At 34.2% G+C, this 50,721-nt stretch overlaps 1 protein-coding gene and 1 pseudogene across 2 annotated transcripts; one reads left to right on the forward strand and one right to left on the reverse strand.

Annotated features, from left to right (window-relative positions):
- Nucleotides 1–5,079: 5,079 nt before the first annotated feature.
- On the reverse strand, nt 5,080–50,083 carry LOC139489701 (uncharacterized). Of its 2 annotated transcripts, none has more exons than XM_071276416.1 (5): nt 49,775–50,083; nt 42,488–42,685; nt 29,075–29,838; nt 7,236–7,351; nt 5,080–6,204 (listed from the first exon to the last, which is right to left on the reverse strand). In XM_071276416.1, exons 1-3 carry the CDS (start codon nt 50,079–50,081, stop codon nt 29,093–29,095), a joined length of 1,251 nt encoding a protein of 416 aa, XP_071132517.1. In that variant the 5' UTR covers nt 50,082–50,083; the 3' UTR covers nt 5,080–6,204; nt 7,236–7,351; nt 29,075–29,092. The 2 variants fall into 2 exon arrangements, with proteins under 2 accessions (XP_071132517.1, XP_071132527.1); XM_071276426.1 differs by having other exon boundaries at nt 7,236–7,369.
- LOC139482846 (piggyBac transposable element-derived protein 4-like) lies at nt 13,490–15,237 on the forward strand (annotated as a pseudogene).
- Nucleotides 50,084–50,721: the final 638 nt, after the last annotated feature.

Here is a 50,721-nt window from a genome sequence, read left to right on the forward strand (position 1 = left end):
TTAAATTGATACACAAAAAAAATCAAAATTCTCTGATCTATAGATTTTATTTTATAAATGGAGTCTGAAATATATCCATAACACATGCACCGTATCAAATGCATATAAAAGAACACCTTCTTATAACCTGTTACGCGTCACATACTTTGTTTAGAGACATGCATAATCAATCTAAATTAAAAGAAGGAATTCTTAAAGCTTACTTTGACAAATTATAAACTAACTACATTTCAACAAGTTTAAATTACATGATCTAGAATAGAGCTACAAAAAAACCAAAATGCTCTGCTCTATAGATTTTCTTTCATAAATGGAGTCTGAAATATATCCATAACAAATGCACCGTATCAAATGCATACATGAGAACACCAAGACTTATAAACTGTTACGCGTCGCATACTTTGTTTAGAGACATGCATGATAAATCTAAATTAAAAGACAAATTTAAAAAAAAAGGAATTCTTAAAGCTTACTTTGACAAATTTTAAACTAGTTTGAATTACATGTTCTACAATAGAGCTAAGAATTGTTTGTATTGTAGTGAATTTAATTCTTTGAAATTTTATTCAAATACGCTATTGAACATTACTAAGAGCCAATAAATACAATAATTTTGTATTTTATTAGTGCCTTCAATAAATAAAAGTCGTCATAGAACAGTCTCATTTTCATACCGGTATTCGAAATGACTCGTTTCATTGCTATTACAGCAAATATGTCATAATAACAGTGTACGTATAAGAGCCAGGGGCCAAAAAAGGGACAAAATTATGCCCCCTCCCATTTTAAGACAAAAGTTGAAACTAAAAAATGAAAATGAAAGAGAACAATCACTAAATTTTAGATTATTACACTACATAGAAAATAGGGGTTTTTTCTTGTCACTTTCAGAAGTTTTTCTCAAACTTATCCATTCTTATAAATGGCCTATTTCTATACTAAGGTATAAACAGACAGACGTTCCGCCGAAATAATCTCAGCTACAGCGGAGAGGGCATTCATTTTAACGCTTGTGTGTCCGTCTGTACGTCCGTACGTATTCATGGGAAAATTTACAACTTGGAAGTTTCCGCAATTTAACTTCATTTTGCCTCAAACAAATTCTATGAAACGTATACACAATGCTAATTACCACCAAACTGAGATCAAGTTTAAATTTGGCTGGCATCACTTTCACCGTTCAAGCCCATTTATAAATGGAAAAAATGTTTTAAATTTGTCGTGTACGCGCTCTAACTTTATTTGCCTCAACCAAATGTTATGAAAGTTACATACAATGCTTATTACCACTTCAACAATGAGCAAACCCAATACCACATAGCAAATCATGTAAAACCCCGATGTCATTATATGAAAAAGGACTGCTTCAACTGCCATCAGCACCACTGAACCAAAATGTACATATGATACATATGCGGATAATTAGCATGTTCCAGAGAGTTATACAGCCAGTAAAAACCAAAAATTAAGCTGGTACTCTAAGAATTTATTCGCATAGGAGTATTTTCACCTAATTTTGACACAAAGCTTCTATTTTGTATCTTAATTATACACAAAATTTCTGTAGCCTGTTGTACCCGTCGTTTTAATGCTATTTTAGGAGGGAAATGATAACTCTATTTAGAAATGTTGTTTTTAAGTGCAAATCTTTTTTATTGTTACTACCAGAAAGTTTTCTTGTGAATTTTTAACTTATCCATGTTATAGTGACTTTGCTAAAACAGAACCAACATTGAAAGATAAAGTTTTCAGTGTTTACTTAGAAGGTAATATTTTGACACTAGATTTCCCAATGACAACAATGAAAAAATCCGAAAACCCTGGGTAAAATTGATATCCAGGAACATTTCAAAACATTTTCACCAGGTTCAAAGGCGGTTTCGGGTTAAAGAAATAACAGAAATAAATCAATAAATAATCATTTAAAACAAACCAGTTGAAATGTTATATACAATCGAATATATATAGTATGTCAAAACTGTGTAAGCATCCTCAACAATGAAAGAAAATTTGTCTTTTCGGACACAAGGCGAAATGCTAAATTTCTTACAGCATAAAACTCTCAATGTGTTCCCTGTGTGGATAAAAAAAAAACCGCTACGATCTCTATTCTTCGCCTATTCTCTAATTCTACACCTGACAATAATTCTCATTCACTACACCGAAAAGTGGACGACATATTTTTTGTGTTGTATAAATCAGGATGGTGCACATTCTGTATGTGCCTGTCCCAAGTCAGGAGCCTGTAATTCGGTGGTTGTCGTTTTTTGCTGTATATCAAATTTGTTTTTTTGTCTGAATTGTTTGACATTTGTCATTTCGGGGCCTTTTATAGGCGACTATGTGATATGGGTTTTACTCATTGATGAAGGTCGTACGGTGACCTATATTGTTAATTTCTGAGTCATTTTTGTCTCTTGTGGAGAGTTGTCTCATTGGCAATCATACCACATCTTCTTATTTTAATATTATGAAAGATTCTCAAGTCGAGAAAAAAAGGCGAAAAAAAAACAATCGAAGAAGGATTGAAGTGACACTCGATATCTTTCTCTCCCGGAGTAAAATTGATAACAAGAAATGTTTCACTTGTCTGACATAATGTCGGCACATACCCTTTGAAAAGTGTTATGATGTTTGTCTGTGTACAATTATATTATTAATCTACGGTATATTTTATCAGATCCATTGATCAGATTAAGACAATATTTGTTGTGTTTAGATTGCAACTGTAATAAAACAGGATTATCTTTCTTGATTTACGAGTTTTGAATTCTGAATTATGAATGATCCTTCTCGGCTTTCGTATATTTAATAACTGTTCAGTCACTTATTTAATCATTCCATGAGAATTCTCTCATATAAATGTTTATTGAAACTACTGCAATCTAATGCAGCATATGTCTGCCGTGAGTTTTTTTCCTTATATATGTAACGATTTAATAATTGTAATTTGGTCTTGTCAAATTTAAAATTTATAACCAAATTACATATTCGAAAGTGTTACTACTGTTTTATATCAATTGATGCAGTCTGCATTTACGGATTCAAGACAGGGTCTGAAGGCCGAAACTCCCCTTTTTAAAATGCCTCTGTATTTGCGCCTGGTCTGACATCGTTCTGGTTAGTAGTGAATGATAAACTAAATTTTGCACTGCCCTTGTTTAGGATTAAATTTTAGCGCATAAAACACATTTTTAACGCCGCCACATTCTGTTTGTGTCTGTTCAAAGTCAGGAACCTTTATTTCAGTTGTTGTCGTTGGCCTGGTATTTTTGAGTTTCAAACATTCTTTTTTTCATTAATTATGTTGTTATTTTTCTCAATTAAATTGTGTCAAACTTTCAAGTCAGAACCTCTTATAGCTGACTTTACGGTATGTTTTTTTCTAGTTGTTAAAGGCCCTACGGTTGACTATAATTGCCATCATCTACTTCATCTGAACTTTTCGTGGATAATAGACTCATTTGCAATCATACCACATCTCTTTACTTTTATACTGAAGATATAAATGAGCATTCATAAAATCTTGTCTTGTTACTGATAAACTGCGGGTCATTTATACGTCTGATGTTATATTTATGATTATTAAAAAGTTTTAAAGACTTTTATTTAAAAAAAAATAGATTAAGGATTTTGAGTTTTTTTTATATCTTTCAAATAACAACTAACACTTCGATTCTTTATACATTTTTTTTTTTGTATGGGAGTTTTGCACAGCCAGTAGCTACATGTTTACTATATCTTTTAGGAAACAAAATTACCATGTTTGTTAACAGATACGTTTTAAGTTGTTGATTATCGCCATTCCACATTCGAATGTCTGTACCACGTTCATTATCTCGATTTTCCGATGGAACATTCTTTGTTGGATTGTTTATACACATATCATCACATAACATGTTTGTTTAATTATTATGCGTTATTTCGATTGGCGAATTTCATTGTGAAATGGAGGTTAATTTCAGAAAAGCGCAAAATTACTGTTACGCAATCAAAATAAAGTATTATAATCAAACATACTTGTAATGTAATTATATGTAACCACAAATATCTATGTGTCTTTCATCTAGTATGTTTAAGGAAGTAGAACGAACGATGTTAGAAATTCATTTATTATGATAATAATACACAATTGCACCAGACTGCAAACAAATGGTTTGTATTTTATAAGTACATAAACAAATGACTCTATTTGAACATATTTTACACAAATAGAAAAATTAATCACACTGGAATCTAATCTTACAGGTTGTATTGTACAAACATTCATTTGGCTCTTTCTTACATGTTACACTTAAACACAATCATATTAACCATTCATATGTTGTTATGCACCACCAAATACAGTATGTATTAGCCAAACATGTAAGTGAACTGTCAACATTATATGCATGACTAATTTTTATAGAGCATCAGCTATGAGGACAACACATGATATCACAAGAAAACAAAAATACCCCAAATGACAATTAAACCGTTACTGTAGTTTTAAAATTAAACACATGTATTTTTGTTCATCTAAAATGTAACCTCTGTGTCTACCATTTAAACATAAACAATATTGATTTTGGATGAACGGAAAATAGAAAATGGAAGATACTATGCAAGATATTTTGTTCAATGGTATATATTTGTGTGGTTTTCGTCTGTGGTTCTATTCACGAAATTAAGTATTCAACGAAATCTGACAACCAGTATCCAAACATGCCATGACATAGAAAGAACCAAATGTAGTCTGAGTCCGTACACATCTTTTTAAATTTGAGATCCCTTTAATCACCAGCACATGTTTATAAATATACAGCTAAAGAGAGGATAATACCAATGGTATATAACTCGAATGATTTTTTTTATTTAATTTCTCTTGCAAAGTTGATTTTGAAGTTGAAATATTATAATATATCAAAAGGTTAGATTTTATATTTTAAAATGGGTCAGCTAGTACATTGTAATTTTTTATGACCATTTAAAGCCCGAAGCGTAAGATAATATATACTTTAAGGTTCATACTCAAATTATGTTTAAAAGCAAATATTAATCGATCAGCTTATTTCCGCTAGTTACAAAATATTTTTAAAAAAATATTGTATTAAATATTTGACAAAAATTGTCAGTTATACATGACAAACAGGAAAGAGAAAAATACTTATTTTTCTTTGCAATGAACCGAAAACCAAAAGGTCATGTCGTCATTATGAAACACGTTTTATTTTATTTTAAACTTCTACATTTTCATGGCTGAAGCACAAACTCGACACTCGATTATTTTTTTTCAGGAAGTGAAATCCACAAATATTTACGAAACCCGGAACACATTACTTTTTCCCGAACTACGACAATGAACACCCACGAATGAAAGTACTTTCATAGTACTCATCTTTAATTAAATTATTCGTGAAATATATGTTTTTAAATATCTGCTGTAAAAAGTCAATATAGCAGAAAAATCAGACAATGTATGCATTTTCAAAAATTAAGGTTGGAGTAATCGTTCACATTGCACAAACAATGTTATCTTTTTCCTTCCCTCGAAATTATTTTTACTAAAACAAAATCAGCAGACACACAAAAAGGACCAGTTGAAGTGTCCTTTTCTGTTATCTTAAAGCGTTAAAACCCCAACTAATGGTATGCTGCATCTAAGTAAAGGGATACTTTTCAATTTTCTCATTTTGTACAAATGAGTGCTTTATATATCCTTTCTGATTTTGAATTAAGCTCAACATAAAACTATCAAACTTCACCCCTAACTAGCTCAAAACAATCAAGTCTAAAATAACGATATAAAGAGCTATTGTCAATAAGACGTGTGGTTCAATAACATTAATGGTACCAATTTTTTCTGCACCAGATGCGCATTTCGACAAATAATGTCTCTTCAGTGATGCTCGTGACCAAAATATGTAAAACTAAAGCTTATATAAAAGATGTAGAGCTATAATCCAAAAGTTCCAAAAAGTATAGCCAAATCCATGAAAGGGATCAAGTAATTTTATCAAATCACTTACAAAGTTCTAGCAATTGCAGTTAAAAGATAAGCAGCATATTTATATGTATATTTTAACATTAAGATAATTGGAACAATTTTGGTATAATATTATTCCATTATTTTCTAAAACAAATCACTTCTTTAAACTCAAAAGTCTCTGTTGTTGGTATTTCATCTTCTGTACTAATTCTTTAAACGTTGGCCGTTTGGTTTTACTACAAACACAATAAGAGTACATTTAAAAGTCAGCTGTTTTGTTTGAGAATCGTCATTCTATTACTCATTATTTTTCGTTCTATATATATTTGAATGAGTTGACAACTGCATTGCTATTTGATGTAGATTTTAAAAATAAGTGCTTGCACCGTCACAACAAAGACTTATTTCATTGACTTAAATTAAAAACACCTACTTTATATATACAGTGTACATGGAAATAATGTTTCTGTTTGTATAATTTTGTCTATATTATTAATTGATATTTTTTCCAAAAATTAACCATTCAAGAACTTTTCAATTACAATTCAAACGCAATTAAATAGTGCGTCTAATACACACTGATAAGTTACTAAAACCGTGGGAAACAAATCAATTATAACTAGAAAACAAACGAACAACAGGAACACTGAAGTGACCACCCTCCCACTAGTATTCATAGAAACGAACTAATTGATAACAACTGTAATATTTTTAACTTGGTAAATGACATTTTGAGGAAAAATTGTGGCTTGAACTTGGTCTAATAGCTAGTCAAACTTGGTCTAATAGTTTTATGTATATGTTAAAACATATTGCTGAAGTTCCAAAATTTTTATAAATCTTACGTTCAGCATCACATTTTGTTAAGCCTCACCAGTTTTTTTAAACTGTACGATGTGTGCTGTTTGATCTGTCTATTTTAATTAGCAACAACCGTACAAACAAGTATTTTTTTAACAGATGACTTATGTAAAGCTTATAACTAAATGCAATTTCGTTTTGGGTAAGGTTGACCTAAGAAAAAAATAAGCTTGCTAAAAGACCTGATATATTCATACTGTGATATCTAATATACATGTATGACCTCCCAAATAACCTTTCATAATTAAAAGACCATTCTAATTCATACTATTTGATATAAGCTAAATAAGTTTTTTTTAAAGATTGAAGAGTACTATTTTGCAATGACTGCTGGCAAATAATGGTTCTAGTCATAACTCTTCCTTCATCATAAGAATACAACATAAGTACCACACAATTCACTTACTCATATTGCCAACACTCTAACATAATTTCATAAACTTGTTCATCACAAAAATCTGGCTTCTTTAACCTCATCTTGTCTTCAACCAAAAACTTCAAAATATCATTCCCTTTCCTTGTCTGTAAAAAATCAAAACACTAACATTAAAAAAAAATATGACTGCATATGGAACCAGATGCTCCGCAGGGCGTAGCTTTATACGACCGCAGAGGTTGAACCCTGAACGGTTGGGGCAAGTATGGACACAACATTCAAGCTGGATTCAGCTCTAAATTTGGATTGTGATTAAATAGTTGACACAGCATAGGTTTCTGACACAGAATGAATGTGTTCTAATGAACTTTAAATTTTTGTTTTCTCTGAGAGCAATTCACTATGCCGTTGAATATTAATCCTCTCAAAAAAATGTTTGAAGACATTTTCTTTTTATTTATGAAATTTCAAATGAGAAAAATTGAACCCAATTTTTTTAATCACATCCCCCTTTCCCTTATTCCAAAACTAATCTCAATTAAAATTTCTAATGGAGTTTGCAACAATAACTACTCATTTAAATACATCATAAAATATTAAGATGTAAAAAAAACTGCTTGTTATCACTGAATGGTAAAGATTATTTTAATTTATCAGTTGGTAGTAAAAAGTGAATATACATTGTATAGTGTATATAACAAAGATTTAAGTTGATTCTGGACAAAGAAAGATAACTCCAATTGAAAAAATTCTTGCTATTGCACAATATTGTAAAATTAGATATTTCTTGCTTACTATTCTGGACAAAGAAAGATAACTCTAATTAAAAAAAAAAATTTGCTATTTCACAATATTGTGCAATTAAATATTTCTTGCCATTGCGCAATACTGTGCAATTGAAAAGACTTGCTATTGCACAATACTTAATACAATAATTTTAGGTCCTGATTCGGACCAACTGGAAAACTGGGCCCATAATCAAAAATCTAAGTACATGTTTGGATTCAGCATATCAAAGAACCCCAAGATTTCAATTTTTGTTAAAATCAAACTAAGTTTAATTTTGGACCCTTTGGACCTTAATGTAGACCAATTTGAAAACGGGACCAAAAGTTAAGAATCTACATACACAGTTAGATTCAGCATAGCAAAGAACCCCAATTATTCAATTTTGATGAAATCAAACAAAGTTTAATTTTGGACCCTTTGGGCCCCTTATTCCTAAACTGTTGGGACCAAAACTCCCAAAATCAATACCAACCTTCCTTTCATGGTCATAAACCTTGTGTTTAAATTTCATAGATTTCTATTTACTTATACTAATGTTATGGTGCAAAAACCAAGAAAAATGCTTATTTGGGTCCCTTTTTGGCCCCTTATTCCTAAACTCTTGGGACCTAAACTCCCAAAATCAATACCAACCTTCCTTTTGTGGTCATAAACATTGTGTTTAAATTTCATTGATTTCTATTTACTTAAACTAAAGTTATTGTGCGAAAACCAAGAATAATGCTTATTTGGGCCCTTTTTTGGCCCCTTATTCCTAAACTGTTGAAACCAAAACTCCCAAAATCAATCCCAACCTTTCTTTTGTGGTCATAAACCTTGTGTCAAAATTTCATAGATTTCTATTAACTTAAACTAAAGTTATAGTGCGAAAACCAAGAAAATGCTTATTTGGGCCCTTTTTGGGCCCTAATTCCTAAAATGTTTGGACCAAAACTCCCAAAATCAATACCAACCTTCCTTTTGTGGTCATAAACCTTGTGTTAAAATTTCATAGATTTCTATTCACTTTTACTAAAGTTAGAGTGCGAAAACTAAATGTATTCGGACGACGACGACGACGCAGACGACGACGCCAACGTGATAGCAATATACGACGAAAATTTTTTCAAATTTTGCGGTCGTATAAAAAGCGGTTATTGGGCCATAACCCCTATGCGGAGGCATCTGACAATTTTGATCTAAATGTAACTTAGATACATTGTAGATCTTGTCATTCTGAACATTTTTTGCCCTTGTCAGATTTTCTCTATCTGCAACAGTTTTCAAAATAATAATCAATATTTGCATTTTACCCCTATGTTCTATTTTTAGCCCTGACGGCCATTTTGGTTGATTGACAGGGACATCAGATATAAATTAGAAACTAGGTACTCTAAGGATGATTGTGGCCAAGTTTTGTTCCATTTGGCGATATTTGTTAAAAACACTAAAATCGGTCAAAAATCAAAGGGCAATAACTCCGAAAAGGAGTCGCCTGATCACTTCGGCCATATTGAATTTTTTGTAGAGCTTCAAGTACTGAACATTTTTGTAGTTTAAAGTTTTTCTCTATCTACTATAGTTTAAGCGATAATAGTCAAAAACGTTAAAATTGGCCAAAAATCGTCATTTATGGGCAATAACCCCTATGGCGGGCATCTGACACCTTTGATCTAAATGAAACTTAGATAGATCTTGTCATTCTGAACATTTTTGCCTTTGTTGGATTTTCTCTATCTGCAACAGTTTTCAAGATAATAGTCCATATTTGCATTTTGCCCCTATGTTCTATTTTAGCCCTGGCTGCCATGTTGGTTGACCGGCAGTGACATCGGATATAAATTAGAAACTAGATACCCAAAGGATAATTGTGGCCAAGTTTTGTTCCATTTGGCCTGGCAGTTTCAGAGAGGAGATTTTTGTAAAAGTTAACGGACAATGGACAAACTAGCCAAAAATCGTCATTATAGGGCATAACTCCAACAGGAAGTCAACTGATGATTTCAGATCTATTGAGTTTTTTGTAGATCTTGTCCTGTGGAACATTTTTGCTGTTCAAACTTTTAATCTATCTATAATAAAATCAACGGTACCAATTTTGTTGCACCAGATGCGCATTTCGACAATACATGTCTCTTCAGTGATGCTCGTGGCCAAAATATTTGAAATCCAAAGCATATATAAAAGATGAAGAGCTATAATCCAAAAGGTCCAAAAAGTATAGCCAAATTCGTGAAAGGAATCAGAGCTTTGCATGAGGGAGATACATTCCTTAATTTATAATAATTTCTAATATTTTGTAACAGCAAATTTTAATAACACAAAAAATCCGAATTTTCATGCCAGCACCGAAGTACTGGCTACTGGGCTGGTGATACCCTCGGGGACTAATAGTCCACCAGCAGAGGCATCGACCCAGTGGTAGTAATAAAATCAACGGTACCAATAGTTCAGGAGAAATTTGTTAAAAACACCAAAATCGGTCAAAAATCAACATTAAGGGGCAATAACTCCAATAAGGAGTCGTCTGATCATTTCGGCCTTATTGAATTTTTTGTAGAGCTTCAAGTGCTGAACATTTTTGCAATCTATGCGGGGGCATCCGACACTTTTGGCCTAAATGTAACTTCGATAGATCTTGCCATTCTGAACATTTTTGCCTTGTCGGATTTTCTCTATCTGCAACAGTTTTCAAGATAATAGTCAATATTTGCATTTTACCCCCATGTTCTATTTTTAGCCCTGGCGGCCATGTTGGTTGACCGACAGGGACATCAGATATAAATTAGAAACTAGATACCCTAAGGATGATTGTGGCCAAGTTTGGTTCCATTTGGCCTGGCCGTTTCAGAGGAGAAGATCTTTGAAAAAGTTAACAGACGGACGGACGGGCAGACAGACAGAAGACGGACGGCGGACACCAAGTGATGGGAATAGCTCACTTGGCCCTTTAGGCAAGGTGAGCTAAAAATAATCAAAAGGTTGACAATATTTTTAAAATAGTTCCAATTTTGATCCCCTTTTACTATTAGGCACTGACTAACCTTATGTCATTTCGCGTAATGGGAGACTAAATTCTAACCTTACGTTACTTCCAGGAGCGAATAAATGCAACACTGGATTCCGGACGCGGATCTGAAATATTTCGGAAATATATTGACATAAGGAGAGAGACTATTCTACGATTACGTTATATATTCATTCATATGGGACATGTGATTTGAAATAAACAAATAGACTTTTGTGCTACTATTACGTTTTTTACTGGTTGTTAAATCCCAGGTTTTTTACAATTGATAAAATGAATTGCAAATGATTTCAGTGTGCAAAAAAATTATTGTAATTTATATTGTTCCTGAGACTAATATCTATTGGTCTCAGATTGTTCAAAAGTATTTTTGGTCTCATGAAAAGCCACACCCCTTTTTAAACCAGTAAAAAAATCCTACACAATGGAGAGTAAAAATCATTTGATCTCCTGATCAGTTCAACCAATTTATGTGCTGGAGTTGACAATGGCTAATGTCATTCTTAGACTTGGATTTTTTCCCCAAAAATTTGAAGATAAGATAAAAACAAAACAACAGTTCTTAAAGGAAAATTTTCTTCAGCTATACAAAAGAAGTACTAGAAAGTTAATAGAAGGACAATTAATAAAAAAAAAAACATGTTTTCTCCTGTGATGAAGTCGAACTTGATCTGAAGTATTTTTGAAGAGCTTGAGGTGACCGCTGGATGTTTGTTTTGAGTCCGTTTTTTGATGTGATGGTTGCTGTATTCGTGACTTTGCTCCATATCCTTTTTTTTTTATTCATATTAATAAATTATATATGCCTGCATTCATGGTGGCAGAATTTTCGTGTCAGTCTCAAGTGGACAAAGGCCGAACGCTAGGTATGTTTAGAACTTTAAATCGTGTCTGTTGCAAAATGTTCATACAATACTCACCCGAATGCTTATATTATTTGAAGTACGTATTTTAATTTAATGAAAAAAAGCTTTAAAAATAGAAGAAAAAAAAACAAATTTTTAACTTCGTTTTTTTATTCAAATCCAAAATTCCTGTTTGAATGAATATATAACGTAATCGTAGAATAAAATATATCCTTACGTCAATATATTTCCGAAATATTTCAGTTCCGCGTCCGGAATCCAGAGTTGTATTTATTCGCTCCCGGAAGTAACGTAAGGCTAGAATTTAGTCTCCCATTACACGAATAAACGTAAGGTTAGTCAGTGCCTTTACTATACACAGTAATATCAATTTAGGGGAATTCCTCTGAAAGTTGATGACTTTGTTAGTATTTTATTCTGTTTGAATACTTTTTTCATTTGAATTGTACTTTCTCTTAACTGATATTGCTGCATTGGAATATACTTTTGTAACCCAAAAGTTCCTGCAACATTTTGTAAGTAATTGTCAGTCAACTTTGGTCTAAATGACAGATGATTAACAATCATCCAAAGATAAAGAACAGCTTAAAGATTAAGACCATGAGAATCTTCATTTTTTAGCCATAAAGGAATGGGTTTGCTGTGATTCTTAAGAAAAACATTGTGTTCTGTATCATACATATAGATATCAAAACAATCTTTGCACATGGCTACAAACGGTATCATTGTAACAATGTTATCTTCTAAACCATATCTTTTCTGGTACATTTTTTGATAAAATGAAAATGTGATAGCTTCCCTTGATATTTTTCTTATATTATTCTCTTCATCCACTTGTAGAAGTTTTTATCTCCACTGCATTTTATTCTGTATTTTCCTCAATATTTTGCATTTCCTTTAGTTCGATTCATCTTTCACAGGTACAACTAAACTAAACATACCAGCACCTTTTGGGAACACAATCACATCTGGCCTACCATACCACAGCCAACCCCGCCTGGAGCAAATGTATAAGTCCAATTATCTCCCTTTAACGGTGTCGGAGAGCAATAATTTTTCTTCATGCATATCTTCATATAGTAAGCTTCCTTTGAGTAAAGTTTCATTGAAATCCATAAAGCCGTTTAGGAGGACTTGCGCTTACAAGGTTATGTTCAAGAAAAAGTCTAAGTCCAATTATCTCCCTTTAACCCTTTCATACTGAAATTATCCTTTTGGCACCCTGGAGCTCAGGCAGAAATTATCCTTTTGGCACCACGGAGCTCTGACCGAAATTATCTTTAAGGATACCTAAATTTCTATTTTTAGCATGACAACTTCAAACGTAAAATAAGGACTCGTGGGGAAATATTTCAAGTAATTATGCTACTAATTTTTCAAATGGTATTACAATTTTCGTTTTGAAATGGTTAACAGATTTAGTATTCCGGAAAAAAGCTTGTTTCCTCGTTGATTTTAAGTAAATTAGAAATTGAAATTAAATGTTTTACATGCTCAATTATGTAACTCATCAGGAATAAGATATTTTCTTGTATTTCTATGGTCATTTCAAGAAAACGTAGGGTATATAACTTCAATAAGGTAAGTCTCATTTTATCGTTGGGTCCCTTGCTCAGTGAAAAATGTCGTCTGATGAATCTGATGAATTTGAGGGCTTTACACAAGGTGAAATAGATGAAGCTGAAGCCAGATATCAGCAACAATTACGTCAGCTAGGCATTGGTGATGACAGTGATGGCCAAATTGAATCTGGAGATTCTGACATTGATGAAAACATTGGGCCTGCTGGTGATGCTGAAAATATTGGACCTGCTGGTGATGCTGAGCATATAAATGGCTGGCATGAACAATTTAGGTATCATGATAGGGGAATGCCTCATCTTTTTACGCCAAATGGAATCACTGGGCCAACCCAAAACATGCAAGACAAGGATCCTATAGATCTCAGTGACATGCTAGTTAAAAACTTAATAGAGGAGACCGACAGATACGCAAGGTTACAAAAACAGCAGCATCCAAATGAAAACAAGATGGCATGGGTAAGACCAACACTTGCGGAAATGAATGCTTTTCTTGGGCACTGTTTTAAGATGGGAATCGACAGGAAGCCATCAACACGAATGTACTGGTCCACTGATGCATTTTTGCAGACACCTATATATGCCAAAACAATGAGTCGTGACCGGTTCACACAGATTATGAGATATCTCCATTTTTCAGATTCTGAACAGGAGCCTTTGCCTGGTGCTCAGAACTTTGACCCATTGTACAAAGTCAAACCGCTAGTAGATCATTTCAATGCTTGCTTCAAACATCAGTACAATCCAAGGAGAAATGTAACCATTGATGAATGTATCATACCCTTCAAAGGTAGAGTACAGTTTCGCCAGTATATGCCTAACAAGCCCAACAAATGGGGAGTTAAGCTATGGATGTTGGCTGAATCACAGAGTTCATACATTCAGTATATTGATATATATCTGGGTAGGCGAGCAACATCACAATTAAACTTAGCAAGTAATGTTGTTAAAAGGTGTATACAGGGAGCTAATATTGAAGGCAAAGGTTATCATGTCTACACCGACAATTATTTTACAAGCCCTGAACTATACTCAGACTTGTATGAAAATTATGCAACAGCAGCCTGTGGTACAGTTCGCCTAAATCGTAGAGGTCGAGGACTGCCCACTGACATAATATGTAAACACCCCGAAGGTATAATGCAAAGAGGTGATATGAAATTCCGCTAAAAAGGGTGCCTTCTAGCAGGTGTATGGAAAGACAAAAAAAAATGTTACCTAATATCCTTTCAACCATACATGATACTAGCATTGCCCAAGTTCGAAGACTTGTCAATACAGATGGAAATTTCTCCAGGCAAAACTTTGATTGTCCAAAGGCAATAGCAGACTATACAAGTAATATGGGAGGAGTTGATCGTGCTGATCAATACATCCAATATTACTCTTATAATCACAAAACACTCAAGTGGAGCAAAAAGGTCTTCTTTGTACTTAATGAAATGGCCAAATTTAATGCATTTAAACTATTTCTGATGAGCCACAATCAGCAGTCAATGACATTCTTAGATTTCTCCCTTTCTGTTGCTAAAGGGTTAGTGGGAGGCTATTCTTCTGAAGTTCAAAGGGGAAGACCGTCTCTTGTACCATTGGAAAACCGTCTTGTCCAGCGACATATGCCATTTGCTTTCGAAAAAAAATCTAAATGTCATCTATGTTATATGAGGACCAAAAATGGTCTACAGGAGACAGTAAAACAAACAAAGTTTGGCTGTAATGAATGTGGAAAACACCTGTGCCTGCCTGAATGCTTTACAAAGTTCCACACAGAGAGAAATTGCTACAACTGAGAAATGAGATGGATTGACTTGTTACTATGTTGACTTTAACTATTTGACTTTAATAATGTTCAGAAATCTGTTAATTTTTATTTATTAGTGACTTGTTTATTGAAAACTTTTTTGTGACAGAAAAGAAAAAAAAAAACAAAAAAAAACTGAACAATTACATTATGTTAAGAGTATGGAACAACCGTCGGTGTGTCTCAGGCAGGCCAGGGCAATCATTCTACCACAAAACTATTAAATGGTGAGAATAATACATGTAATGCTTTTTTAATGATAGCTGATATTTTCATATTACAAGAGAATGGCTTAAATATTTATTGTTTCAATTTTTTTTTCTTCAAATGAATGAAAAAAAAACATTTAAAAAAAAAAAAAACTTTTGAAAAATTCAAATTTTCTTTCAAAATTTTATATATTAAAGAAAGAATATGTTCCACACTAAACAAAAGATGATTTTTAGAAATATACAAATTTAGGAAATGAAATTTCATGGGGGATTCATACATCAGATTTCAAGTTGAAAAATAAAATGTGAAATAAAGCAATGCAAAGTATGATCATATTCTTTATGTACTGGTACTATTTGTCAGTCATTGTTTTTCTTCCATTTTCAAGCGGTTAAGTCGTAGATTGTCACTTTAAATCACTATAAAGTAACAAACAAAAGCAAATATCTTTATCAACATTAATTTTTATTCTATCACGTGACATACGAGCTTTTAATTCACTGCAGTTTGTCTGCAATTGACAATTTTCCGAGTGCAGTTTTTCAGTAGCACCTTGCCAAATAAATCCGGTCAGGCAATTGCCTCGTGCAAATAAATTTCGGCCACAAAATCCCGCGAAAAATATAAATTCAGGAGTGAAAGTGTAAACGGTGTCGGAGAGCAATAATTTTTCTTCATGCACATCTTCATATAGTGAGCTTCCTTTGTGTGAAGTTTCATTGAAATCCATTTAGCCATTTAGGAGGAGTTGCGCTTACAAGATATATGGACAGACGGACAGACGGACAAACAGACAGACGGACGAACAGACAGACGGACGGACAAGGTGATTCCTATATACCCCCCCAAACTTTGTTTGCAGGGGGTATAATAAAATTATAATACTTTAGTCCCATTTACATGCACAAAATTTACATACATGTACGTATGTATATTTACACATGTGCAAATTTACACCAGTGTGTAAAAGTATATTTGCTAATAGTACGGTGACAATTAAGGTAAATTTAAAAATTTAATGCACCGAAATACCTCACGGCTAATTTTGGTCTTATTTTGAAGATAAATATAATACCCTTCTAGTAAGGCATGTCGTAGAATGCCAAAGTGGTGCAGATTTTTGATAATTGCGATTAAAGGTCAAAAGGGGGGATTTTAAAAAATTGCAAATTTTAGACATTTTGGACAATTTCTCGGTAGTCTCTCATGTTAACTGAGATTTTTTTTCGATGGAAGCATGCGCTTAGAATGCTCCACAAATACAGCTAGTCATATTTATGTCTGATTACCAGATATAAGTGATACGTACCCTCGCTTGCAACATGTACGAAAATGAAACAAATATCTTTATTTACGGAAATTATCGACAAAAAATATTCATAATTAAGATTTAGCTTTGCAATAATATATGGCCACATATAAAGGTATTTTTGGGAAAGTTTTGTTAAAATACCATAAAGAACAGAGGAGAAATAGGAACTGTAAAGTTTACACTCTGTGCATGGTGTTATGGAAAAAAATTATGAAATTAATTTCTGATTATTTAGACTTAAAAGGATGTAAGAACTATAAAAATGAGACCTCATGTTCATGAACATATATAGTACATGAAGTTTGTTTTTATTTTAATAAATAAATCGGTACTAGACCAATTGCACATCGATAAGATGTGTCCCCCCTTTTTTTAAATTTTATATAAAACAATAACAGACAAGGTTGTCGTTTGTTGATTTGGTTCATAAATGTTTCTCGTTTCTCGTTTTTATATAGATTATACCATTGCATTGGTTTAACACTAGTAAATTTTTTGGAGCCTTCACTGTTCGGTGCGAGCCAAGGCTGCGTTTTGAAGACCGTACTTTGGCCTTTAAGGGTTAAATGACCTTCATGTCTCATTGGAACTAATACCATATCTTCTTATATCTATAAACAATGAAATATATAGCAAACTTGAAAGCCCGATATATATGTGAATAATTATTCACATGGATATTACGCTTCAAAAGTTGCTGTCAATGTATAATTATAATATACTTTCCCTAGACATCAATATGCACATCAATTTGAAAAGGTAACGGAATACTAGAAAAAAAAGAGGATGTCATTGTATGGCGCCGACAATACTTATGAGTTTATTCAGATCACCATGTACTGATTGACCATTGCTTCTGGGATAATTTGATCCGCGGTGAACACGGGGAAGTGATTTTCACTGCAAAATATGTGTCAATATAAGAACCAGTTAGAATGACAAATGTTGATACATGCATGTTTTTCCCGACCCCTTGTTATTGTCTACTTTTGCCAATTTCGATTGTACAAGACATATCGCATCCTGTAAGAGCGCCGCGAGTTTCAGACATCCTTTTAACTGAAAAGTTGCATATGTCGTGAGTAGGTAAAAATTGTCTTGTGGCTTTGGTTGAAGAAACGTCTCCAGTCTAAAATCACAATTCATCTTGTTTGACATCAAAGGATAAGACCTTATTAGAAATAAAACATAACTGTCATGATTTTAACATGATGCAAACCCTTGAATAAATTTTCAATATCTGTTTATTGGCAAAAAGAGGCGGCAGAATAGTTCTTATATCGGCCACTTCAGTTACTTACAAATCTTCACAAAATTGCTTCACAGTCTATAGATTGTGAAAAGATCCCGCTAGAAATATTTCGTCATGTTCTTCCAAATCAAAACCATTGTAGTGCGATAGTGTATATATATATAGTTGTAGTGTTCCTATCTTATCAACCCATGTTTATTTTCAGGTGCACAAAAAAAATTCTTACAATCCCTATTTGATCTGAATTCAATGACTTGAACAACAATTCGGATCTACCACAGTTTAAAATACTTGTCTCTTTGACGCCTTTAAAAGCTGACTATGTGATATGATATTTGCTCATTGTTGAAGGTCGTGCGGTAACCTATAGTTGTGAGTATCTGTGTCATTTTGGTCTCTTGTGAAGAGTTTTTCAATTGGCAATCATACCACATATTCTTTTTATATACAATGTCCTATGCAAGGGGAGCGGTGGGCTCCAGCTGACATGTATAACCTCGCCACATTCTGTATGTGGCTTATCCAAGTCAGGAGCCTGTTATTCAGTGGTTATCATCACATTTTTGTTGTTCGTTTATTATTTTGTACATTAATTAGGTCGGTGTTGTTTTTTCTCATGTGAATTGTTTTATATTTGTCAATTCGGGCCCTTTATTGCCGACTATGCGGTAAGGGATTTGCTTACTGTTGAAGGCCGTCAAAGGTTGCATGCTTAGAAAAGGTGGCGGCAAATCAATTGTGTCGATAGAAGAAGCTAAACGCGAGATTTTAAAACATGTGCAACCTATAGTTGTAAATGACTGTGTAATTTTTTGTCTTTTGTGGCGAATTCGCAATCCAATACCACAATTTTTTTTTTTTATGGTTTTAAAGCAGTCATTGGCCAAATCCCAATTACTGTTGTACCATTTTACATAAAGACACTGGACAATACCAATACCATATTTTTTTATCAGGGGAGTACTGGTTTTTCATAAAGGAATATCACACACTCAGCCTAAGTATACATTTCCGTTCAGTATCGAAACGAGAGTGCATTGTAATCATTATTCATTTGAAAAAAAAATGTCATCTACTAACCAGGCAAAATATTTACCAGAGAGGTTCGAATTCATTGTAAAGATAGAAATAATTTGAAATCTCGAACGATCATAAACAGCTTTTCACATAATTTTTTCACAAAATGCAATATCTGTAAACAAATGTAAATGGTACAAACTATACGACAACGAACATGATTTTTTCTTTCTTTCGCTAACATATCATCCTGTAGACTTAATGAAGTAGACATGATGTACAGTAGTATTTGAAAAGCAACATCATGTCCCGATTAATTTAAAACATCAGAAGCAAATGATTTTTTTAAATTTTATCAAATAGTTAACAATGCATGCTGAATGTCGAGGCGGCTTGTCCTTGAAGTTATGTATTACGAGTAAACTGTCCACTAGATGCCCTGCCTGATAATTTGCGTCATTTAAAAGTAAACAATATTGGCACGCTCAAATGACTCAACATACCTTAATTGCTTAGCTTGTTGTATGCATTTTGTCTCTAGAATAGACATTTTATACCAGGCCAGTCATTGTAATATGCCATGAAGCGTGTTTTAACGAAAGTTGATTCATCGTTTCACGCTTGTTTTTTTTCTGAGAATCTCTCTCACTAATTCAAATGCATGATCATGTTTTCTTCTTGAACATGTAAAGGCTTAATAACATGATCTGAGCTACTTTACCCGTTCTTATTAAGGGGGTCTCATTGGGGGTTCTGATCCCGGATCCCGCTTACTGTTTTGTCAGTTTCCTGTATCCCGCTTCATTACACTGTATACGTAAACAATTCTCTTTTTAATGTAAATTCCCGTGTCCAGCTAGACTTTCTCGTTTTCAAGTCACAATAATTTGACTTTCACGTGTCACGCTTACTTAAAATCGGCAATCCCGCGTCACGCTTAGACCCAATGAGACCCACTATTGAATGGAATTCGCACCGACAATAATTTTCCGGAATTTTTCAGATGTGTTCCACTGTGGTTTAAATTTAGTATTTTTGAAAAACAAGAATAAAAGCAGCTCAAAAGTTATTAAAACTTAGCATCTGTATTTATTCAAGCACATCGACACAACTATCGATACAAATATATATTCTTTTTTATAAAACTTAAGAAAATTCATATTTAAGTCATTGCATTTCATATGATCGGGGTAAATAGGAAAGGGGAACGTTACATGAATCATTGAGGTGAAAATTGAGTAGTAATACTGCTATGTGATGAGTTTTATAAAAATGCTCGTAAAAGTTGATTTTTATGTTCAATCAAACTTGTATGTATCAACACTTCTGAAGTATTGGTTGTTCCACTATATTTTGTGAAAATTTACTATTGGTGATATTTATAAGAAATGTAATAGACTTTGACAGACGGTAAGATTGACAAAAATGTTACATACATTTGAAAATCGTACAATTCTTTCAATTTATATGCTCGTATGATATTAAAGTTTGATGTGAAATAAAAGCTGATACATCACTCTTTCATCTGATACCAAATATTTTTATGATATCTTCATTCCGGAATTTATTATAAGCGTCTCGTGTTTGAAAATGAAAAAGAAAAAAATCAGAAAATCTCACTTTTACACGATTTTACAACAAACTGCACCGTGGGAAAACTCTACGACAGGGCTAAAATGAAAGTATAATGTTTACTCTATCTTCATGTGAATTTTCAGCCATGAGGTATTCCGGTGCATTAAACTCCTTAACTAAGCGACTTTTCCTGATTTGTCACTCCACTATAAGCATTTACATGAAAAAATTGTGCCATGTGTATATCTGTGATTTATGACATTTTAATGTTAAATGCAAGATGCCGATGTTGAATAAAACTTATAGCTGAGTATATAGGGAATTACTGAAGTGAAGTGTGACTGAAGCGCCTACTTCAGTCCTCAGGCCCCCTCTTATCGGAAATTCTTGATCAGCCACTGTAGTCTTCAGGATAGGTAAAACTATACTGATTGTTAAATTCACTAATAATCTCATGAACACTCCTAAATAAGCATCTTTTCACGGATTTTAATCAAACTTGGTGCATGTTAAGTCAACAAAGCGAACTAGAACCCTTTTGGGTTTTTTTCAAGAAAGGCACCAGGATCAATTTCCATTTAAAATAACCTCGTGAAAAATCCAGACTTTTCCAGCATACATTTACCTAAAGTCCAAAAGGGGGACTTGATTTCAATTGATAGCAAGTGTCAAAGTCATTGGTAACGATTTGGACTAAATAATGGGCTTGTGTCGACAAGGGCGCACCTAGAATATTTCAAAAGGAAGTACACATTCTTTTTTTTTAATTTTTGCTACAAATTAAACATAAGGGTGAGGTGGTCCCATAAACAAAACTACAAAAGGGGGAAATCGACCAACGAAAAGGGGATGGCTATTGGGGTAGGGATTCCACAATGCGCTGATGTCTAGATTGCACTTGATCGCCGTTTTTCATTCTCACACTATATATACCGAATGTCACTTTGTAGGACAACTTTGTGCACTGCTTCTATAGAAAGCAGATGACACCCCACCAGTGCAACTTGTCAGCACAGAGTCCGAGTTGCTCATATACTTTAAGTCGGCTTTTATGTTAATCTTAGACAATTAATTTTTGATATCGTGTTGTCAATGTGTCCAAGCTTGGTCTTTGTCCCTTGAGTCAATGACTATCGTTTTATTTGTGAATGTCGCTATAATTTGGGTCATTCTAGGTTCTACAGATAAATATCAAATTATGTCCTGCAGACATTTGTGGGAGAACGTCGAGAAAGAAACCGAACTGCAATTCGGGTTAAATTCATGTTTGAGCTGATGATGAACTCGAGTACATTTAGAATTTTGATTGAAAGTCGTATTGAATGTTTTATGGAAAGGATTTTGTTCGACTTGGTTATGACCAGTAATACTTTTTATACATTATTTCTGGAAGGATAGTTTCAATTTTCTTTAGGAGTTACATAGAAAAATTTGAAATGTTTAAGTTTACAAATGGCCTTTTAGTCCTTTTAGGCCAGTTCAGATTAAAACTAAAGAATATAATTGGGACTAACCTCTTGAATAGTCTTGTTCTATCATGCCTTTTTGTTTTAATGTGTGCGTTTAACATTCTGGTATTTTTGCATGTTTGGATACATTGACATTTGACATTTTGCTCAGGGCAAGGAGAAGGTACGATTTGGGGTCAAATCGGCCCTAAAATTAAATTTAGTGTAAAACAGCTCATATGCGAAGAAATAAATGTTGGATATTTGAATTTCAATAAAATATAGCAGTTTTGATATGAAACATTGCAGTTTTATGTATTATTAAGCAATGAAGTTTCTTTAAATTGGATAAAACGCCAAAAAATCATGAATTTAAGGGTTTTATACTCATATGTGTTGAAAATTGACATAGAGCGCATGCGTCGCCCAAAAAGATATAAACACAGAAAGTGTATTTTGTATAAATCTACTTGCTCGTAAAATATCTTTTTGGGCGACGCATGCGCTCTATGTTAATTTAGCCAATATATTCAAGAATAGTAATTTTCTGCCCAAATCCGACAAATTTTCATTCTGACGTCACTTTAATGACGTCACAGTGGCGATATGTAACCACCAAGAGGCTAATTTTTATAGTTTTTGTAAGCCTGGACCTCCTAGTGTAAGGAACTAATAATTAAAAAAGTCTCATAAACAAATTTTATTTTTGGTCAATTTACAGGGCCAAATAAGCCCCAAAACGTACCTTATCCTTTAAAGTTCACCACAAGGAGTGGTGTTCCACCCTTGTTTAAGACCTTGTGGGAACCTCTAGATTTTATTTTAGCACTTATCGCATAAGGATGTGATATTGTCTCTTTGACACTCATTCCATAACCTTTTTGTCTTATATACATTTCACTGGCGATTGTCGCGCGAATGCCACGCAACGTACTGTCGATGGTTGCGCGAAAATTGCATGACAGTTGCTGAGTGAAAATTGATAATTTAAATCTTTCAATTCAATAGGTTCGCCGCTGAATAAAATGGGTTTCGCGGTCATTAGTTATAAGACAATAAACTGTTGACACAGAGACACATTAGACACGTCTCGCCAGCTGTGGACAATTTGGTAGCTTTATGCAAATGTTACAATATAAGCCTAAACTATACAAAATTTTCAAAGACCATGACTGAGTGAGTGGGGCCAACAAATCTCTATGTCAATGAGATATTCTGTTGCTTATCCAACTATATACCAAATATCACTGACTAATCATTAGTCATTCACCTTAAACTTAAGTAAATTATGCAAAATTTTCAAAGTCAACAGACCATGACTGGAGGGGAGGGGCCAAAAAATGTCCATGGCAATGAAATGTGCAAGCACAAATACAATCTCAAACCAGATATCATTGATTTTTCATTTGTAATTTCCCTTAGTCTGACCTAAACTATGTAAAATTTTAAAACTCAATAGACCATGACTGAGTGGGAGTGGCCAAATAATCACCATGGAAACGAGATGTGCAAGAGCAAATGCAAACGCATACCAAATATCATTGACTTTAATATCTTATGTGGTTTTCCTGAAACTGACCTAATCACAAACTTTAACATGCAAATTTTACAAAATTTTCAAAATCAAAAGACCATGACTGAGTGAGCGGGGCCAAATAATCACCATGGAAATGAGTTGTGCAAGTTCAAACCCAATACCATTGACTTATCTTATGTAGTTTCCCTGAAACTGACCTAATCACAAACTTTAACACGCATTTTTTTACAAAATTTTCAAAGTCAACAGACCATGATTGAGTGGCGGGGCAAAATAATCACCATGGAAACGTGTTATGCCAATGCTCATACAACTGCACACCAAAGATCAATGACTTAATTATGATAAGTGGTTCCTGCTATACTGACCTAATCACAAACTTTGTTGTTGTTGACGCCGCTGACGCCTGCTGTAAACAGCACGCCTATGTCTCGCTTTGGTGACTTTTGCGAGACAAAAAACAGGGATGTTTAACGGGTTTTGCCATATCATTGCGCGACAATCAAGCGACATGTCACAATCGATGGCGAAGTATAGAGAGTCATGACTGAAAAAAAAAACATATGGAATGTGCATTTAAAATAAGAGACTTTCTTGAACAAAATTTGGCGTGTTTACATGTACGTAGCCTTCTCAGTGATGTTCATTCCAATATTTGAGTAAGTTATATGCTGACCTTCAGCTTACAAATGACTGACTGATTGCATGGAAGAACGTGACCTTTTGTTCAATTGACAAAAATTAACACCAGTGTGTATTATTAAAGTTGAATTTACATGCACAAAATACTAGAAAACATGGGATGGGATCATGGGATGGGCTTGTGAGGTGGGCTCATGGGATGGGCACATGGGATGGGGCCTTGGAATGGGCTCATGGGATATGGCCATGGACTCAAAATAGCATTGGCAAATGGGATGGGGCTTGGGGATGGGTTCTTGCTAATATAACTTTCTTAAAGTAAATTTATTGACTCTCAAGTATAGAAAAGTTAGGTGTGGTGTAAATCTGTCCCCAGCTGATGAAATAGGCAAAGGACATTTGAGCGAAAAAAGTGGACATTTTAGCGGCTAATATTTTAATACTATATTTAAATCATATAATTAAGTACTTGTATATTAATATAACTATGGCATAACATGCTTGTGTAATTTCAATATCTAAAGGCACATTTTTCGCATATAATTAGTTGACAGTATTGAATTTGAAGACTTGCTGGCATAAACTGGACGATTTTTGGTGGACTTGAATTGAGTATACTGGCAGAACTTGATACAGTAATATCTCTGTCTCAAATCAGACATCACAATATATTTGTACAAGGACAGTGGAAGATTTTGGAAATAAATAATTGAACCCTCATTCTGATGAAAATATAAAAAAAAATCCATGGCACATGAAAATTAAAAAAAAATATGCCTAACTGAATAAAATGAATTATTGCATTTACTGAAAATAAAAAAAAAGATGTGTCTTATGAAAGAATAAAAAGCTTCGCAGAACGCAGCATGATACGACCGCAGTGGTCAAATAAGTGTTCATTTGGGCAAGCGTTGACACACTACTTAAATGGACACAATAATATGCTGGACACAGTAATATACTGGACAGAAATTTAGACCCTTGTAGCTCCGAAACGGTAAGTCCCAGCTAAAATTTGAAAAGAATCATACAGGTTGGAAATTTCGTAAACCAAACGTAACAAGAGTGCACACGCTGAAACGTCTGGCCTGCTCTCCATTATCACTTCAAATGGGAGGAAATGGACCTAACCATGCAAAAATACCACATACTCACAGACCTATGAAATGAGGTCAAGGTCAAAAGAATTATGTCAGACAGACATGTACACCCTAAGACCAATCTATAAACAAAATATAGTTACCCTACCACTTGTAGTATTAGATAAATGACGTAAGTACTATGTGGAAGTACTGAAGAATGAAATTGTGAATTCTACTTTCGAAGCCATTAACGCGACTGAGAATCAAATTGTAGAGCGTCATATCATCGCTACAGATAAGCTTAGGGCTGGTACTGAACATTCTAAAGTCCCCACCATGTATTGGTTACCAAAACTTCATAAAAACCCATTCAAATTCCGTTTTATCTTGGCGTCCAGTAAGTGCACTACAACTAATATTTCTGTCCTTTTAACTACTGCCCTCACTACTATAAAGGAACTCATTATCAAATATTGCAATAAAGCTTATGAATGTAACGGTACGAACTATTTCTGGAGTGTAAAAAATTCTTTGGAGGTTTTGGATAAATTACATGCTTTTGATAAGCCTTTTGAATCTGTTGACAGTTATGACTTTTCCACACTTTACACTACATTTCCACACAACCTAATTAAACAGAAATTTTCAAATTTGATTAATGGTCTTTTGATGAATCTGATTGCAAGTATATTTGTTGTAACCGTTTTAGATCTTTTTTCTCTAGTGCTAAAGACAAATATAAAAGGTACACTTACTGGACGTGTGAGGAGATGATAAATTCTCTCAATTTTCTTCTGGACAATATATATATCCGGTTCGGTGATAAAGTTTATCGGCAAGTTGTAGGAATCCCTATGGGCACAAATTGTGCCCCGTTAATTGCAGACTTGTTTCTCTATTAGTATGAGTCACAATTCATGGTAAAACTCAGTAAAGATCCTGCTAAACACCATTTAATTGACGAATTTATTAATACTTATCGTTATCTTGATGATATTTTTGCTTTAAATAACCCGGACTTCTACAAGTACACTGCAGAAATTTAAACTAAGGAACTGACATTGAATAAAGCTAATACGGACAGTTCACGATGTCCTTTTCTGGATTTGGATATTTCTATTTCACAAGGATCCCTTCATACTAAAATTTACGATAAGAGGGATGATTTCTCGTTCCCTATAGTTAATTTTCCCTTCCTTGACGGGGATGTACCGTTAGCGCCATCATACAGTGTTTATATTTCCCAGCTTGTTAGATATGGACGTGTATGTAGCGACGTTTCAGATTTTAATGAACTTAATCTTTGTATAACTGATTAATTATTAAGTCAAGGTTATCGTTACCATAAATTAATCAAAACTTTTACTAAATTCTTCCGTAGATACAAAGGCGTTGTCACTAAATTTAATTGTACTTGTAGGAGTCTTATTAGGAACGGTATATCACATCCTTCCTTCTATGGGAATGTTTAAACGTAATCCTTTGGGACTCACTAGCCACTTGAATAAACTAATTTGTAAAGGTTATTGTCATAATATTGTTGTAAGATCTTTACAGATTGTGTTTTTTGGTACCGATATAGACATGCTGGTCAACAGTATATTTCGAAATTAAGTCTTTATTACTATCCTACAGCTTGCCCATAATTTATTTGTTATTTTTTGGCATGTGCACAAGGTCCTGTTTTCTTTATCTGTCGATGATTTTTCTGCCCTTAATCATGTTTGACGTGTAGTAATTGATATTTTAGTTCTAGAAACTTGACTTGCTTACCAGTTGTTTTTTGGATTTTGAACTGGCTGGTAGTTAGCAGCGAGTACACTATTGAGGTCGATACACTTGTTGTCTTTTGTCGTCTTTGTTAATGTTTTAGTTATTGTATTTACCTTGTAACTGTATCGTTTTCTAGAGTTAAATCCTTTTCTTCTGGTTTTTATTGTTTGTTTTCTTGTTATATTGTTACACCACTATCCCAGGTTAGGGGGAGGGTTGATTACTCACAAACATGTTTAACCCCGCCACATACTTTATGTGCCTGTCCCAAGCCAGGAACCTGTATTTCGGTGGTTGTCGTTGTCTTCATGTTCTCATTGTTATTTTTGTATCATATATCCTGAGAATAGGCCATTTGTTCTTATCTTGAATTGTTTCATATTTTATTGTTTAGGGGCCTTTTACAGCTTACTTTACGGTGTGGATTCTTGTCCATTGTTGAAGGCTGTACGGTGACCTGTAGATGAATTTTTATTTGTAGTTCAAACCTTTGCGGATGACTGTCTCATTGACAATCATACCACATCCTCTATTTTTATTTTAATCACGAAAACTTAACGTTGGTCGCTGAACCATGAAATGAGGTCAAGGACAGGTGAACTGTGCCAGACAGACATGTTCGCCTTAAGACCAATCTATAAACCAAATATAGTTGCCCTACCACTTGTAGTATTAGATAAATGGAGTTAATCACGAAAACTTAACGTTGATTGCTGAACCATGAAATGAGGTCAAGGACAGGTGAACTGTGCCAGACAGACATGTACGCCTTAAGACCAATCTATAAACCAAATATAGTTGCCCTACCACTTGTAGTATAAGAAAAATGGACTTAATCACGAAAACTTAACGTTGGTCGCTGAACCATTAAATAAGGTCAAGGGCAGGTGAACTGTGCCAGACAGACATGTATGCCTTAAGACCAATCTATAAACCAAATATAGTTGACCTACCACTTGTAGTATTAGATAAATGGACTTAATCATGAAAACTTAAAGTTGATAGCTGAACCATGAAATGAGGTCAAGGACAGGTGAACTGTGTCAGACGGACATGTAGGCCTTAAGACCAATCTATAAACCAAATATAGTTGCCCTACCACTTGTAGTATAAGAAAAATGGACTTAATCACAAAAACTTATCGTTGATCGCTGAACCATGAAATGAGGTCAAGGGCCGGTGAACTGTGCCAGACGAACATGTACACCTTAAGACCAATCTATAAACCAAATATAGTTGCCCTTTCACTTGTAGTATTAGAGAAATGGACTTAATCACGAAAAACTTAACGTTGGTCGCTGAACCATGAAATGAGGTCAAGGACAGGTGAACTGTACCAGACAGACATGTATGCCTTAAGACCAACTATAAACCAAATACAGTTGCCCTACCACTTGTAGTATTAGATAAATGGACTTAATCACAAACTTAACGTTGATCGCTGAACCATGAAATGAGGTCGACAGGTGAACTGTGCCAGACAGACATGTAAGTCTTAAGAACAATCTATAAACCAAATATAGTTGCCCTACCACTTGTAGTATAAGAGAAATGGACTTAATCACGAAAACTTAACGTTGACCAACATAAATTTTCAAGAGGTCAGTGAACCATGAAAATGAGGTCAAGGACAATGGAAATATGCCAGACAGAAACTTTATATCATGAGGCATCTACATGCAAGATATTAAACATTCAGCTCTTCTAACTTCTAAAATATAAAGTTTACAAGAGTGCACACGCTGAAATGTCTCACCTGCTCTCCATTATCACTTCCAATGGGAGGAAATGGACCTAACCATGCAAAAATACCACATACTCACTGACCTATGAAATGAGGTCAAGGTCAAAAGAATTATGTCAGACAGACATGTACACCCTATGACCAATCTATTTTTTTGGGTAAGGTGAGCTAAAAATTTGGACCCGTTACATCTATTGAGAATGCTAAGGATATATACACAGTGATACATACCTGCCAAAACTAATGGACTTATGTAAAGTAACGATGAGCCATTCCAGCCAACTTTTGCACCACATTTTGGGCATACTTAGACATCGGTAGGTCAAAAGCTGTCTTTGGTGGTTGCTCCTCTTTTTTTACTTTTTTTATTGGCAAGTATCTACTTAGTTCATCTTGATATATTGCAAGAATATCACCAGGCAGTTTTTCCTGAAAGGTTGACTTTTTAAGCCCAACAGCTTCAAGATCTTCTGCTGAAACACAGTTTTGGAAGTTTTCAAAATTTAACACCAACCATATACAAATGACTGTTCCAACATTCAGACTTTCATCCTTATTCCAGAGAGCCATGTTTTCCGACATGTAGAGTCTGTCTTGTGTGCAGTTGTACATCATAATTCTTAGTTTAACATTTGAGACTAAGAAAGATGGAATACAGAGATTGTTCAGCTTTGGATTCAGTTTTGACTGATAAAAAGCATTTGTAATAGTTTGAGCAAAAGTCTGTATCAAATTCTTTTCATTGGCAAATCCCTGATCTTTTTTCACCTCAATGCTTGTAGTGAATACATCAGGGCTTAAATTTGAGCCTTCCCCACCAGCTCCCATTTCATTCTGTTTATCATTCGTGACTTTTAACCTTTTTGCATCAGGTTCTCTCCACTCATAGTCTTGAGTTTCTTCATCTTCAATGCTCTCATCTTCATCTTTTTTAACTTTGACAGTAGTTTTATTAACTATGATATCAGGAAAACCATACCAAACTTTGTGATGTCCTTAAAAGAAACAATAATCTGGAGTTTAAAAAAACCCTTAACCACCAAACTGTCTAAGGTCTAAATTGAAAATAGGTTTGTTTATTTGCTGTTGACTGCTTTACGCTCCTTCAGTTTGACTCTGAAATTTTTTTTTATATCGCAGAATTATTTTGTGTTTATTTCTGGAAGCAGATTCATGGATTTCCACTATTTGTTTTGCCATAACATGCATGTATCGTTTCATCAAAGTGCTAAGAAATTTCTTTTTTTTTTTTGAGTTGTATAATGTTACATGTATGACATATTAATGTACCAAGAATCCCCATACCCAAAAGAAAATTTCATTTGTAAATAGTATCCCTCCTTGTAACCAATCTGAATAAAAAGCTCCGCCGAGCGGAGCATGATACGACCGCAGTGGTCTACAAGTGTTCATTTGGGCAAGCATTGACACACTACTAAAGTGGACACAATAATATGCTTGACACAGTAATTTGCTGGATACAGTAATTAGCTGGACACAGTAATATGCTGGACACAGAAATTAAGACCCTTGTAGCTGGGAAACCTTAAGTCCCAGCTCAAATTTGGAAAGAATCAAACGGGTTGGAAATTTCATACGGAATCCAAACTAAAAAAAATATGTTGAAAACGGACGAGAAATAAAAAAAGTTCGTAAGGAACATAATGAAACACATGGATTTTTCTAGCATTCCACAGGGTCCGGTATTCGGACCCATTCCCAACGGCAAAAACCCTACATTTTTCCCAATTTTGGCAGTAAAATTCCCAAATGATCACAAAATTCATTTTAATCTTTATTATTCATGACAGAGATGTTTATTTTATTCAACCGCTAGCTTTATGTAAAAAAATCGCCAACAAGTAATGTGTAAATCCAAGTTGAAACATATTGAATGAAAACAACATTGACAAACAATGGCTGCCATAAATAAATAAACAGGAAGTGTGGGAATAAACTAAAACCAGGTCAAATCCGGAAACGGACAAGTATATAAATCCGGGTTTGTCAATCAAATACAGTAAATAAAAAATGAAAAGAACCAAACATGTGACAGCTATCATAGCAACACTAAAATTGAAAACTAAAAGATATATAAACAAGAGGCTCTCAAGAGCCTGAATCGCTCACCTTAATTCTTTTGGTTAAATCTCTCATCAATGATTATTTTGGCTTTTCAATTTTATTTAAATGTTTTTTGGATCGTCCTATTTTCTTCAAAAGCCAAAAAAAATAATCATTTTCTCCTATGTTCTATTTTAGCCATAGGAGCTATGTTTCTTGACATACAAGGAAATAAAATATAAAATTTATACTAGATACTCTGAAACTCATTTAGCCTAAGTTTGGCTGAAATTGATACAGCAGTTTCAAAGGAGAAGATTTTTTAAAGTAAGTCAACATGATGAACAAATTGTGAAAAAAGTCTTTAAAGGGCAATAACTCCTTAAGGGGTCAATTGACAATTTTGGTCAAATTGACTTAATTGAAGATCTTACTTTGCTGAACATTATTGCTGTTTACAGTTTATTTCTATCTATAATTATATTCAAGATAATAAACAAAAACAGCAAAATTTCCTTAAAATTATCAATTCAGGGGCAGCAACCCAACAACAGGTTGTCTGATTCATCTGAAAATTTCAGGGCAGATAGATCTTGACCTGATAAACAATATTACCCAACGTCAGATTTGCTCTAAATGCTTTGGTTTTTGAGTTATAAGCCAAAAACTGCATTTGACCCCTATGTTCTATTTTTAGCAATGGCGACCATGTTTGTTGATAGATCATAACTTCGGATACAATTTACAAACTAGATACCCTAAGGAACATTCAATTAAAGTTTGGAAGTATTTGGCCCAGTAGTTTCAGAGGAGAAGATTTTTGTAAAAGATTACTAAGATTTACGAAAAATGGTTAAAAATTGACTATAAAGGGCTATAACTCCTAAAGGGGTCAACTGACCATTTTCGTCATGTTGACTTATTTGTAAATCTTACTTTGCTGAACATTATTCCTGTTTACAGTTTATCTCTATCTATAATAATATTCAAGATAATAACCAAAAACAGCAAAATTTCTTTAAAATTACCAATTCAGGGGCAGTAACCCAACAACAGGTTGTCTGATTCATCTGAAAATTTAAGGGCAGATAGATCTTGACCTGTTAAACAATATTATCCCATGTCAGATTTGCTCTAAATGCTTTGGTTTTTGAGTTATAAGCCAAAAACTGCATTTGACCCCTATGTTCTATTTTTAGCAATGGCGACCATGTTTGTTGATAGATCACAACTTCGGATACAATTTACAAACTAGATACCCTAAGGAACATTCAGTTAAAGTTTGGAAGTATTTGGCCAAGTAGTTTCAGAGGAGAAGATTTTTGTAAAAGATTACTAAGATTTACGAAAAATGGTTAAAAATTGACTATAAAGGGCAATAACTCCTAAAGGGGTCAACTGACCATTTCCGTCATGTTGTCTTATTTGTAAATCTTACTTTGCTGAACATTATTCCTGTTTACAGTTTATCTCTATCTATAATAATATTCAAGATAATAACCAAAAACAGCAAAATTTCCTTAAAATTACCAATTCAGGGGCAGCAACCCAACAACGGGTTGTCTGATTCATCTGAAAATTTCAGGGCAGATAGATCTTGACCTGATAAACAATATTACCCCATGTCAGATTTGCTCTAAATGCTTTGGTTTTAAAATTATAAGCCAAAAACTGCATTTGACCCCTATGTTCTATTTTTAGCAATGGCGACCATGTTTGTTGATAGATCAAAACTTCGGATACAATTTATAAATAAGATACCCTAAGGAACATTCAGTTAAAGTTTGAAAGTATTTGGCCCAGTAGTTTCAGAGGAGAAGATTCTTGAAATAGTTTACGACGACGGACGACAGACGACGGACGACGACGGACGCCAAGTGATGGCATAAGCTCACTTGTCCCTTCGGGACAGGTAAGCTAAAAAGAAAACAGAAACAGGATATATTTTATACAGAACTTAAAATATTTTATTTCACAAATTTTCATGTCAAAATCAAAAAAATGTAACAATCCTTTAAGAAGTTGGAACTCATTATTTTGATACTCAAATAAACTGAAATGCCATGTTGTTATATTTAAAAAACAAAGGTGTAGTCCTTACTTTATTTTCACCAACAAAAAATAATTTTATGAACTAATCACACTAAAACTAACATCTGGTATATTGGTTGTTTTTCCCAATTTCATTGAAAACCGCGTTAAAAAATTCCCTAAACTGGCCAGGGTCCTTTTTCCCAAAATACCCAGATAAACCCCTGAAACAAGAGGCTCTCAAGAGCCTGAATCGCTCACCTTAATTCTTTTGGTTAAATCTCTCATCAATGATTATTTTGGCTTTTCAATTTATTTAAATGTTTTTTGGATCGTCCTATTTTCTTCAAAAGCCAAAAAAATAATCATTTTCTCCTATGTTCTATTTTAGCAATAGGAGCTATGTTTCTTGACATACAAGGAAATAAAATATAAAATTTATACTAGATACTCTGAAACTCATTTAGCCTAAGTTTGGCTGAAATTGATACAGCAGTTTCAAAGGAGAAGATTTTTGAAAGTAAGTCAACATGATGAACAAATTGTGAAAAAAATCTTTAAAGGGCAATAACTCCTTAAGGGGTCAATTGACAATTTTGGTCAAATTGACTTAATTGAAGACCTTACTTTGCTGAACATTATTGCTGTTTACAGTTTATTTCTATCTATAATTATATTCAAGATAATAAACAACCAGATGCTCCGCAGGGCGTAGCTTTATACGACCGCAGAGGTTGAACCCTGAACGGTTGGGGCAAGTATGGACACAACATTCAAGCTGGATTCAGCTCTAAATTTGGATTGTGATTAAATAGTTGACACAGCATAGGTTTCTGACACAGAATGAATGTGTTCTAATGAACTTAAAATTTTTGTTTTCTCTTAGAGCAATTCACTATGCTGTTGAATATTAATCCTCTCAAAAAAATGTTTGAAGAAATTTTCTTTTTATTTATGAAATTTCAAATGAGAAAAATTGAACCCAATTTTTTAATCACATCCCCCTTTCCCTTATTCCAAAACTAATCTCAATTAAAAATATTCTAATGGAGTTTGCAACAATAACTACTTATTTAAATACATCATAAAATATTAAGATGTAAAAAAAACTGCTTGTTATCACTGAATGGTAAAGATTATTTAAATTTATCAGTTGGTAGTAAAAAGTGAATATACATTGTATATTGTATATAACAAAGATTTAAGTTGATTCTGGACAAAGAAAGATAACTCCAATTAAAAAAAATTCTTGCTATTGCACAATTCAATAAGATATTTCTTGCTTACTATTCTGGACAAAGAAAGATAACTCTAATTAAAAAAAAATTTGCTATTTCACAATATTGTGCAATTAGATATTTCTTGCCATTGCACAATACTGTGCAATTGAAAAGACTTGCTATTGCACAATACTTAATATAATAATTTTGGATCCTGATTTGGACCAACTTGAAAACTGGGCCCATAATCAAAAATCTAAGTACATGTTTAGATTCAGCATATCAAAGAGGCCCAAGAATTCAATTTTTGTTAAAATCAAACTTAGTTTAATTTTGGACCCTTTGGACTTTAATGTAGACCAATTTGAAAACAGAACCAAAAATGAAGAATCTACATACACAGTTAGATTTGGCATATCAAAGAACCCCAAGGATTCAATTTTTGATGAAATCAAACAAAGTTTAATTTTGGACCCCGATTTGGACCAACATGAAAACTGGGCCAATAATCAAGAATCTAAGTACATTTTTAGATTCAACATATCAAAGAACCCAACCGATTCATTCTTTGTCAAAATCAAACTAAGTTTAATTTTGGACCCTTTGGACCTTAATGTAGACCAATTTGAAAACGGGACCAAAAGTTGTGAATCTACATATACAGTTAGATTCGGCATATCAAAGAACCCCAATTATTCAATTTTGATGAAATCTAACAAAGTTTAATTTTGGACCCTTTGGACCCCTTTTTCCTAAACTGTTGGGACCAAAACTCTCAAAATCAATACCAACCTTCCTTTTATGGTCATAAACCTTGTGTTTAAATTTCATAGATTTCTATTTACTTATACTAACGTTATGGTGCGAAAACCAAGAAAAATGCTTATTTGGGCCCCTTTTTGGCCCCTAATTCCTAAACTGTTGGGTCCTAAACTCCCAAAATGAATACCAACCTTCCTTTTGTGGTCATAAACATTGTATTTAAATTTCATCGATTTCTATTTACTTAAACTAAAGTTATTGTGTGAAAACCAAGAAAAATGCTTATTTGGGCCCTTTATTGGCCCCTTTTTCCTAAACTGTTGAAACCAAAACTCCCAAAATCACTCCCAACCTTTCTTTTGTGGTCATAAACCTTGTGTCAAAATTTCATAGATTTCTATTAACTTAAACTAAAGTTATGGTGCGAAAACCAAGAAAATGCTTATTTGGGCCCTTTTTGGCCCCTAATTCCTAAAATGTTGGGACCAAAACTCCCAAAATCAATACCAACCTTCCTTTTATGGTCATAAACCTTGTGTTAAAATTTCATAGATTTCTTTTCACTTTTACTAAAGTTAGAGTGCGAAAACTAAAAGTATTCGGACGACGACGCCGACGCCAACGTGATAGCAATATACGACGAAAATTTTTTCAAAATTTGCGGTCGTATAAAAACAGCAAAATTTCCTTAAAATTATCAATTCAGGGGCAGCAACCCAACAACAGGTTGTCTGATTCATCTGAAAATTTCAGGGCAGATAGATCTTGACCTGATAAACAATATTACCCAACGTCAGATTTGCTCTAAATGCTTTGGTTTTTGAGTTATAAGCCAAAAACTGCATTTGACCCCTATGTTCTATTTTTAGCAATGGCGACCATGTTTGTTGATAGATCAAAACTTCGGATACAATTTATAAATTAGATACCCTAGGGAACATTCAGTTTAAGTTTGAAAGTATTTGGCCCAGTAGTTTCAGAGGAGAAGATTCTTGAAATAGTTTACGACGACAGACGACGACAGACGACGGACGACAGACGACGACGGACGACGACGGACGCCAAGTGATGGCATAAGCTCACTTGTCCCTTCGGGACAGGTGAGCTAAAAAACAAAACCAAAATAAGATGAAAAACAAAAAATTGACAAAAGTCAATTTTGGCCCTTTTAAGCCCCTTGTACACTACAGTTCAGGTGGATTTTGACATGTCTACCCGTCCACAGTGGGAGTGGGCACAGAGTGGGCAAAACTTCCAGCTTGTCCACCATGCCCACCCTATGGAGTGGACATGCTATTTCTCAGTTTTAAGAATTAGACTAGCATATTAACTTTGCCCTGAAATAAACACTGAAGCCCTCTCATTCAATAATTCTGCAAAATTTGAATTTAAATTGGAGTGGGCAAGAGTGGGATGCCCACGGTGGGCAGGTGGAAATGTCAAAGTCCACCTGAGCTGTAGTGTAGCTAGTAAACCATAAGTCCTAGCTCAAATCTGAGAAATTTTTCGCATTGGAAGTTCCATAAGAAATCCAAAGAAAAAAAACCATTGCAATCGGACAAGAAATAAAAAAGTTCGTTTTTTTTTATATTTAAGACCACTTTGGCCCCTAATAGCTTGAAAACGGTAAAAGCTATAGTAAATCCATTAAACTCTGCCGGTGCGGAAGTTCATAAGGAATATAATGAAAAAAACAAAACCAAAATAAGACAAGTGATCATTGTAACAGGATGCTGTTACGAAAGTCTCCCAAACAAACCCAAAAATTTCTGGGGAAAAGGTGGACACAAGATTAGTTTTTGACACATTAACATGTTGGACTTATTATCCAAGTTGAATACATTGTAAAAAACACATTTATATTTTTGGGCCAATCATATAGATCATTCAATGCGTTTTGTCATGAGGAACAAGAAAATATATGGTTTAAGGGTGGGAATCTCATCGTTTTCAAGTTATTCAATCATTTTCAAAGTGGGCGTGGTTGGGATGACCCCGGGGACACCAACCCTATGTATCATTCAATGTGTGACTGTCTTGTCATAATGAAAATTCCCTATGTCAGCAATTTTATAAGGAATCCAGAGAAAAAAAACCCGTTGAAATCAGAGGAGAAATAAAAAAAGTTCGTTTTGAGGGATTTAGCACCTCTTTGGCCCCTTATAGCTCGGAAACGGTAAAAGCTACGTTAAATCCGTAACGATATCAACAGTGCGGAATTTCATAAGGAACATAATGAAAAAAAAAAAAAACCAAAATAAGATGAAAAATAAAAATTTGGCGAACAAAAAGGAGAAGTCCTTTTTAGCCCCTTTCAGCCCCTTGTAGCTCGGAAACCGTAAGTCTTAGCTCAAATTGGTGAAAATTCCCTGTTTCAAAAATTTCATAAAAAACCAGTTGAAATCAGACAAGAAATAAAAAAGTTTGTTTTTGGGGATTTAGCACCACTTTGGCCGCTAATAGCTCGGAAACGGTAAAGGCTACGTTAAATCCGTTGACAAACTGCCAATGCAGAATTTCATAAGGAACATTATGAAAAAAATTTCATTAAAATTGAACAAAAAATAAGTCCTCCACATCAAAATTAATATAAACACTTATTTTTCCCCTTTTGGCCCCTATTTCAGGAACCGGCGGGGCATAACCCCCAAAAACAATCCCAAGCTGTATTTTGTGGTTTTATACCTTGTGTTAAAATTTCATAGCATTTGCTCAATCAGAACTCAAGTTATTGTCCGAAAACCACAAATCTGGACACCGATGCCGCCGCCGACGACGCCATGGGCGATAACAATATACGACCGCAAATTTTTGCAAATTTTTGCGGTCGTATAAAAATCTTTAAATTTTTGTTTCCATGGTAACGGCAACAATTTTGAAAATTCCTGGTACCAAATGGACATGTATGCATGACAAGACCCATTTATGTAAAGTTTTATAAACATTGTACATGTAGCAAATTTTAAATTTTGCATATTTTTGCGGTTTCCATGACAACAATATCCATTTTGAAAATTCCAGGACCAAAGTGCTCAACTAGCATGACTATCATTGGTCTCTTACTTCATGTCAAACTTCTAATATAAATCAGTTTTGAACAATTTTCAAAAATCTTTAATTATCTGTTTCCATGGTAATGGCAGCCATTTTGGAAATTCCAAGGACCAACTGGACATGTATTCATGACAAGACATATAAGTGTAAAGTTTTATGAAGATTGAAGCATCTTTTAAATTTTGCATATTTTTGCAGGTTCCATGGCAACAGCAGCCATTTTGAAAATTCCAGACCCCAGGTGCACAACTAGGCATTGGCATCTTACTTCATGCCAACCTCCTATATTCTATGACTTATGGTTCCAGAGAACTGCGATGGACAAAATTTGGTGGAAAAAAAAGGGAAAAAAACTAGAAATAGCTAATGTCAGCCCGGCCTGTTTCCATGGAAATGGCAGCCACTTTAGATTTCCCATACACCATTTTGTACACTGACTTAAAAAATATGAATGAAAAGTAACATTTCTAAAAAGTTTCAGCCAGTCTTGAACATTTTTCAATTTTTTTTTATTTTCGGTTTCCATGGTAACGGCAGCCATTTTGAAAATTCCAAGGACCAGTTTGACATGTATGCATGACAATTCACATTTCTGTAAAGTTTTATCAAGATTGGAGCATCTTTCAAAATTTCGAATATTTCTGTGTGGTTTCCATTGCAACAATAACCATTTTGAAAATTCCAGACCCAGGCATACAACTTGGCATTGGTATCTTGCTTCATGCCAACCTTCTATTATGAATAGTAACATTTCTGCAAAGTTTGAATAAGTTTTGAACATTTTTCAAAAATCTTTTATCTTCGGTTTCCATGGTAATGGCAGCCATGTTGGAAATTCCAAGGACCAACTTGACATGTGTGCATGACGAGACACAATTATATAAAGTTCCATTAAGATTGAAGCATCTTTTGATTTTTGCATATTTTTGCGGTTTCCATGGCAACGGTAGCCATTTTGAATATTCCAGATCCCAGGTGCACAACTAGGCATTGGCATCATGCTTCATGCCAACCAATTATAGAGTTTGGCTTATGGTTCCAGAGAACTGCTCCGGACAAAATTAGGTGGAAACAAGAATGTGTCCTCAGTACACGAATGCCTAACTCGCACTATCATTTTCCATGTTCAGTGGACCGTGAAATTGGGGTAAAAACTCTAATTTGGCATTAAAATTAGAAAGATCATATCATAGGGGACATGTGTACTAAGTTTGAAGTCGATTGGACTTAAACTTCATCAAAAACTACCTTGACCAAAAACTTTAACCTGAAGCGGGACAGACGGACGGACGAACAAACAGACGGACGGACGAACGAACAGACGGACGGACAAACGCACAGAGCAGAAAACATAATGCCCCTCTACTATCGTAGGTGGGGCATAAAAAAAACCCAAAAAAAACCCAGAGAAACGGAAGAATAGTAATATGTCGACCGACTAGATCGTTGGGCCGACATGCTTAAGTTTATTTTGAACATTATCTCCAATGTTGAGGCAGTCTCCTTTCAGAATTATATTTGATGACCTTGACCTGCATCCAAGATGGAAGCTGTCAGCTGACAGACAGTCACTACATGTACCTGTCTTGTGTGACCTTCGAAGGGAAGTTTGATATTAGGTCACAGACAGGTGGTCACTTAAAACAGGTTGATCATTTTCCTAGTGTGACGTAAATTTGACATAAATTTGTGATATATTTGTATGTAAACTCTGTGCATCTGCAGTACTGCTTTTGGTGCTCATTGTATCAATACAGAGAAAATTTCATTTTTGGGGCATGTTTATTTTACCCCCTCTCCCTAGGGAAGGGGTATATAGTGATCCACATGTCCATCGTCTGTCTGTCTTTCCATGCTTTCGTCTGTCACACTGTTCGTTTCAAGATGATATAAAGAGAACGCCATTACATAGCCAGTGTTCATTCCAGAATTTCAGATTGAAGGGTCAAAGGCCCCTTTGGCAGTTAATCTAGGGGCCATCTACTGAAATTGATGGGTCATGAAATTTGACCAAAATCTCATTAATATCAGTGCAAAAAGCAAACAGTTGTTTCCTTCCTGTAGGCACTTATAAATAGATTTTATATAACAAAATTATACTTTTTATTAGTTGTTTTGTTTGTAAATGTTGCTTTCATTTCTTTATAAAAAAAATCATTTATTGAATCATTGATGTACTTGTAACTTGTCCTGGAATATTGTTCGTCTCGTTAGCCAAAGCATTGCCTTGTTTATCATATAATAATTGCACAATGGTCACATTTCATAAGTTTCGCATCGTAAAGCAATCACGTCTGCACTGGTATTCGGTTTAATTTTCTCGTATCACCGCTTTTAGTGTTGTTTATCATTCGAGAGTCTTCTGCCACTTCTTGATCAACAATTTAACCGGTAGCATCCTTTAAACATTAAGGAAAACATAGATTTCAAAGCAACTTTCGTTTTCGTTTATCAGCCATGATTAAATTTAATAGAAAGGTCTCTTGTATAAAAACACTGAGAACAATGACAGGGAAGACCATGAAAAAAATCCGGAAGTTTCCTATTGTGGACTACGGAAAAACGACGCGCCCGACAGGCGCAAGTGGCACGTTTTCTTTGCGCCATGGGTGGAAATTATGCATCAATGGCGCAAGGGCGCGGCCTGGAATGAACACTGCATAGCTTTTTAAAATTTTAATGTTATTTCCTACTATATAAATGAAGGTCAAGTTCAATTTTTGTACAAATTAGGGTCCTATGATAAAACTATGTCGGCTGATGTTGACTGCCTTGGTTGGCGGATGGAATCATCAGACACAATTCTGAAAGGGGACAACCTAACAGGGCTTTTTCTACCTTTTATTAAAATAAGACCCAAACCCTTCAATTTAGAAATTTCCCTCAAACACCCTAACTTGGGAATTTTGCATCTCATGTTCTTACATTTAACCTTTGGGTCAGGTCAGGTGAGCTAAAAATCTAAGAAGGATGTGTCCATGGGATACAGAGGCTCCAACTTCCAACAAATAACTTCTTATTTTCTACTTATGGCAAAACCTTGAAATTAACACTTGAAATCCAGATTTTTCCAAAAATGCACATAACAATAATCGATAGTGTGAGTCAGTTAATTTTTGCCACAATTTTTTACTTCTATATAAGAACATGGGTGAAAGTTATCTGGGTTGGTAAAACCGGAAAAGTATGTCAACGATTTTTTGGATTTTGCCCTACCTATAACTAGAGACTATCAGCACAGCTCATTATGTATACCCCATGCTCCTTCATCTGCCAAGCCCCATTAGTCAGATGACTTACATCAGATATTAAAATACAGCAAGTACATGTAGTTCAAATTTCAATGATTTACCCACCTAGGCTCTACAATACAACTATGAAATGAAGAAAACAAGCTTACACAATTAGAGACACGAAGTGGATGACATTTTACTACCATATATATACTAAAGTAGGTCAAAGATCAAAGTGACCTAAATTTGGTACATGACACATCATGTTTGTATAATGCATCCATATAATTATCCTAGGTGCTACAGTGGTACTATCATAAGTGTCAAAGTCAAGGTCACAGTGACCTTGATTTAGTACACAACACATCGCCTTTGCATGATGCATCAACACACTAAGTTTGACAATCCTAGGTGCTATGGCACAAAAGTTCTGCACAAGACACGAAGTGGGCAAATTTTACTATCATAAAGGTCAATGGTCAAAGTCAAGGTCATAGTGACCTAGATTTGGTACTTGACACATCGCATTTCGATGATGCATCCATACACCAAGTTCGATAGTCCTGGGTGCTACAGTACTGTAAAAAAAATCTGCACAAGACACGAAGTGGGCAAGGCTTTACTATCATAAAGGTCAAAGGTCAAAGTCAAGGTCACCGTGATCTAAGTTTAGTATGCGACACATCACCTTCCCATGATGCATCCATATACCAAAATTGATAATCCTAGGTGCTATGGTACAAAAGTACTGCTCCGACAGACTAGGTGATACCTATATACATGGTATACTCATAAATAGTGGTATATATACCTATATATGCCCGCCCGCCCGCCTGCCTGTTGTACCTTGCCAATCTGATAACCGATTTTTACATTCGTAAAATCCCAGTTAAAAATCCTAGGTGCTACGGTACAAAAGTTCTGCTCAGCTCTGGACACAAAATTGACAAGGTTTTACTATTATAAAGGTCAAAGTCAAGGTCACAATGACCTAAATTTGGTACATGACTCATCGCCTTCCCATGCATATGATGCATCCACATACCAAGTTTGATAATCCTAGGTGCTACGGTACAAAAGTTTTGCCCCCGACATGAAACGGGACAGACGGATGGATGGACGGACAGACAGACAAACTTCATTTGCGGGGGGTATAATAAGGCAAACTACAGATTATACTGATCTGATGGTTTTTTAGAAGTCTTTCTTTTTAATTAACAATTAAGAAAAAAGACAAGGGATTGCAAAGCTCACGTGAATCATCTCAACAAAAATCTTACCTATAGATGTATTCCCAAGATTCAGGTCTTCATGACATGCTGGACATTTTTTCAAATCTGCAGGCCAACTGTGATGGCCATCAATCAAATATTCTGCTGAAGGAGCTAACAGTACAAACAAATGATGGGAAAGGATTGCTTGTATTTCTGCTTCACTCTTTGCACTTTTGACCTTCTTTAAATGTTCGATGTTCTTCTCTAAGAAAACAAAAGAAAACTTTTTATCAAAATATAAATTACATGATATACCAATATACCTATTCACTGTCGTTAGACCATATACCAGAGGCTCAGATTAGCCTGTATCGCTCAACTGATTTAAACAAGCATTCTGTGAGAATTGCTAAAGCAATTTTTTGTTAAATTTTAATGTCGGAAACACTGGAACCACTAAATGTCAACAAAAGTTTAGCTCATGTGTGCTTCAAGCAATATTCATCTTGTGATTTCACTTCATATTTTAAAAAATATTTAGAATATAAACCAACAGAAAATGTCCTTAATTTATACTTTGAATGTTGCTAAACTTTTTTTGTTGAGTATAATTTTGAAAAGGGACCATCCAAGGGCCATTCTACAAAAGTTTAACCCAAACTGGCCAAGCAGTTTCAGAAGATTTTTAATTGATTTTTTGCTCAATTTCTTTTTTAGTAAGGGCGGCCGTCGCCAGGTGGGGTCATGGGATAAACTGAAGGAAACCGCATTATGGCCATGTTTGGTTCAAAAATGCAAGATTCATACCACATTGTCCGTAATTTTTCACCATCAAAAGTTTTGCAATTACACATCTGACGTCATCAAAGTTACCAGTTCATGGGGCAACTGGATGCCAGTTATACTGTAAACAAAATTTCGTATAGTGGTACATGTATCTTTAAATAACTTCTTACTAGTGTTAATGTTGCATTATACAGTCAGAGCTCAGACATAAACAAGTCGATTTCTGTTTTTGACTTAAAGAAGTCAAAACATGTATTTATTATAAAAATATGTTTTCAATTTTAGACATATCTAAGTCACAAAATGACAGACTTGTTTAGGTCTATTTATGTTGATGAAAAAACTTAATTTGACTTGGTGGCTAAAGTACACCACCTATGACAGCAAAACCTGTCTAATAGTTCACAAGGACTTGAGCTATCTATATTTAATTATCTTATTGAACATCCTTACTAAACACAGATGTTTTACCTCATTAAGTGTGGATCCAGGTGGTTGCATTGTAAGGTTAATTAACATTATCCCTGACTCTCATTCATATTTTTCTTTAGAAGAAAAAGCATTGGCTTTCAATGTTGTCTTTATTTGATTTAGATGCATGACCTTTTCATAAATATGCGTGGGTCTTGAAGTTAACCAATTTTGGTAACTTATTGACTTGTAGGAGTCAAATCCTAAATTTAGACCTCTATGAGTCAAAAGCAGATTCAGACTTATTTATGTCTGAGCTCTGACTGTTATATAATTAGAAAGCCATAGAGATACGTCATGTCGCAATGACATAGAAACTGCGGCACAATAACTAATGTCTCAGTGCTTAATTCAGGACATCCTGGGGGCCGTGCGAATGCAAAATAATCAAGTAATTATCAGAAACATGAATGAAAACTTTAAATCGTCTAAATTAACAAATATCCTGGAAAATGAAAATCTCACTTTACTGTCTCAAGTATGAAAATCTCACTGAACAGTCTCTATTGTGTGAAAATCTCAATGAACAGTCTCTAATATATGAAAATCTCAATGAACAGTCTCTCATAAAAATCACTAACCACTTTATTTAACCAGTCCATTTCTTAATCTTCTCCTTTGCAGCATGGGATCCTATGTTAAAACTATGTTGGCTGCCTTGGTTAGCGGATTGGGTCGTTAATTCATTACATTTATAAAGTAATGGACCCTGGTGCCAAGTTTGGTCCAAATTGTCCCAGTGGTTTCCTAGTGGAAGATTAAAATGTAAAAAGCTAACGAAGACAGACAGACCCCAAGTGGTAGTGATAGGCTAGTGAAACTTCGGGCCAGGTGAGACAATTAAACGATGGGATTTCATGATCTCAACACAATGGGATTCAGGAAAGAGCATTTTATTTCAAGGCAAATTCAGGATTATTTGTTAATGGGAAAATGATTATGTTGTTGATAAATTTTTACACTTTTTAACTTGGCACTTGTTAACGTTACATCAGGAATGTAATTATAACGCAAATGTTAGATTTACATCCAGGTAAGGGGCAGCAATTAATTACGGAATAATGCTGATGTAACCGTAACAAAAAAAATAGAATTGCATGGATTAAGGTAGAGGCTGACACTGGTCATGTGACTTTTGAAGGAATTTGATATAAAAGCGGTGAAATGTTTTACTTTTTGAATTCTTTACATTTATTTTGTAAAAGTTTATGAAATTAAACTAGAATACATATATAAATTGATTATGTCAACATTTTACATGGGACATTTTAGCGAAAACAAAAGGACGTTTTAGCGGCTTAGTATAGGACATTTAAGCGCCGATTTTTAGGACAATTTAGCGAAAATAAAAAACATAGTCATGATAGTAGGACATTTTAGCGACATTTTTGGGAAAATTAGCAGGAAATAAATATATATAAGAATAAATAATATATAAGAAGCACTGGCACTAAATTTAATGTATTATAATTCAAGTTGTAATGTAGCATATTTACATTGTACTAAAAACACTCGATTTTAAAAAAAAAACACTAAAAATACTGGTTAAAACTCTTATTAGTTTAAAATATCAAAATATTGACTTAAACAGTAAAACACAGCACTACGATAAGTGTTATTTTAACTGCAGCTTATAATAATTCGATTGAAATCTGTAACTAAGACTTTCAGTATTTGTCAACTCTGTATCTAAAACAATCACGGACTACAATTCTGTTCCCCCAATACGTTTCAGTTACTTAGGATAACGAAGTCATGGTCGTTCTTACAGAAATTATTGATCTCAAATGCTGAGGGACATTTGACGTGTGTAAGAAATATATAATAGAAAAATACTTCCATAGCCAACGAAAAAGATAAGAATTAATTGGTACATACATTTCAGTTCAGGATTACACAAAACGAACTGGCCAAAACTGGTCAATTAAGTCATGTGTAAAACTAGAAATTATACATATAAATAATAATATGCTTATTTTTTTAAATATGTATTACTAATTTTATACAAATACTTGGATTTGTATCAAAAATGATACTACAGGTAAAATTTCAATGAAATGTCCTTATTAAAACACAGGTAAATTTCGCTAAAATGTCCTATCCAAAATACAGGTAACCCAAATTTTACGTGGCTAAAATGTCCTATGAAGTCGGCGCTAAAATGACCCTATGTACTTTTTTTCTTTTTGCTAAAATGTCCCATGCCCCCTCATCTTACCTACAATGAACTTTCCATCAATAGCTATAGGTGCACAATAATCAAGAAAACGTAATGTTGATCACTGAACCATGAAATGAGGTCAAGACAAGGACAGATGAACTGTACCAGACGGACATGTACACCCTAAGACCAATCTATAAACCAGATATAGTTGTCCTACCACTTGTAGTATTAGAGAAATGGACTTAATCACGAAAACTTAACGTTGATCGCTGAACCATGAAATGAGGTCAAGGACAGGTGAACTGTACCAGACGGACATGTATACCCTAAGACCAATCTATAAACCAGATATAGTTGCCCTACCACTTGTAGTATTAGGGAAATGGACTTAATCACGAAAACTTAACGTTGATCGCTGAACCATGAAATAAGGTCAAGGACAGGTGAACTGTACCAGACGGACATGTATACCCTAAGACCAATCTATATACCAGATATAGTTGTCCTACCACTTGTAGTATTAGAGAAATGGACTTAATCACGAAAACATACATCAATTTTCAAGTGGTCAGTGAACCATGAAAATGAGGTCAAGGACAATTAGTCAATTACGTATGCCAGACAGAAACTTCATAGCATGAGGCATCTACATGCAAAATATGAAACATTCAGCATTTTTAACTTCTGAAATATAAAGGTTTATAAAAAGTTTACGCCGCCGCCGCCGGATTTGCATACCCAAGTCTCGCTTCCGCGACATTCGTCGCAGGCAAGACAAAACTATTTACCAATTGACAGAAGGGATTTATTCACCTGAGTCTGAGACCATTAATTAGCAATTTTTTTTAAAAGTATTTATCAATCGTATCAAAAGATAAAAAGCTGATCATCGATTTCCTGTTACATGCTTAGTTGATGAGTAACATCCGATAACTTCTGAATACCGCAACATGCATGTTCCGAAGTAACGAACTAGAAAATGACATCGATGTTCGCAACAACAGATTAGAATGACCAGAAATCTTTTGCGCCACATTTCTGCGCCAAATTAATAGATTTATCACCAAATGCGCAAATGGCGCACGCCAGCGGAAAGCCTGGATATACATTATAGGAATGTTCACAAATCTCATTAGTGATGTCATATTCACTAATTTGCATCTCATTTAGTGTCATTTTGGTTGGCAAGTAAACAGACTAATAAACAATGGCCAATTACTCGATAAAAATCCCAATTTTCAAACTTTAATTGCTTTGTTATTTCTAGATCGATTTTTGGTCTGTAAATTTAATTTTAAATCAGAGTTGGAAATAGCAGCCCGACCGCCAGTCCATGACTGGCTAATTTTTGGCAGGGCTGGCTAATATTTCCCCAAATTTATATAGCCATCTAGTAAATATATTGAAATATTGCATTCAGGGCTGGCTAGAATTTTTTTTTAGAAAGTTTTATTTTCATCTGTGGAAAAATGAATTTATTATTGAATTTTGAAAATTCATCCATGTAGTTTGGAAAAGTTTGAAAATGAACCTACATTTACATACACCAGATAACTGAATATTTATTCCAAAAGTTTACCATTACTAAGAGCTTTCAAAATGATTTTAAGAACCAAAAGAATTTTATAATTATCTTGAATAATAAAAAAGTTACAAATGTATGACGATTTAAAGTTAATACCCGCATCTTTATGCATTTTTTGCCCACCAAAACAAAAACACAGGTGACCTGTGACGTCATGGCGAACATTCCTATGATAGACGTATTTACACTTTCGTCCACCATTGCACAAAATCATACAGGATTCCGCAAAATTTTGTGTCACAAAATAAAACGTTTGACGCCATAATTTAAAAGTGATTGTCGAGTGACATCAAAAGGTTATTCGAAGACAATTCTTGGGGTCATTCGGAGCAGAATTCCAGGTGTAAATTCAACTATAGTACCCTGGGTACGTTTATAACAATTTTAGTTACCCAGGGTACAGTTATACATTCAAATAGTACCCAGGGTACTTAGATATAGTACCCAGGATGACAATGACCCCTTCAGCCTTACTTTTCAATACCATACATCAAGGAAGTAAATTTAAAGTCGGTGAAACATTAAAAAGTCCTTGCATACATGTATATTATTTGACAGTAATAGGAACCCCAGATGACCTTGTTGCCACTAAAATGTTTAAGGCGAGTATTTATTGCGGTGGTTCCGCATTCAATATCAGGTTTACTCTCTGCAGTGGGACCCCTGATTTATTTTGGGTTATTTTGGTTATGCAAGGTACACCCCCCCCCCCAAAAAAAAAAATTATAGAGTAACTGTACGTGGAGTCGTACACTTAAAAACTGTTAGCAATTGACCCCTTAACTGAGTTGTATTTGTATTTGAGCAATAGAGTATTATGAAGAGTTGTAAAGGGTCATAGTTTTATATGTCACGTGTGCCTCGTTTTGAAATTATACAACAAAACATAAATAAGATATGGCCATCTGCAGGCTAAAATCGGCACTTCTCATATAGTAATAATTTTTAAAATCGCCTCATTACACATAATTTGTATAGAAATAATGTGAACATCACAACTGACCATTTTTTGCCTGCTGGTTTGCTTACTGGTGTCAGAAAAACAAGCCAGATTGCCATTTTTGCATTATTTCCTGGTAAACGAAATCAAACAAACCAGTAAAATAGCACATGCAAAATCACAATTCTTTATTCAGTAACTACTTAAATTTGTTTGTCTTACAACATTTATCAATTGCATCAAGTTTCTTCAATATAACGTTGCCCTCTTTGTTGTTTTTGGGAGAAAACTGTGTTTTCCTATTTTTCCAATTTAGGTGCATGCGTACTAACTTTTATTTGTGGTTATTTATATTATTTTACCGTAATTATTTACACTATACAGTTAAATCTGAGGCAAAATAAACCTTTTGAAAGGCAAAAATGTTTATTTATCATAGGTTACGTGAAGAGCAATATTTTCCGGGTGTACGACTCCACACCCTTTTTTTCAGGATTTCTAGGGTTCAATAAATCAGCTTGCAGTAAGAAATGCCAGTCCCCATATTTAAAAACCAAAACAAAAACAAAAATCATAAAATACCCGTCCATTTACCAACACATGATCAAATAAAATCACTGGGCCTGTAAATGTCTCAAAAGTGTACGACTCCACGTCCGGTCACTCTACATGTTATATGTATGTCATGATTAACAGTCAGAGCTCAGACATAAACAAGTCGATTTCTGTTTTTGACTTAAAGAAGTCATAACATGTATTTATTATAAAAATGTGTTTTCAATTTTAGACTTATCTAAGTCACAAAATGACAGACTTGTTTAGGTCTATTTATGTTGATGAAAAAACTTAACTTGACTTGGTGGCCAAAGTACACAACCTATGACAGCAAAAACCTGTCTAAGTGTTCACAAGGACTTGAGCTATCTATATTTAATTATCTAATTGAACATCCTTACTAAACACAGATGTTTTACCTCATTAAGTGTGGATCCAGGTGGTTGCATTGTAAGGTTAATTAACATGATTCCCCCATTTTTTAGCCTCTCATTCATATTTTTCTTTAGAAGACAAAGCATTGGCTTTCAATGTTGTCATTATTTGATTTAGATGCATGACCTTTTTATAAATATGCGTGGGTCTTGAAGTTAACCAATTTTGGTAACTTATCGACTTGTAGGAGTCGATATTTGCAACTTTTTGATTCTGGTCAATCATTTCTTGCTTAACAATATTTGACTTATTAAAGTCGTATTTTGTCTTGCATTAAAGGGAGACAAATCCTAAAACTTACAAATTTAGACCTCTATGAGTCAAAAGCAGATTCAGACTTATTTATGTCTGAGCTCTGACTGATTAACTAGTGTCTTTACTGAAGTTCTATAAAAACTTTCGTGTCTATTAACTTACCATCTCTTAAAAACTTTAATACACATTCTCTTAAAAGTTCAACTATACGGTCTCTTGGACCATTAAATTTCTTGTTTTCACGGTATAAATTTTCCACAACTTCTACAATGGCGTCGCACCAGAACCATGCAAAAGGCACCCCTAGTCCTACGTCATATTTGATGTCTAAGTCTGAAAATGTTACCGGATAAGCAGCATCGCAAGTTTTTATTTCTATGCTCGAAAACAGACTTCCTAAAACTGAGCCTGAGGAATTTCGATTTCGGTAATCAAAATGTTTCCGGAGAATGTCTTCCATTGCGTCCATACGGGTTACACTAAAGACCTGAAAGTGGACCTGAAAAGACCTGAAAATATACGACTAAAATTATTCAAATTGCAATAACTTTTTTATTATTGGATGGAATTTCTTCAAGTTGGAATTTTATTTATTGTAAATATTTATATTTCATTAAACTTAAAAAAAAAAATTAAAAACAATTTTTTGATGCCAAAAGTTGGACCTGAACGGAGAAATGAAAAGACTTGAAGGGACCTGAAAATCTATGTCGGACTAATTCTAACTACAATAACTTTTTTAAAGGGGCACTAGCTACGATATATATATAAAAAAAAAGTATGATTTTTTTTAGATCAATCATTAATCAAATTGGAATAATGAAATAATAATTGGCTTTTAGCAATCAATTTCCTTTAATTTTGTTGAAATAAGCGATTAAACATAATTTTTGACTGATTCACTTGCAAGTGAAAACGTCATCATCATTCTAACCGGTATTCATGTGAACTTCAAGTTAACCCCTAGCTAGAGATTGACAACGCATGCATTGTACGTGTACTGGTTATTTAAAGAAAAAGAATGTCAACAATGAAAGTGAAACTACGGTAAATCATTTGATTACTAATTCGATGCACATAAAATCATTCTTATATGGTTAAAAACAATG

This window comes from Mytilus edulis, chromosome 1 (assembly GCF_963676685.1).
Source record: "Mytilus edulis chromosome 1, xbMytEdul2.2, whole genome shotgun sequence".
Lineage (NCBI taxonomy): Eukaryota > Metazoa > Mollusca > Bivalvia > Mytilida > Mytilidae > Mytilus > Mytilus edulis.

Excerpts from the sequence above, each read along its gene's own strand:
- LOC139489701 (XM_071276416.1), bottom strand. The coding sequence starts at position 50,081 with ATGGACGCAATGGAAGACATTCTCCGGAAACATTTTGATTACCGAAAT. Across the intron at positions 42,686-49,774 it reads ATTAAAGTTTTTAAGAGATG|AGAAGAACATCGAACATTTA; the intron begins GTAAGTTAATAG and ends TTGTTTTCTTAG. Across the intron at positions 29,839-42,487 it reads TCTTGGGAATACATCTATAG|GACATCACAAAGTTTGGTAT; the intron begins GTAAGATTTTTG and ends GTTTCTTTTAAG.